This window comes from Rhinolophus sinicus, linkage group LG07, assembly GCF_036562045.2.
Source record: "Rhinolophus sinicus isolate RSC01 linkage group LG07, ASM3656204v1, whole genome shotgun sequence".
Taxonomy (NCBI): domain Eukaryota; kingdom Metazoa; phylum Chordata; class Mammalia; order Chiroptera; family Rhinolophidae; genus Rhinolophus; species Rhinolophus sinicus.
In genome coordinates, this window is record NC_133757.1 from 16499717 (window position 1) to 16571515 (window position 71799).

The 71799-nt window shown below is 46.9% G+C and overlaps 1 protein-coding gene across 1 annotated transcript; it reads right to left on the reverse strand.

Annotated features, from left to right (window-relative positions):
- Positions 1–5498: 5498 nt before the first annotated feature.
- On the reverse strand, positions 5499–32374 carry DUSP5 (dual specificity phosphatase 5). Its single transcript, XM_019725111.2, has 6 exons — positions 31761–32374; positions 27353–27501; positions 24274–24493; positions 18668–21553; positions 15222–15315; positions 5499–6645 (listed from the first exon to the last, which is right to left on the reverse strand). Exons 1-4 carry the CDS (start codon positions 32137–32139, stop codon positions 21147–21149), a joined length of 1155 nt encoding a protein of 384 aa, XP_019580670.2. The 5' UTR covers positions 32140–32374; the 3' UTR covers positions 5499–6645; positions 15222–15315; positions 18668–21146.
- Positions 32375–71799: the final 39425 nt, after the last annotated feature.

Here is a 71799-nt window from a genome sequence, read left to right on the forward strand (position 1 = left end):
ATTATCTATGGGGGTGGGGCAGGGTGAGGGTTGGGCAAGAAATAATATAATCTTTAGAGGCTTAAGGCTTCTAAAGATCTTAAATGGTCCAGATGGTCCCACATTCTGTTCTCTGCATTTACCTAAAGGAAGTCCCCTCTTCCAGGCAGCCCCTCAAATGTCTGATGACTTCCTCCGCTCTCACACTCAACATTCATTTCGTTTCATTTCTCAACCTCCAGGAAGCCCTTTCTGAGCAACTGGGAGAGAATCGGGGCTTCCCCCAAGACACAGAGCCCTGTCTGTATTTGTCTTTCCCCTCAGTGTGCTGACCCATGTACATGCAGACAAGACTGTCCCCTGAGTGGGTGCCCATGAGGCGCCTACTCCTTTATTTCATGACTGAGGCTTGAACATCTGCCCACCTGTCCCCATCAGCCTTACATCACCAGTCTGAAGGGATGGGGTTGTTCCTTTGCCTCCTTACACAGCCAGGAGGGACAACCTGGTCTTGGGACTACCAGGGTCTTGCCAAGGCTCTGCATAGCAGGGTTGTGGAATGGGGCTGAAGTTAAGAGCTGGTGCCCCTCAGCCTGGTAGGATGAGGGCACAGGAGGGCGTGACTAAGCCTTCCAAGCAGCCTAAGGTCATAGATATCATGGCTATTATTACTAAACAGGGCATGGCAGAGTGACGGCTCTAGAGAATAGGGGACCCTGATTAGAACAGGAAATGATCACTGTGATTCAACCACAGAGCTTTGTTTCCCTGAGTTGTCATCTGTGAAGAGTGACACAGCTTTTGGGGAAAGTCAAAGTGCTGAGGTGGGTGGGTAGGTGGGATGTCCACGTTATGGGCTGATGCTGCCACAGAAACTGGGCAGTGAAACCAGGAAGAGCAGTCTCCTTAAGCATTGGAGTCATACATACAATGGTTGGCACATAAAAAGGACCCAGTGAAAAGTGGATGATGAAGAAGGAGTGGGGGAGAGGGTAAGCGAAAAATAGGGGCTGTCATCAAGAACCGCGGCCAGCTGCTTCCCCTCCTTGTGGGAAAATCCTTCTCTGCAGAGGGAGAGCAGACCCAGGAGGCAGCAGCTCTCTGCCTTCCTGGAGTCAGACCTCCTGCTTACTAGAGCTACCATTCAGACGGGTTACTTTACCTCTCTGAGACTCTATTTCCTTATCAATGTAATGGGACTAATAACGAAGTCCACTAACAGAGTTGTGGTGAAAATCAAATGAGATGTTATATGTTTATCCCTTAGGAGACAGATTGGTACAGGTAGGTTGTAATAAACAACATCTGTTATTATTTTGTATTTATTATGATCAAGGACTCTCAGAGGTGGACAGCTTAGCCTGAATAATTTATAGGTGTCAAGAGGGGCAGTGATGTTTCCAAAGTCTCACGTAACTAACCAGAGGTACAGCTGTGCCTAGAACAAGGTCTCTTGCTTCTCAGCCCCGATTTTTCGCTTACCCTCTCCCCCACTCCGTCTTCATCATCCACTTTTCACTGGGTCCTTTTTATATGCCAACCATTTTATGTATGTGATCGCAGTTAATTCTCATAGGAGACGGGCAAAATTGTTCCATCTTTCAGATGCCATGTCATTCAGAATGTTTCCATTCATCTTCTCATCAATTCCTTTAAAATTCTGCGCTCAACTCCCTCCTCCCCCTCCAGGAAGTCCTCCTGGATTAACCCCCCCCCCCCCAGGACTCTAATCCCTCCCAAGCAAGAGTGCTTTCAGCTATTAGCCAACAGTCTGATCTAGCAAGTACTTTTGCAATCATCAACAATTAACACAAACATATGGAGAAGAGGAAAATGTCCTTCAAACATGGGTCTTCAAATCATAACTCGTAAAAAAATATATATGTATTTTTATAATAAACCTAACGTAATACTAGCCTTTGAGTATTTATTTTATGCCAGGTTCCCTTATGAGTAATTTAGAAGGAATATCTTTAAATATGCATTTATAATATCCTCAGCAAATGAGAATTCTTTGGCTGCTTGCTCTGTTTTTCCAAGATATTCACTGGCTTCCAGCAGCTCACCCAAGGCAGCTGTGGGCAGCTTCTGTCCTTGGCAAAGGTCCAGTCACAGATAAAGCCACAGAGCATCAGGATGGGGAACAAGGACTAGAGGGGGACAAAGACCCCAAGTACATCTGGGGAAAACCAGCAAACACATTGTGGTTTTAAACATATTTCTGAAGGAAGACCTGCCCCTCTGGTTTGTGTCTGATTCACCCAGTTTTAGTGTAATTAGCCAGATCTGTAGTATAAAGTCCAACATCTTTAGGGAACATTCTTGGCCTCGTGGGCTCTGAGTCGCTCTCCCCCTCCCCATGACCTCTGAGACCTGGTCACTCACCACTCCTCCCCGATTCCTGATCCTGTGTCTCCTACATCAGCAAACTTTGCTGTCATTTCCCTCAATAAACCTGGTGGTGTCATAAAGATGGATTTTTGTGCATTTCCTTCCCTGTCTTGAATATTCATCCCCTATCCTTTGCTTGCTGCCTGAGAACTTTCATGGAGAATTTAAAAAATACTCCATTTGGGTCTGTCTTCCCTGATGAAACTTTGGGCTCCTCAAAACAAGAACTGGGATTTAGTCTCAATAAAACTTTATTTACAAAAACAGGCTGCAGGCCTAGGGGCCATAGTTTGCTGATTTGATTTTGTTACAATATTGTTTATCTTGGTCACTGAGTTTTTTGGAACCCCCCTTCCTTAGGTTTTTGTACTCACAGCAAGTGTCTCACTCTCCTCCCATTACTCCCTGCCCTGTTTGTTTGTATTTCCAAAGCCCAGCATACTTCTGGAGGTGTGTGGGCTGTTCTCATAGTGGAATAAATGAATGGATGAATACATGAAGTGAAAAGAACATCAGACTGGGAATCAAGAGCTCTGAGGTCCAGGCTCTGCCACCAACTATGTGATCCAGCTATATTCCTTAACCTTGCAGACCTCAGTTTTCTCTTCTGTGAAATGCATGGAGTGTATTAGATGATCTTGTATGATTCTTTCTGTAAACACGCAACAAACTTTCACAGATAAAGTTATGAATCAAACATAAAAAGATGGACATGACCCAGTCCCTTGCCCTGGAAGAGCTCACAGTTGAATAGATTTAGTAAATCTGTGAGCCTCAGGTCGTCCCTCTGGAAAATGTGGGGATATTTACCTAGGGCTATAGTGAGGTTCAAGTGAGAGAAGGCAAGCATTCTGTACTGCATCACTCCAAGCCCTGTCAAATCTCGAACTCCAGGACTTGCTTTCATACTTTCCTATAAGCCAGGTGACAAAAACACTAACATCACACCATTGTACTGGGCTGTGGAGAGCAGCTGAGTGCTGTGGCCTGGGCCGTTTACTGTTTGTCCTTGGGGCAAGTTGCCTAACCTCCCTGAGCCTCCATTCCGTCATCTGATGAATGGGAATGACAGTGAAGGGTTCTCTCACCTCATGGCCATGGTGACTGGCGATTGCCATTGCAAGTGCACTGCACGCTGAAGACACCATACTCTGGAAGCCATATGAGGACTCCTCCTGCCACGCTGAAGTTTTATGTCCTCCTTCCCTCCCTCCCTCCATCCCTCTGCGCTCAGCAAAAGAACAGAAACTACTTACTGACACGGGAAGTGATCACTGCCAGACGAAACTTCACTTCTAATTGGTATCAAAGCCTTCAAGTTAGAGGAAGTGAAGTGGGATTTCAAGTGCTGAGGAGTGGGAGGAGAATTTGGGGTCACTGAAATCGCATCCAGGAAGCAATGTCCTGGATACAGCTTTCAAAAGCTCCAGATGCTCTCATTTGGTCATTTCTTATAGAAACTTGGAGTAGAGCTATGCAGTTCTCCTTGGGCCTCCGTTTCCTCCCACAGAAATGAGAGAATTGGACAAGAAGACCTCTGAGATCGTCTGCTTTTTTCAGGTTCTAATGTTGCTTTGGAAGGGGGAGGAGGTGTGGGTGGCAGGGAAAAGGACAATTTCATTTCCCTTTGCCCTCCTCATACGCTCTGGTCACTTCACTCCCACACCCGTTGCCGAGGCAGAGACTGGCGGCTGGATGTGGGACCCTAGGCAGGACCAGGGTGGATTCAGGATCACGTGGGTGTCCCAGCCCCGGACACTGCGGAGTAAAGGTTAATGCTCCGCCCCTCCTGCCTATCCAAGCTTGTCAGGCTGGGGCACATCCTCTGCCTGCTCGCCCCACCCTCAGAGCCTGTGGGTGCCCATTGCACAATCGCTGCCTGGGGAATGCAACCGGGGCAGTTCCCACTGGGCTCCCAGCTCAGGGTGGGCCCCTCTCCTTTGCGGAGCGATCAGAATCACACTCGGCAAAATCTTAATTGTTGTTGCTTCCAAAGGCCCACCACCCATGCCTAGCCCTGCCCAGGAACTCCAAATAATCACCCGCGGTGGGGAGCTTGGTCACGTGATCCCCAGCTGCCCCCTAGGCATGAGCCACATCCTGGAACCCAGCCGGAGACAGAGACCCGCAAGTGCCATAGGGGTTGGGGGTGGGGAGTAAGGGAGAAGGAGAGGAGAGTACTCAAAGAAGAAGAAAGAAAGAAGAAAAACTTACTCTCCAGAAAAGGTGGAGAGATATAAGAAAATCGCCTAAGTCCCAAGCTGGCAAGAGGTAGAGCTGGGGAACTTTTCACTACACTAATGGCCGGAAATTTCACAGGCAGGATAAGCCACCCCAGTCTAACCAGCGCTTGAGCGTATTGAGAACGTGAGAAAGCAGTGGGCAGGCCAGCGGTGTCACAGTGACAGTGGGACTATGGGACTCTCATACTCTTGGTGGCAGTGAAAATGTACCATCAAAACACAGTGAGGTGATGTACAACCAGGCAGATTTGTGGGAATTTTAGGAAACAGCTTCTTGAATGTTCCTTGAAACAAAGTAATGGATGGATTTCAATTCAGCATCAATTGGGATTCCAAAGAAGCATTTTGGAATCAGAAGCGTTGTTTGAAAAAACACTCATAATTTATACATGCATGCCACTCCCTCTCCTCTCCCCCACCCCAAACAGTGGAAACAACACTTGGGGGATGATTCTATCCACTCCACAGGATATTTGTAGCTCTTAAGAATGACCACAACAAAGGGTCTTTGATAACACAAGGAAGTGCAAACGCTAAAAGAAAGGGTACACAACTGTACACACAGATGGTCACAACTGTTTGAAAGAAAATAAAAGAAGAAAGAATGAAAGAACCAAGATCAATATCCAATGAACAGATTGGTAGGAAACACCAACATATTGACAGTGGTTTTCTGGGGGTGGTCGGTGACTTCTTTTTCTTCTTTCAATTTTTCAGTATTTTTCAGCTTTTCTGTCTATGGCATACGTGTATATTACTTTATATGCCATATGTAACCATATACAAAAGTATATTTTATATTTAAAATACTGTTTGTATTTTACTTTAAAAGAGAGAAAGTGGCTAATAATAGTAACAAAAATAATAATTACAATAACAACAATAATGGTAAACTAACATCTATTGAGCACTTACTGGGTGTCTGGCATTGTGGTAAGTAAGCATTTAACTTGCTTTTTTTTTTTTTTTTTTAATTGGAGGAATATTGGGGAACAGTGTGTTTCTCCAGGGCCCATCAGCTCCAAGTCATTGTCCTTCAATCTAGTTGTGGAGGATGCAGCTCAGCTCCAAGAGCAGTTGCCGTTTTCAATCTTTAGTTGCAGGGGGCACAGCCCACTTCCCGGTAATCTTGCTGTTGAGAGCTCGCAGTCTAACCAACTGAGCCATCCAGCCGCCCCTCCAGCAGCTCAGCAGCAGCTCGTTGTCTTCAATCTAGTTGTGGAGGGTGCAGCTCATTGGCCCATGTGGGAATCGAACCGGCAACCCTGTTGTTTAGAACTTGCGCTCTAACCAACTGAGCCATTCGGCCACCCCTAACTTGCTTTTATAAAAAAATACTCGTAGCAATACTGTGAGGTAGCCAGTATTGACACCTCCATATTACAAAGACTCTGAGATGTTGGAGAATGACCTGGACATTGAGTGCTTGGCTGTCCAGGATCCGGAGCCCCCTGGATAGTGTGCAGGACTTGTCCTTGTGTGTCAGCGTGGAGAAAGGGAGCACCCTACCTTCTACCAATGAGGTCCATGGGCAAATCTTCCCCATTCCAGCTTCTTGGCACTGGGTATGGGTACATGATAAAGGCCCAGCCAGTTGGATGCTCCTGCTTGAGGCCTGGTCCTTGTCTCCCCGGGTGCTGGAGGATTAGAACTCCATTTGCTGGGATCTATCTGGCTGTAGTGGCATCAGTAACCTGATTAGATGCTTCCCTGACAAAGAATGGTTTTGTGCCTCCTGCTGCTTTGGGCCTTGAGGGCTGCCTTAATATCTGCTGCTTTCCTAAGATTGTCCCGTCTAGAAACCCTGTCAATTCTATTGCATTTGATTCCCTTCTTGGTTTAAGACAGTCAGGGTCCATTTCTGTGGCTTGTTACCAAGAGCTTTGACTGACATCAGTGATTTTCCAGCAGTCCAAGAGCAAGTGGGAAGCGAGACTCCAATCCAGCTCTGTTCATCCAGAGCCCAAGCATTTAACCAGTCTTGTTGTGCCGTCTCCTCTTCCCCAGAGTATGATAAACATTTCCTGACCTCCTAGAAAACAATCGGAAACATCGTCTTGAAAATATTCTCAGAAATTATGGGTTCATCACCCCACCCCACCACCGTGGGAGCCTGGCAATCCATTTTATGAAAGGCAGGAAGCTCAAGGAAAGAGCCAGGTCAGGGAGGAGCCAACCCCGGCTTTCAGGGACTGCGGAGCAGTGGGATCCGGGGAGGACAGGAAGCAGAGGTGGTTTAGGCCTCACTGGCACTTCCTGACTGATGCCAGAGGATTGACTCAGCATAGAGTCTCCTCCCGCTGGAAGCCTTCTTTGATCTTTAGAGGCTGGGAGAAGAACCACTGGTTTGACTCCCATGGCACCTTGTATTCCCTCTCCCACACCAGCTTATAGCTTATTTACACATCCATCCCTTGCAACTGAACTTCTAGAGGACAAGAACTGGGTCTTTTCCCCCTGAAGACCTCATGCCTGGAACATCAATATTATTGGAACAAATGAGAGAATGAATGAATGAAGGGGTCGCCTCATCACCATGCCAAGCAGTGGGAATTCTTAAACCCTGGGACTTTTCTAAGGCATCTTGGCAAAATAGAACTACCCTGGGCTTTGGAACTGACAAACCTCGCTTCAAACCCTGGCTCTCTTACCTACAGACAAATTCTTCCTTAACTGCTCTGAACCACAGTTGTTTCATCTTCAGGATGGAGTTAACTCTCACATAGAGTGACGGGGAAGATAGCAAAAGTGGTTGGCACACAGTAGGCCCCCAGTCAGTCCTAGCTTGCTTCCTCCTCCCAACACTTCATTCTGACTCACTTCCTTCTCCTCTACCCCTCACTTGAGTAAATGCCCAACAACAGAGAAAATATTAAATAAACTGCAGCATACCAATCAGATAAAAACGTTAGGCAGTCAATAAAAATGTTGTTTAACCAGTAATTTTTTTTCCATTTTTTTCTTCTAGTTTTTCTTGTTATTTGTTTTTGCTTTCTTTAACCAGTAATTTTTAACAGAATCGAAAATGCTCATGTATTCAAGAGAAGCAAAGAAAAGGCTAAATTATTCATGCAATATGACCTCAGCCATGTAAAACGAGTATGCATATACATGCTTGTATGTACGGTAGGCAATTTCTGGAAAGATACATAAGAAACTCTAACAGTGTTTTTCTCTTGCGTGGGAATAGAAAGTTGGGATGGACTGTGACTTTTCACTTTATAACCTGTCCTATTGTGTGTGTGTGTGTGTGTGTGTGTGTGTGTATAAAATATTATAATATATATAATTTTTGCTATGATTATATATTAATTTTTAAATAAAACACACAAAAAACAGAAAAAATGGAAAGGAAATATAACCAGATTTCAACAGTGGTTATTTGGGGAGTGGTGGAATTATGCGCTTAACAAAATAATTCTCTGCTTTACATTTTTCTATATTTTCCAAGTGTTCTACAAGAGCTTCGAGTTCTTCTATAACCAGAATTAAGGCAAACGTCACTTCAAGTGGCTCCCTGGGGGAGGGGGAGGAGAGAGGAGGAACAGGTGACTGGGTCCAAAGGGCCAAGGGAGCATGAGGTGGAACTGGGCAGAGGCAGTTGTATTTTGGGAGCCATGTGGTTCCTGCTGAGTCAACTAACTAGTTGTTTGGCCCTAGCCTGCCTGTGGAGGCCGGAAATGCTCCCACTCCTGCCCTGGTTCACTCTTAGTCATCCTCTGGGAAAGAGGGTAGGGGTGGGGAAAGGAGGCTAGTTGGGAGCCTTCTAAGCCCTGGAGCCTTCTAGGCAGAGAAGACCTGGGAAGGAGTCTAAGACCGACGTGTCCTATCCACCTGGCATTGTCACCTTGGGGACAAGCAGCAGCTGGGAGTGAGCAGGAAGAATTGGGGGAGAGCTACTGGAAAAATGCCCCTCTGGCCTTTGGCAGGCAAGCACCCCATCCTCCTTGGAAGCTGCTATGAAAATTAATTACCATTTGTCCACGGCTTTCAGATTCCCCAGATGAAAGACATGGTAGGAGTGTCATGATGAATATGTGTTTACCGTATTGACTTTCATCCCAAACATCCCTCTTGAGGATCACATGTCCCTCCCCTAACGTCCCACGGCCCTGACATCCTGGCCTCAAAGCACTGAAGTTGAGCATCAGTATCAAATGCTACTGATGGGACAAGGGAAGGGCAGGGGACCCTGATCCCCATCGTCCTGCATTTCAGATGGGTAAACTGGAGTGCTCCATTTCCCCTCAAGTTAAAAGGAGGAACTATAACAAAGTCTAGGAAACAGAGGAAGGAAGCCTTGGAGAGAGGGGCTATGGATTACTCTAGGCCAGAGCCCAGGACTCTGCCTTTCTTGTGGATTGAGGGATGGGAGGAATTCCAGAACTCTTTGGCTCAGGCCACAAATTGCCAAGCAGATTCATCCCTAGATGCTCAAGGTAGATGGCGTTTACTCCAACTTCTAATTCCCCTAAAGAACTGACTCAATCCTTTGTTGATTGTTTCTGAACACTTGCTCATAGCTGAATCCTGTCATCTCCTGGCTCCATGAATTTGGGTGGGAAACTCTTTGGTTTTCTCGAATCTTCTCATTCTATTCTTTCCTTCTTCATTTTATACAAGAAGATAATTGATCTATAAAGCTGCTGAATGTGTTTCTGGGCAGATGTACAGAGTAAATCCAATGCGGAGAGGATCGTGATGGGGCCAGCCCCTCCCTCAAGGAGATTGCATTCTTATTGGAGAGTCGGATCCTTGCTTGTAAGTCATTTAAACAATCAAAGAGGGCAGGCAGACAGAGAAAAGGCCTGAGCTCTGAGAAGAGTAGCACACTTGTGGACTAGAGAACTCAGAAGACTTTCTTAGGACCCAATTATGGAGGTGCAAAGGGACACAGCCTAAGTAGAGGCAGTGAAGAGCCCTCTGAGGCCAGAACGGAAGGTTCATGTGAAGATGGGGGCAGGTAGATGGGCAGGTTGGGAGAGATTGTGAAGGCCCTTGAATGGCAAGCTACAGAATTGGGATTTTGTCCAGAGGGCATAGAAACCCATGAAATGTTTCTGAGCCCGAAAATGATGCAATACTAAGTTTGAGAGGAAGTTGAAGTATTTTCACCAGGAGGTGAATCTTAGCATCTCTGTCTGAGTCAGCAGCCCTTACCATGGAATTCACCATCCTCCCCCTCGTTCAGCCCCTGACTTCTATTTCAGCTGATGACATGGAAGCACAAATGTTACCTCCACGGCTGCTTTCTGACACACTACCCAGTGTTATTTTCTTCATAGCACTTACCACCTTTGGAAATGATCTTTATGGACTTGTTTACTTCCTTTTTCTCTGTTGTCCCATAGAATGTAAGCAATATGGGGTAGGTGAGGGATGGTATCTGTTTTGTTTGCTGTTTCGTCTCTAGCACCTATGATAGTATTGGGCTGGTGGCAGACACTCGATGTGTATTTGTGGAATAAATGAACAGATGGTTTGATAAATGACTATTTTCTCAGCCATCCTGGCCCCAAACACCTTGGTGATTTTGACTTGTCCTTCTTTCACTGCAGAATCCAATCATTCATTCCCATGTCTGTGGCTCCCTCCCTGCCCACCCCCTCCCCTTTGCATTTCAGCCTCGTCCCCACCCCTGCAAACAACTCCAAGCTCCTTGAAGGCAGAGGTTCCTCCTCACCATTCCCCTCTGGGGCTCAGCACAGGGCCTTGGCAATGACAGTTCCCACTGGTCCTGTCTTTACAGTTTTCCCATGATCCTGATATACCTAGGTCAGGTTCAGGCCTCGAACCTCAGTCCTCAACTCTAAACAACACACTTATTCCAATATTGTTCTGATTTACGCACAATTTATGATGGATGAATAAATGAACGAGTGAGTGAATGCTGGAAGTGCTCAAGACAGATTGTGGAGAAACTGGAAGTGGGAAGACCTGTTGGGGAAAATGTTGGTCCATATTGACACAAAAAGAGAAAAAAAGAATAGGAGACTGAGGGAATGGGGGTGGGGGATGTGAGGGTAGCCAAAAGCTGTGGCTGGAGAGGGCCGACTCCTAAGCGGTTAGATAACTCTGTCCCATGGATCACGTACCCCTCTCCCCACTGTCTTGTTATTTATGAGAGAAAGACAAGTAGCCGACCTGGGAGAAGACACCAGAGACAAAGTTAAAGGGGCAGAGAGATATGAATTCCAAAGGAGACATTATTTATTGGTTTGTGATCTAGTTTGTAAGTGATAAGTATTAAAAATATAAGCAATTTTATTGGACAAAAATTGCAAAGCACAAAAATGTATAAAGAAAAAATAAAATGAGAATCACCAGTGTTTTCACCATCCAGAAAAAGTCATTCTAACATTTTGATGTATATCCTTTCGGACGGACTACATAAATGTAAACATTAACATAAATATAAGTATATGTTTATATATACTTTGTATTATATTTATGTAATATAAATCTATTATACGTACATACATAGTTTAGTGTATATTTTATATAAAGTATACACACGCATTTTAAAAAATAAAATGAAATACATACAGTTTTGTAAGCTGCTTTTTGTCCACTTAATAATATGTAGTGAACACAAAGGAGATTTTGTAAGCCCAAAGGGTGGTTTGAGAAGATAACCTTTGGAATAAACAGGAAGCCAGAGAAGATATATGAGCATAAAATGAGTGGCTAAGCTCTGTGGTTTTGATAAATATTATTAAAGTAAATAAATTTTAGCTGTCCTGCCAGGTTAGGTAATTATTAGCACTATCAGCAAGGCCACTAATTCATAGACTCATAGGATGTTGGTACTTGAAAGAGCCTTTGAGATGATCTAATTCGATCCCCTTCCCTTGGGTATTAAAAGACCACAACCCCAGAGACATTAACTAATGTGCCTAAAGAACCATGACTGGTAAGCCACAGAACTGGAATGAGAACAGAGCATCTCAACTCCCAGTCCAGTGTTCTTGTCACTAAACCACACAGATCAACATGTATGTGCTCTTCCACCAGGGGCACTGACATGCAGAATGGAACAGGGAGAGGTGATGCCCCAAACCCATTGGTTCCCTAGGTATATAACATCAATGGAGATGTGTTTGTTAAGAGGGCAGCAAAATGCCCTGGGCAGGTCCCTGGGCAGACACAGAGCACAGCAGTTGAAGAGTGCTTGGCTCTGATGTCAGACCACTGAGAACCAAATCTTGGTTCCCTTATAGACCTTGCTGTATGACTTTGGGCAATTTATGTAAACCTTCTTTCCTTCATCTGTAAAAACGTAGCAGTATCTACCTCATCAGATTGCAGTGGGAATTAAGAGATAATGCACATAAAGGGCTTAACAAGGTGTTCGGCTTATAGAAAGAGATCACTTAGCGTGAGCCATCATGATTATTAACAGTCTGGCACGAAGGTCAACGTCCTCGTAAACTTTAAGAAGAGCTTAAGGGCACACCACAGCTGTTCTTGGCTGCAGGCATCTGTAGGAAAAGGAGACTTAGCAAGAAGCCCAACTATGGAGTTCTGTGAGCCCTGTCCACGAGGAGGGCAGTAACTAAGAGACACCGTTATCTAAAGGAGGACATGTGGCCTGGAGTGAAGCTGTAGGCAGCTGGGGACTCAGGGATTATCTGGTGTTCTTACTGGAAATTGCCCCTAAAATGCAGTAGTGAGGCCATCTGCATACTCCATGCACTAGCCAATTATTGCACAAATCAAGGATCTAGAAAATTTTCAATCTATTTGAAAGATAATCAACTGTTTAAAGCAAAAGTAATAACAAGTTGTTTATATTTTGAGGTTTATAAATTATATAGAACTAAATTCATTACAAGAGTACAAAGACTAGGATGGGGGACATGTAAAGATATTGTTACGCATTCTTTTACTACACATAAAGCTGTGTAGTAGTACCATTTGAAGGCAGTGATAAGTTAAAGATGTGTATTTAACCTTAACACAACCATTAACAGCAACAAAATAAGTATAACCAATAAGTCAACAGAGGAAAAAAAATACGAAATTATAAAAAATACTCAATTTAACCAAACGAAGTCAGGGAAAAAAAAGGGGGAAAGGTACAAAGAACAGAGGGGACAAATAAAACACAAATAGTAAAATAGTAGATTTCAAATCAACAATATTAATGATCACACAAATGGTAATTTAAAAGACAGATTGGATAAGAAAAGCAAGACCCTACAATATGCCGTGTATAAGAAAACAACTCTAAACATACATTCACAGATAGGTTAAAAGTAATAATAAAAAGATATACCATGCAAACACTAATGAAAAAAAAAGCTAGAATAGCGGTATTAATATCAGGCAATATAGACAACAGAACAAGGAATAGTACTAGAGACAAAGAGGGACATTTCATAATGATAAAGGGTCAATTCATCAAGAGGACACACTAATCCTAAATATTGTTGCAACTACCAGAACTTCAGAATACATGAAGTAAAAACAGATGTGACTGGAAGGATAGGCAAATATCAATTTTAGTTGAAGACTTCAACACTTTTTTCTCAGTAACTGATAGCAGAGTAGACAGAAAATCAGTAAGAATATAAAAAACTTGAACAACATTATCAATCGACTTGACCTAATTGACATTTCATAACATTCCACCCCCAAACAGCAGAATACACATTTGTTTTCCAAGTGCACATGAAACATTCACCAAGGCAGACCATATTTTGGGCCATAAAATCAGTCTTAGTAAATTTAAGGAATTGAAATCACACAAAATATGTTCTCTGACCACCACAGAATTAAACTAGAAATCAATCAAAAAACGAAATATAGAAAATTCCCCAAATTTGGGAAATTAATCAAATAGATCAAAAAAGAAATTATAAGGGAAATTAGAACATATTTTGAAGTGAATGAAAATGAAAACACAACATATCAAAATCTGTAGGATGCTTAGAGGAAAATTCACAGCTTTAAATGCTTATGTTAGAAAAGAAGAAAGTATAAAATCAATGACAGATTTTCACCTTAAGAAACTAAACAAAAAGAGCAAATTGAACCCAAAGTAAACAGGAGGAAAGAAAAACAAAGATAAGAGTGGAAATCAAGGAAATAGAAAATGGACAAATAGAACAGAAAAATCAATGAAACTAAAAGCTAGTTCTTTGAAAATATAAACAAAATTGATAAAACCAAAACAAAAATTACTAATATCAGGAATGAGACAGAGAACACTACTACAGATCCTAAGACCTGCAAATGGCAATAATGGAGCATTATTAACAACTTTATGCTAAACAATTCAGCAACTTTGATGAAATGAACAAATTATTTGAAAGACACAAACTATCAAAGCTCACTCAAAAAGAAATAAGTAACTGGAATAGCTCTATATCTACGAAAGAAATGGAATTTATAGCAAAAAGCTCCACAAAAAGAAAACCACAGGCCCCCATGACTTCACTGGTAAGTTCTACTAAATATTTAAGGGAAAAATAAAAGCAATTCTATACAATCTCTTACAGAAGAGGAAGAAACTCTTCCCCAATTATTTCATGAAAACAGCATTACCCTGATATGAAAACCAGACAAATACATGACAATAAAAGACTACGGACCATATCTCTCATAAACACAGATGCAAAAATCTTTAACAAAATACTAGCAAGTCAAACCCAGCAATATATAAGAAAGATTATAATTCATGGTGAGTAGAGCTTATCCCAGAAATGCAAGGTTTGATAATTGATAAACACTCAAAAATCAATCCATACAATGAAATTAAGAAAATAGAACTGAAATGTGCTTTAAGAAAAGATAAAAATCTGTAAATAAACTGATTTATAAATTCAAAAAAGAAAGAAAATACCTCCATTTACATGGCATAAAAAACATACTTAGGAATACATTTAACAACAGAAATGCAAGACTCGTACAGTGAAAACTACAAAACATTATTGAAATAAAGAATATCTAAAGAAATGAAAAGACTTCCTATGTTCATGCCTCAGAAAACATAACATTGTTAAGATGGCGGTACTCCCCAAATTGATCTTCACAAGCCCTACCAAAATCCCAGCTGCCTTCTTGGCAGAAATTAGCAAGCGGATACTAAAATTCATATGAAAATTCAAGGGACCCAGAATAGCCAAAACAATCTTGAAAAAGAAGAATAAAGAGTTGAAGGACTCACACTTCCCGATTTTAAAACTTACTACAAAGCTACAGTAATCAAGATAGTGTGGTATTGGTAAAAGTATACACAACGGAATATATAAGTAACTCTTAAAACTCAGTAATAAAACAAACAGCTTATTTAAAGAAAATTTTCAACAGATACTTTACCAAAGAAGATATATGAATGGCCAATAAGTACATGAAATGATTCTCAACATCATTAATAATTATGGAAATACAAACTTAAAAATTCAGTGAGGCATCACTATATACTACTAGTGGCTAAATTCAAAAACAACAAAAAAAACAACAACAAAAAAATGGACAACACCAAGTAGGAGCTAGGATATGAAGCAACTGGAACTCTCATTCATTAATGGTAGGAATGCAAATGGGTATAACCATTTTGAAAAACAGTTCGGCAGTGTTTCATAAAATTAGATATATACTTACCATATGACCAGAAATATGTCCATGAATGTCCATAGCAGCTTTATCCACAAGAGCCCAAAGCTGGGAACAATCCAAATATCCATCAAAGGGTAAACTGAAAAACAAATGTTGGCATATTCATATCATGCAATATTATTACAACAATAAAAAGGAATGAATTATTAGTACTCGTGACAATATGGATGAATCTCAAATGTATTATGCTAAGTGAAATCATCCAGACTCAAAAACCCACATACTGTATGATACCATTTATATGAAATTCTAGAAAAGGCACTATTATAATGAAGAAAAACAGATCAGTGATTGCCAGTGGCTGGGAAAAAGGAGTGAATGCAAAGGGACACAAGGAAATTGGAGGAGGGTGAATAAAATAGTCCATAGCTTGATTATGGTGGTGGTTACATGACTGAATATATACATTTGTCAAAACTCATTTAACTGTAAAATTAAAATGGGTGAATTTTATACTATGCAAATTATGCCGCAATAAAGCGGATCTTTAAAAATTATGAGCATCATTATTTAATTCCCATTGTGAGAGAGTTCTGAAGAGAAGGTACACGTGCCAGGAGAACATTTACGATAGAATCCTGAAATCTGAGACTTCCCTGAAGAAAAATCATGAGTGAGATAACAAGGAGGCTCATAAATGAGCAGGTGAAGGAGGGAGGGATGAAGCAGAGGGAGGGATGTGTGCAAAGGCCCTGAGGCTTGAATCCTCTCCACAGCAGCCTTTCCAATGGCAACCCCACTTCTGCTTGCCCAACCCTCATGCCAGTGGGTAGTTCACTGCCTAAATTATTATCATTAATAATCATCACCGCTATTCATTGAGGACTTATGTCTTTGACCTCATACTAGGCAATTATTTCTCATCACATTTAGTCTTCAAAATTGTACCCACGAGGTAAATTCAATTAGTGTTCCCCTTTTATAGATAATAACTGAGGTGTAAAGAGATGAATTAATTTGTCCATGTCCACACAGCTAGCAAGTAGCAGAGCCAGAATTCAAACTCAGTGTTTTGAAACTCCAGCCCCTGAGTTCCTAGACTATACAACTCAAGTTACACACTTCATTGGCTCTCCCTTCCAGGCCAGACATTACTGGCTTTCCCAAATCTTCTTCATACAACATAGTCTCTAATCCCTTCATTGCCCATTATCTGTAAACACATAGTTTGTCGACATCACACTTGAAATTCAGCTCTCAAATCTAAACTTAATGTTGGAAGAAAAGGCTTTATAAAGTTAATGAACTATTACAACCAGGTCACTTGAAATGCTGCTCCAAAAAGCAAATAGATTTCATAACCACATTTAGGGGATATAGACATGGAGATACATAACTAAGAAGCATTTGAATTTCCTCTCTGGAAAGCAGTGTAGTGTAGGGGAAAGAGTACGGCCTTGGGTATCCTGGCTTTGACATTTACAGGCTCTAGCTGTGGAACTTTGAGCTGGCTGTGCAACCTCTCAGTTTTTTTCACCTGTAAACAAGGCTAACAATATCCATCCTACAGGATTTTGTGGCTCTTCAATGAGAGAACATATGCAAAGCACCTAGCACATATAGCTTGCCCATAGTAAGTGCTTTTTTGAAAATCTTTTTAAAGGTCCTAAGCAATTAGGTTCCCTGAGGTCTGGTAGTTATGCTGCCCAATTCTAAGTCTACTGTTCTTTTCCTTGAAGGCTGGAAATAATTTTTTTTTCATCTTCCTACCATAGAGATATACTGGAGGCTTCACTATCTGGTAGGTTTGTTCCTCTCAAGCAGCACATTTTCTCCTGGCTGCTGGAGAAGCCTAGAACGAAACGTGTACAGATGCTTCAAAGGTTTATTTTTAAGCTCCCACCTAGTGGCTTGTAGGTTTCTGTAAACTTTATAAGTGGATGGGAGTGGGTGTATGCGTGAGAAGGGATCTGACCTGCCACTACAAATAAGTACTACCAGGATTTTAAATTGAGGAACCATAATCTATCACCTTAGGGTACTCACAAGAGGGGAAGGGTTAGGTTTTATTGTGGTCAGGCTATATGGCAGTCTTCTGGGCCTTCTGATCAAAGAGTCTGCTGGTGTTAATCGAACACTTTACATGGCAAGTTAACCAAGTGTGTGGCAGGATCCCCACGTCTTGTAGCTGAAACTGCTCCATCTACAGCCCCAGCTAGGGAGTCTGAGCTAGGCAGGTCCTTGAACGTAGAGGAAACCTATTGGTCTTGGGTAGACACCTGATGCAAGGGCCGCCCACCCATAGGCTGGCTGACTGGTGACCAATGAGATGATGTGGTGACATGAACTCTGACCAATAGGGTAGCAGTAATTAAATCTAGGAAACCAGTTTCCTCTAGGACTGGGGAAGAATTGGCAAATGGCATAGGGTAAAGGTGCTCGGGTACAGAGGATAGCATGGACTTTAAGAGAGGAAGAACAGCTTCTGGTTCTGACAACTTTTTATTCCCAGTTTGTCATTCATTCCCTCCTTCATATGACCAATACCTATTGAACACCTACTATATCAGGCCCTGTGTTGGGTCCCTCTTTATTTGCAAGGTAATCTCTGATTTCCTGGTGTTTCTAGTCTGGAGAAGACAGACATTAATAGAATAATCAGATAAATGAATATTTTTTAAGCTTTGGTGAAATATGAAGAAAAGATATAGATAGGGAACTATGAGAGATGGAACAGGGACATCTGACCTACTGACCTAGTCTGGGAGTCTGGGAGGGCTTCCCTGGAGAGGTAAAGTATGAATTGAGATGTGACGGACCAGTAAGAGTTATTTAGTTGAAGAGTGAGATATAAGTATAATCTTAACATATAACATCCTATAAAATTGCCAGAAGTAGGCTAAAAATTTGCTTCTGAGCTGCCTAGTAGCCTGAGCAAGGAGGGAAATGGGCAATCATGAGCTTCATGGTGTTCAGAAGATAAACCACCAGAGATACAACCTTTTGGGGTATTGAGATCTGGGGGGCATTTTCCCTAGGTCATCACAGAAAGAACCATGGGAACACAGGGCTCCTGTCAGTGCATTTGTGTGAGGCTGCTCATACATTGCTTGTCCATCAGGCCCAGCTCAGGAGCTAGGGTGGGCCTGAGGCTCACCCACAGATCCAGCTGGGAAACAGAATGGGGGGAACTAACATTTCTACTCTCCCAGACACATCTCTTCCTGAAACGTTGCTGGAGACCAACAAGAGGTGTTTCTTCAAAACCTGGGGACGAAGAAACTGGAAAACACCAACTTCAATTCCCCACCCAGCACTGGAAGCCAGTGTAAAGTTGGTCTTGGCCACAATGGAGCTGTAATTAATGAGACTATTAAAGGAGTGAGAGTTACAGAGCCATCCCCAGCTGTGGGGCTTCACTTGGCTTAGCCTCCAGTGACTCACTGGCTTATGAGCAATCCTCACAGGCCTGATTTAGAGGACTTACTCACCCTTCAGAGAAAGACTTCAATGCAATAAAGCAAATGTCAGCAAGTGGGTTGCAGCTTAGCACATCACCCCAGCCTGCACCCAGCTTCCCACTCTGGTTCTCCCTGCTTGAGGCCCCTCTTGCCACTCAGCACCTGGGCAGGCCCGAACAATGGGCAGGCTTCCAGGACATGTTTCAAGGCTGAGCACAGGCTCAGAGATGTGAAACTGAGGAGGGAAGCTCTGGAGAAGTTTGGTTCGAGAGGCAAAAGATTAGCTCCAAAGAACTGAAGGGCGGGGTGAGGGCGAGCAGCCTGGACCTCCCCTTCCCGGTCCAGTGCTCTTCACTCCTTTCCTTCCATAGAAGCCCGGCTTGAGTTATGCAGATGAAGGGCATGGGCTGAAGGAAATGCAGCTTCCCCGGTCTGGGTGGCATTCTTATCTGAGGACTTTCCAAGGAAACTGTGGAAAGGAATGTGGAGAGTAAGGTTTCATGCAGAGCTTTTGAGGTGAGACATTCAAAACTGGGCTACCCCGGGCTTGGCTGCCCCCTTGCTATTTGCGGACATGGTGTCAGCTGGGGAAGCTGGAGGACTCTTTGGGCCCTCCACAATCTAGAGGTATGGTTGGAATCCCCACGTCAGGCACCAGCTGACTGGGATGGCATAAACCCCAGCCACGTCCTGGTCCCCTCTGATTAGGAAACAGGCCCCAAGAGTTAGGTTGGCGATATAGCTAGCTGTGAAGACTCTAATACTGCCTCGTCCTTCCTCCACAGAGGCAATGAACTCAGAAGGCAAGTTGATACAGCCTTAGATTTAAATCCACTCATTGAGGGATTTATCTGAGGACTCCGGAGGGAATTATCTGGAAGAATTAGTTCCAAGGGGAAAAACACCAGAAGCAGGCCCTTAGCGTGAGCCTTCATAGGTCACACCTCTGTCCCTTGGCGTTTTTCCAACCTTTTCTGAGTGTCTGCCATGTGCCAAGCGATGGAGGGAGGAGACTGACCACAACCCTTGCACTCAGGTTTGCTGGAATCCAGAGCCTTGAGCTTTAGGGACTTTCAGGATCATCTAGCTCAGTTCACTCATTTCATAGATGGAGAATCTGAGGTTCCAGATGAATCCCTTGCCTGGGCTAACTGGAGTGAAGAGCCCAGAGGGGGCAGACACGCCGACCACGTCTCTATGTGGCCTGCACCCGAGGACTCTCTTGCAAGTGAGCTTAGGGAAGCTTCTCAACTGGAAAGCAATATTCTGTGTTGTTAAGATCGGCTCGTGAGCAGGTGCACGTCCATCACCATCACCTCAGAGTTCCTTTGGAAACAAAACCCAGTGAAGCAGGCTGGGCCCCCACCTAAGTGCATTCATTCCTTCCTCCCTTACCCCAACTCACCAACATCAAGAAGTGCTTTTTTTCTTTTTACTATTTTTATTTTACACTATAAAAAACAATGACGACGACAACTAGCAACATACTGCTTTTCTTCACATTCGAATGGATTTTAGGAAATTATTGCCTTTTCCCCTGGAGAAACAACCCATAGACGAGAAGTAGTAGTACCACAGTGAACTCTGCAAATCCCCGAAGTCAACAGCTTGAAGACAATCCCCAGGGGCAGGGAAGAAAACAAGTGTCACATGAGACAAGACACGCACACATAAGGACAGCAAGCTGAGGAAACGACCACGTCAATGCCACTGACCCAGACAGTAGGTACCCTTTTTCTTCTGGCACCCACTGCCACCACCTCAGAGGGGTGATTTGTGGTCTACGGTCTGAAGAACTCTTTTCAAAATGAAACAAGCTGCTCTGAGGAGAGGTGCGACAAGAAAGGTTCAAGTATGAATGAGAGTCATGCCAAAGTCCAAAGTCAGGGAAGAACCCACAGTGAAAAGGCAACCCAGAAGTCTCAACGTCTTGCTACTTCAACCAATTGTGTCCACTGGATCCAAGAGGGAGTCTCAAAAACACGAGGGTTCAAATCAGCATATCTATTGGGTCCCTACAAACCCTACACGGTGACTTTACTGACTCGATGATCAGCTTATTCCCTGAAGCAACAGAGACGAATATGGAGACTGCCACAGTTAAAAAAGTAAGGTGGAAATTGTGCTTCCTTCAGAATGAATTGGCTTCGTGACTGCCTTTTTTCCTGGTCTAGCAACTGCTTTCTCCCACGTTGCTGCCGGTATTTATTGCGTTACGCTTGAAATGAAAAGGTGAACTTTGAGGTGCCAGGACTGAGCGGTCCTGAGAGGGCAGGAGGTCTGGAATACAGTAGTCAGCACACACTGTGCTCTCATCATGGCTTGGCCTTCCTTCGGTCCCGAGAACCTGAAGTTCGTTTGCAAGCCTGGTGACCATTGGCTATCCCACGGGGGCAGCGGGACAGAATGCGGTCTTCAGTATTGCACAGGCATGAAATGTCCACGCGTTATTTTTAAAAAACAAAATCACAGTTGTTCTTGGGGCCGGGCTGCGTCCCCCATCCCCATTTTAGCAGGATGTGGCTGTGGCCATAGAGCTCCTGGTGAGCTCTGAGACTGTCGAGTGGGTGGGCACTGGTGCCAGCACGGAGGTAGGGAATGTGCAGTAGGAAGCCTGCACATCAGGGCTCAGTGTCTGCAAATGGGCTATGAATGAGGAGCTGGCGGCCTCCCCTTGGCAGGAGGGAGCCTGCGGGGTTGGCGTGGAAGGCAGGATCTCAGATTCATACTGCAGGAGCTGGCCCATGAAGCCAAAGTTGGGCGAGACCACACTCCTCTTCTGCTTGATGTAATCGAAGGCGTCCTTCAGGCGGAACTGCCTGGTCTTCATGAGGTAAGCCATGCAGATGGTGGGCGAACGGGAGATCCCAGCCTCACAGTGGACCAGGACCTTGCCTCCCTTTTCCCTGACACAGTCTGGAAGGAAGAAAAGATTGCAAATAAGCTGGGATTGGAACCCAAAGGCAATACCAAACATAAGAATTAAACACAAAAGTGAGCTAGTTATCAAACCATCATGCCTGCTCCATAGCTGTGATCCTACACCAGACTTCTGCCAGCCTTTAATCCCCACTGGTGAGGATAGAGCTTTCGGGGTCCACCAATGTCTTTCCCTTTCTAACCCTTAGAGCTGCTTCCTAGTTCTCCAGGATACTTGCACAGATTCTGCCACTGGAGATTCTAGATCTGGACTAATCGCTTCCTGGGGATGCCAGCTTAACATGGATAGGTTTCAAGAGACACTGGAAAAGCCTTGAAATTGCATGTAAATTTTCATTGGCTATGCACATTTTTCTCAGACTCTACTGACTTAGAGAAGCAATTCCTGCCTCTTGGGGTCTGAATCTTATGATGACGTAGTCCCCACCTTGGTAGAGGCCTTGCGGCCTCCTTAGGCACCCTGTTTGGCTGTGCCAGGGCGGGACGCTTGGCTTAGCTCCCAGGGTTCCCACTACCAAACATACAATATATAGTGCACAGCCACTAATTATAGCCCTGGCTAAGTGACGCTTACTAGGGGGGAGGATATAAATGGCTTTCGCAAAGTCCATCTTGCACAACAATGGGAGTCACTGCTATAAAGCTACCAGCATCAGTTAGCATTCTTTAGCTCAATATGGCAAAAGGGGGATGCCCTCCTTTTCCGCTCCATTCCTCCTCCCAAAAGAGCTACAACTGTTAAAAACTGGAAGGGGTAAAAGGTTAAACATATGTACACATTAAATAACCACAAAAAATAAGTCTTTCCAATTCCCTTTCTTGCTACTAAGGAAACAATTACATCACAGGAAGTTAGAAGTAGGTGGCACTATGTAAAGCCACGGTATGCAAAAACATTTAAGATTGTGAAGGGCAAATAAAAAGTCAGCCTCCTTACCCACCTCCCTCTCAAGTTCAAGGACTTTGCAAATAAAACGGTAAGATCTAAAAGATCAAGTTTCTGAGGAGTTGGGGAGTTTCCCCACCTAAGGACACCCCTCTGTAGCCCATGAGAGGTGCCCCCAATCAGTCTGACTCAAAATGGAGGGAAAAAAATGTCCCTGTAAATTAGTTCAAAGGGGACCCCAAGTCCCTAGGATTCCAGGGTCATGACTCCGATTTTCCCTTGTTCCTCTGGTAGCCTCCTTGCAGTCTTTTAATGGGCCCAATGCCACATTCAGAAAAAGCGAAGTGCCGCGAGTGCATTGCTTCTGGATCCCACTCGACCCCTCGGGGCTTGCTCTCCACGTGGCCCTCTGGTGGCCTTCCCTGCGGATGGGTCAGTGCACAGTTCAACCTCAGCCCCTCCTTCCATCAGCAGGGCAAGGAGTCTGGGGAAAAGCATCCTGTGCTTTCAAAACGCTGTGGGTTAAGTGTGGTTGTGTACATAAACAGACACAAGACACACACAGGATGGGGAGGGAGGTTTCTGAGAAATGGATAGGGGCAGGTTTCGTGACCTCACTGAGTAGCTATCTAGGTAATTAAATAACAGACTGAGAAGGGCAAGGCATTCCCAGGGACAGGGAGAACAAGTCAAGGCTTTCCCACCCTGAACCCATCATTTTGGCTGCCTCTCAGATACTCCAAAGGAACCATCTCAGCCAAGAGGCTCAGGGGACAAGGACAGAAGGACAGGCTCAGCCTTTTGCCTCTGGTGAGTTTCTCATTGGGTTTCCAGTGGAGCAGAAATCGTGGGTAATCAGCAGAGGGCCACCACATGGCTGAAAGGGGCCCTTTAATTGCTACCTGCACTAAGTAATTCCTGCTGTGCCAGACACCTGCCTTTCCCCTCCAACATCCCTCACAACAAGATCTAGGAAAATAACATCTAGTCTTCAACAACTATGCATGTTAATGGGAGCAGACTCTGGAAAGCAGGCAAGACCACAAGGTTGGGGAGTGGTGCTTGCAAATTTGAGACAGAAAATAGTCAGCCCAGCCTCCAGGGAGAGGGAGAGGGGAAAGAAAAGGTGTCAAATGGGAGATCAAGTTACACCAAGGAGCTGGAAACCCAAGACCCAGAGCTCTTTCCAGACAGAGGGACCAGAGGTTTCCAGGCCTACACAACTGCTTCATGGAATGGAGAAAGGATGCAAAAGATGCCAACTTTTCTGTGCAAAGTATAGAACTCGAGTCTACTGCTATCTTTAATCCAAAATTAGCTGAAAATGCAAAACAAATTGCCCCCAAAGTGGTTTGCCAAAAACTGTGGAAAGCTGCTAGGGCCCTTGGGGCTTCATGCCCAAGCAGTGCTCCCTCAAACCTTCTGTTTGCTTTTAAAAATATCCCAACCGACGTAGAAGCACAATTTAGGGTGATTCTTTCCCTAGGCCCTGCTTCCCTGGCATGGAACATGATTACACACGTACACTCTGCTTCCTGCCCAGCTAGAAACCACAACGAGAGCGAGCGGCAGTGAGGATTGCCATAAAATTATATTCATTTATCTTGCAAATTAAAGCTCCAGTTAATAGCAGCTCAAATCTTCCCGTCTTCTCAGTGGCTGCATCCCTTCTTGGCTCTAACTCTTGGTGGTTGCATATACAAGATACTTGTCTTCTTCACGTAGGCAGCCACCATCAGTACCTCAAAATCCAAAATGACATGTCGCTACGCAGTGCTCAGAACAAGTGTGGGGTAATGGCTGAACCTACCAATGAAGTCTATTGCTTCTTGAAAGTGGGAGCTTATGTCAGCTGTGTGGCTGTCTTCCACGGGGATCCATTTGTAGTGTAGGTGGCTTGTGCAGGCCTCCGAGGTCCGCCGAGAGACGTTCAGCAGAGCCGTGACGTGCAGGTTGGCGAGGAACTCGCATTGGGATGCGTGGTAGGCACTTCCAAGGTAGAGGAACGGAAGGATTTCAACTGGGCCACCCTGGAAGCAGGGGCAAAGGACAACCAGGAAATATTGGATTAGCCTGCCCACTTGGGAGAGGAAACAAAACCACCCTGACCTATTTGCTTTAAGGTGGGAGGGTCCCTTTCTGGTTTCCAGGTAGAATTCCGAGCCAAGGCCATTCAACCAAGAGTGTGGGTGAAGCCTCTGTCCTTGCAGACTCTCAAGCCTACATTATTTGCCAGTGATGGCAAAGCCCACACAGCAAAGATTTTCATTTTCTTACACATATTGAGGAGATAGGAAATACCAGCAGCCTTCCTGTGCTGACAAGGGTGGGGACAGTGTGGTGTGATGGGAAGAAACAAGACGCCTGAGTTGAATTTCTAGCTGACCTGATACCAGGGCAAGCCCTTCAACCTGAGGGCACCCTCGGTGTCTTTCCAGATAAAATGGAGAAGCGTTCAACAAGGTGAGCTCCCCGCCTTACAGTCTTGATGTTTTATATAGTGTATTTCATCAAACCCAGGACACTGTTGATCACAAGATACATCGAATTTGAGACGTTAAAATGTGCCCTCTGACCCCCCCCCCCCCCAAACAGTATGTGTCTTCGAGGTGAAAATACCTACTATCTACCCAGAATCCTCAGATAAAGAAAAGGTGTTAGGCCCTGAGCAGAGGGGCTTCCCCCACCCCTGATCTTCTTCATGTGGGGCTGAAGGTTTTGGTGAGAGATGCTTACATCCTCCCCCTTTTGGGAAACCACCCACACACCAGGTTTCTACTTAAGGAGGATCCCTGTTGGGACTGGAGACCACCTACCCCGAGGCAAAGCTAAAAAGAACAGCTGGCTGGTCTTACTCAGTTTTAGCACTTCCAGAGTGGCAAGAAAAGCCAATAATAAAACAATGGGAGCCCTCGAGATTCAGAGGGAAACACGGGGCTGGAGGGATAGTGGCGGTGTATTTGGGAGTCTTTTCCGTATCATCCGTCTACTTCCTGTGTTTCCATTTCCTGTCCTGGAATAAGAATGGAATGGAAACTCTGCCAGATCCGTAATAGGAAAAGGGGCATGGGACGAGGACCAGCAGCAGGCAATTCCCACGTTCCCCACATGGGGGGTTTGCTTTTTCTTCCCTGAGAAGTGACGTGCTTAGGCAAAGGCCAGTTTGGCCACTTGGAAGAAAGTTATAGAGGATTTTGCCAAAGGTAATAATAGTAACAACCAGTATTTTTTATTAGGACTTACTATGGCTGGCCCCTGGGCTTAACACTTTAGTTAGATATACCTACAGAGAGCTCATCCTCCCTTAAGTGCCTGGAAAACGCTGACACACCAGACCTGGGATCGTATCCAATTTCTTCTGGAGCTCAGCCCAATACGCCCCTGAAACCATGCTTCTTTCGTTTTCTGAATCTTCTGTTTAAACTCAAGAGGAAGAAACCAAGGGCCTTTAGAAACCCCAAAGGTTAACACGACCTCGCCTGGCTTCTAAGAAGTAGCATTTGGGGGTTCCCCAGATGAACCCTGGAGACACATCAGGGCCTCCCCAGTCCTCGCTTGGTGAAAGGTCTGCAACGCTTTCACAACATCCTGCCAATTTTTGTTTCTCTTTCATTTTCTGAGAAACAAGGGGGAAAATACAACCCAAACAAACAAACAAAAATAGAAATCCAGCTAAGTCGGATGCCCATGGCTTGTAAGCTGAGGGCTCATCTTATAGTGTCAGTATTTTTAATAAAGGAAAACAAAATAAAAACCTTGGCAAGTCCCCAAGCAAATAGACTTCCTGACCAACGATCCCATTCAAGGAAGGGTCACCTGGCTTTACTTGGAAGTTTATCCCCAGGGCAGAATTCTGCTCATGGCAGGAAGCTGGCATTTAGGCAGAATTTAGAGGTCTTCCTTTTCTGATTTTGGATATGTTCTTATTTTGTGGGGGAAAAATCCCGCCACCAAGTCAGGGGCCTAGAAGAGAATGGCCCTTTTCCAAAAGAAAGCATGTGGAAAACAGAACAAGGTTCTGAAAAGAACCAGAACGGAGTTAAGGGGGTTCTGGGTCTAGTGCTGTCCTGAATCCAGCTTCACGATTCTTGGCATATCCATTATCTCACCAGCCATAAAAGTTTTTTTTCCTTTCTGTAAAATGGGAAGGTGGGTGTTGACCTCTGGTTTCTGCCAGATTTGGCTCCTTGCCCATCTTCTCCTCATCCTGTTCCCTTCTACTTTACGCTTCCTTTAATGAGTTGTCACAAAATACAATATTGTGAAGGGAAAAAAAACCCTCACACTTTTGTAGAAACATGCAATCCCCTAGTGTCTATTGATCTCCTTTGGTTCCAGCATTTATGGATTTATAAGCATTAGGCACCCTTACATGAGCCTGCTTAGCCATCCAAACTGTAGTTTCTCAGAAACCTTCCTTCTAGCTCCCTCCACCCCCACCCCATTTCAGTTTAAAATACCAACAAGACACACCTTGCCAGGTACTAACTGGGTTGGTCTGCAGAAACTGCAGAGCATGGACAATTACAAAGATCCACACAGGAAGCCTGAAAGTCAGCTCTGAAACATCTTCAGAGAAACCTAAGCCAACATTTCGAAGCTTCTCTGTACTACTAATAATACATCGTTCACTTCCCCTTTTCTCTAGAAGCTGTCACGCATCCTGTGTCTCGCTTGCTCTACAGTTTGTTTGCTGGAAGGAAGCCCATTTACTCTTGGATGGAAACTCAAGTCGGCAAGCCAACACAGGCTCTCTGAAGCTAGAGGGCTCTGCCAACGCCCTGATCCACAAAAGAACCAACCCTGGATGCTGAGCAGGGAGAGGAAGAGTCAGGGAGCCGAGGAAAGAACAGGACCAGGGGCCGGGATAGCACTTCCACACCACGTACCTGGTCATAAGCTGGCCTGTGGCTGACACTGAGCACTGACTTCCCACACGGGCTGATGAGGGCTCTGTCGGTTTCAATCTTCTCTTGTGAAATGGGTTTTACGTCCACACAACACTCAGGATATTCTGAGTAGAACATCTCATAACCCCCTACAAGAAAAAAAACAATAAGCATTGATTTCTCGGGCTATCAGAAAATGCTCAGAATTAATCAATACCCGGAGTGTGGAATAGTCAAAAATATTGAGGTAATGTAGGTTCTGATCATATAAAAAATGGAGCCAAACCAACTAATAGTCTTAGAATATAAATGGGCTCAAAAAAAAGAAAAAAGTGGGCTCTACACACGCGTGCACAAACACACCCTCTCTTCTAAAAAAGTTATAGTTCAGGGAGGCAATGATTAACTTTTTGTGTCTATCAGAAGCAGCTTAAACTGTGAAAGGAAATATATCTGACATCTGGCAAACATTAACCAAATCCCTCAAGAAAACAAGCTTTTTTCTCTCTCTTGTTTATCTAAAATGCACGTGTGATTATACGGAATTTCATTAATTTGCAAGAAGAGACTCCTAAACTGGTCTGTTTCATCCCTAGCCCATCAGCTCTAAACTGGATTATATATGGAGCCCCCCTCATTCAGAAAGGAATGGGGGCTAATATGAGGTTCAAACTCGGGTAATAAAACAGCCCTGCCATTTCTCACTCCCAAGGTGCTAAGAACACTGGTGACAATCCTCCATAGGTCCAATTTAGAGTAATCAATCCAGGTTATTACTTTCTAAACCAAGCTGGAGGTACGGGGGCCTTCTAAACGTAAATCTCAACCCCCATAAGTAAAAACTGTCTCTCTCCCCTTGATTAATACCTACCCTCCCTTTCTATCTCCTTATTACCCTTCCCTCCTGAACTCTCTGCCTTCTACGTGTCCTCAAATCGGTATATCTGATTCTGTAAAATGCCTTAATATTACACTTAAACTTCTCCAAATGGATTGCTTATGGTGAAAACTAATCTCTGACCAAGTCACAGAAATGTAAGTATACATATAAATAAGCCTTCCCGGGCCCAGTATACTAAGTGGGGAAGAACCAAGTGAAAACCTGGCTTCTTAAGACTCAGAATGCCAAGGGCTGCTGGGTGAACAGGCCAGCCTTGCTTGGGGAAACCCTTTGCTTCTAATACGAAGGGACAATAGGCACTTCCTAGAGCCTTCAGAAAACACGCTTCTGTCTTTTTCTGGCCCAGAGAATTCAGTTGGGGTCAAATCATCAGTTAAAAATATGCATTCTGAGGCCATGTATTTTCCAAAATCCCCCCCTCCCCTTTTCTTCTGTCTTTGGGTGGTGTGACAGCTCCACAGTAGAGTACATGGTAGCTTTCTAAAACTCCTGCAGTAGACAAGCGGTTAATGGATTACATGGCAGTCTCCAGCTCCCTCCCAGAAGCAACAGCCAATTCCTAGAATGAGTCATCTTGCCATTACTGCTTCCTCTCCGCTTGCTGGAACTGCCCCCCCCGCCCCCATTTAGTACACCCAAATCTCCCCTCTAGTCACTTCAACGAATAGCCCACTGGGGCTCCCCAGGTGAGCTTTTGGTCCTCCACAATGACCACGTTCCTGGTCATGATGACAGGAAGCCATGCCAGAGGGGAACGGAGGTGGCTATTTGTGGCTTGGCTTCCCCTCCCCCTAACCATAGCCCCTGGCCCCCTTCTCTCCTAGGGGGCAGAGAGAAAGCCAGAGTTATACTGACACATAGCTTTCGCGGAAGAGGAAGTTAGTAAATCACTTCCTGTACCTGGGCCTCAACATTTTGGATTCCAGAAAACAAACTGAGTGATATGGGATGGGAATCTGGAGTAAGAGTGGCCCATGTCCTTTCAAACTTCAGGATGAGGCTTGGGAAAGAGAAGCCTTCAGGCCACCCCGTCTCTTGGCTTTAAATAGAGCACTTAAGAGTTGGCTGCCAGAAGGACAGAAAGGAGGTGTGGGTATGGGCTGGGTCCGGCCTGCCTGTTGACAAAATAAGGCAGGCAGACAATGAGTCTCTGTAGTTGAGGGACAGATAAACAGGGCCCTGCCTCTTCAAGCTGGGGTCAGGAGGAGTCCTCCAGATTAGATGGTCTCTGTCTTTCACCCACTCCCATCAGAGGCGTGGAAAGACAGAACATTCCTCTCTGGTGCCTCACTTGAGAGCCTTGGCAATTCTTTTGGCTGTCTCAACCCTCTTCAGAATGATTCTGCGTGCATCACTAGGGGAGCAGAGCAAAGTGCATGGACACTATATATAAATATGCACTTACAAGGCCATTCAATAATCAACTCATTTTAGTAGGGTTTTTTTTTTTTTTTTGGGGGGGGGGATTAAGGGAAGTGCAAAAGGCATTGCCCCTGAAGAGCTGAGATGTCACTAGATTAAACCTGAACTCATATCTGGACATGAGTTAGGTATGGAAATAAACATTTTGTTTGGCAACAACTTAAAGTTTAGTAGTGTTATACAGGTAAGTGTCAAGTACACATAACTTTCGACCTGACAAGTCTCATAATTTACTGATAGTGCACACGCAAAAGCATTTGGACAAAAATATCTATCTCTATCACATTGTTTCAAATAGTGAGGCTGGAAGCAACCTACTGGCTATCACCAGGGACTGGTAAAAAAAAGTGACATGGAAATGTATGTATTCTCTGATATGGATAAATCTCCCAAGAGCTAGTTGGGTGAAAGTGGCAGGAATAGGAAATATATACCATTCTATTTTTTAATCATGAAAAACTAACTTTAAAGATAAACAAGAAATTGGTGGTTGTATCTGAGTGAAAGTGGGTTCTGAGTGTGTGCAGAAGACCCACTTTTCAATGCACAGCCTTTGTGCTGTTTAACTTTACCTATGTATGTGACTTGCATTAAGAAAAATTTTAAACATTAATTTTCCTGGGAAGTGAGTCTATAGAGCTGCCTACTTCCTGTGGTAATAACATCTGAACTGTTAGCATGGTCCCCTGGAAAGGGGTGGATAGCAGAGATAGGACCTGGAACATATCTTTCATGCTACTGGGAAGGTGGAAGCTTTTCCTATACTCACTACTAAGAACAAAAGATAAAAAGCACATCAGGAAGAAAAAGAAATCAGGGGCCATGTGTGAAACCTCTGCAGAGCTTGAAGGGCGTCCCTCCATCTCCTGGGGACTGAGGCAGCCTGGAGAAGGAAGAGGATCATCACCTGCTTTTGTCATCTCCCTAACAGGATCAACAGGGGACAGTCTGCAAGAGGTGCTAATAGAGGTGGGAGCTGCCCAGGTGCCTCAAGAATCTCCTGGCCTGGAGGTGTGTGAAATTCCCCAAGCTGCACGGTTTTAAAACAGGGCCCTCACTCTCAGCTCACTGAAGCTGAGTTCTGAATCTCAGCACTGTTACATCTTAAGGTATTGGCACTAGGGTTAGCAGGGCTTTGGGGCGTGACCTGGCCTGAGCCCTCAACTCTGCATTGCAGGGCTAGGTCTCCATACATTTGAGGTTACAAAGGACTCAAATACAAGGTGGGAGGGAGCAGTCATAGGAAGTCACCCAGAAATCAATGCTCTGGAGTTTATAGAGTCAATCACCACCCACCACCGGAAGTCTGTCATCTCCCCCCCAGGTATAATGGGCACAATTTCTGGGGGTCTCAAACCAAAGGCGACAGACCTCTCCACCACCACCCTGTAGGCACCTCTCCTAGGTTCTGGCTTGCCAGCAGCCCTGGCTAGACTCAGGCCCCAGAATCATCTCTGGGCGAGGGAGAGGAGGTGAAAAGGGTGGAAAGGCTGTCAGCTCCAAATTAAGCTAGAGAAAGGCCTGGGAGGAGGAAAGGGGAGGCCGGAGAAAAGCAATAAAATAAAATGGAAAGGAAGGGGAGGGGCTCGCCAGGGTCAAAAAGGCAACAGGGGTCGGTGAAGACACAGACTAAAGTATGTTAATTGTCCAGGCGGGAGGAAAGGGGACACCAAGGCGCCACGCTCCTGGGGGGTCTCGACCTGCTGAATCCGCCAGATATGTCTATCAGGAAAGGCTCAGAGCCCAGGCCCCAGCAAGACCGGGGCCCGCGCCCAGCACGAGCCGACAGCCCCCAAAATGCTACCAAGCAGCGCCCCCAGCTGCGTAACCAACCCCACCCAGCCAGGCCGACAGGCTGTCAAGCGCTTTCGAGGAACGCGGGTGGGGAGGGCGAAGCTCTGAGCGCTGACACTGGCAGTGCCCTCCCGTGCGCGCATCAAGACCCAGTGTGCAGACTCCGGCAACTGAAGACTTCCCGAGTTCCAGGGCTGGGGAGAACGCCCCGCGCCAGGAGGGGACCCCAGAGTCTGGGGCCGTCCCGGAGGGGGAAGGGTGACAGGGAACCCGAGACCCCAACGCGCTCACCTTTGAGGAAGTAGACCCGCGGACCCGCGGGCAAGCAGGCGAGCAGCGAGGTGAGCACGACGCGCGCGGCACTCTCCTCGCGCAGCTTCTGCCAGTGGCGGCTGCCCTGGTCCAGCACCACCACCGCCACCACGCCGCCGCCGCCCTCCTGCAGCAGTCGTGCTCGCGCCGCCTCGTCGGGCAGCACGTAGCGCGCGGACACCGCGCCTCCGCGAGCCCGCCGCAGCACCACGGAGTTGAGGTTGACGTTGAGCGAGCCGCGCACGTTGGAGGCGGCGAAGGCCAGGTAAGGCCGGCAGTCCAGCACCACGCAGCGTGCCGCCGCCTCTTTGCGGAGCATCTTGCGCAGCTGGCGCCCGTCGAGCGACGTGACCTTCATGTCGCCGCCGCCGCCCAGCGGCCCGGCGCTGCGCGCCCTGCAGGTGCCCACGGCCAGGGTGCTCGCCGGCTAGGCACGAGAGGGCGGCCCGCGGGGCTGAGGCCGGCCGACCGAGCCCCGCGCCGGAGCGGCCGCTCAACTCTTCTTTCCTGCCCCGCACGTTCTGCGCCCAGCCCGGCCACACGCAGCCCCAGAAACCGGGGATTCCGCCGGCAGCGCCGCGTCTTATGTGGAGTGTGTGTCCTGTGACGTGGCTGCCCATATAAGGCCGAATATGGGTATTTCCCCGCCCCTTCGGGCTGTGGCCACGCCCCCGGGGAGTGGGAAGCAGAAGAGGGCGCTGAGGGTTAGTCAGCCGAGAAAGAGGAAGTGCAAGGCGCCTCCCTTGAGTTCTCTGTGGCATTGCGCGGGGAGACTCACTCGTGCATCAGCGGAGACCGCCAGTGGGGTGCTAGGATGGAAAGCCACGAGGCCGAGGTGACCCACGCTGTGCGGGAAGAGAAGGAAGCGGAGGAGGCCGGCGCCGCACAATCAGGCTTTGAGTTTCATCGACGTAGGTTCAGAACCTGCTAGGGGCCGTGCCAAGCACCACGCTGGACAGGGCAAGAGGGGCCACTGCCCCCATATGAATCAGAAATGTGTTCTGATCCTTACTAAAGCCTTTACCCGTGAAATAAGATGATAGCTGGGATTTACTTCAAGGCATGGTTTCTAGATGAGTCGGTCGAGATTGGGTTTGTGCTGGTAGAATTGAAGCTGGGCAATGGGTACCTAGGTGTTTATAACACTTTTCTCCACTTTTCTGTATGCTTGAAAATTTCCGTAATGAAAATACCTAAAAGTAAAAATGGAGAGAGAAGAGCCAGCAATTAATCTTTCCAAATGGATTCTGCTCTCAAAGGATTAACCGTCCTTTTCTCTGTCACACGCCAATAATAATTAGAATAATTGTTTTTTGAGGAGTGTTTTCTGGCTCCTGGAAAATCTGTCGTGAAATCAGCTGCAGCATCACATACATCCTTTGATGGAGCTCAGTCCAGCCAACTGTCCAGGTGGCTTCTGGATTTGGAGGATTATCTGTGGATCAAGTATAATCCCAGGCTGTCTTCCCCACCAGTCCCCAGCAGCTTCCCGCCCTCAGTCTTGGGGAACTGGACGCAATTCACTCAGTCAAGTATTTTTTGAGGGTCAGCTTTGTGCCAGGGCTCTGTTAGCTACAGGGACACCTGTGAAGGAAACATGTCTCCACCCCCATGTTCACGACCAACGATTTCATTGTTAGCCTGGTGGGGGAGGGGCTGTTTGATGGAAAACAGCTTGCCTCTACTAGCCAGGAGCTTGTCCACCACCGACAGAGGGGAATGAGGGTTTTAGAAGGAAGAAATCAAATCCTGCAAACAAATGCAATCAAATGGGACACCAGTAGCTGGCATTGTCTCTGGGTCACAGATGCATTCAGTCAGAGACGCTGTCCTCTCCCAATGGGATCTTAATGAAGATGTGATGTGGGATTGTCTTTCTCTTTGGGGTTACCTGTGCCAGCCATCCCTTCAATCTGCTCCTCCTCTAGTGTCACCGGCACCATCCACCCCTAGACATCTCAGCCCAGAGCCACACATGTGTGGAGCACCTACACGGCCAGGCTCTGTATTTGGTGCTGACCAGCAAAGCAAGCAGGACTCTCTCTGCTCCAGCAGCCCCCAGCCCAGAGGGGGGCCTGGCTCAGCCACGGCCTCCTTAAGTTCCTGCAGTCAGGGTGTGTAGGGGGGATGGCTGCAGGGCTGGGGGGAAAGCCTCCCAGCATGGAGGAGAGCTGAGGCAAACTTGGAAGAATGAACTGAGGTTAGCCAGGCCACGGAGTGGAGTGGAAGATGGAGGGCATTCCAGGCAGAGGAAACTGCTTGAGGTAAAGAAAAGAAACCTCCCTGCGTGGTACGTGCTGGAGGTGTGTGGAAGACTAAGGCGCTGCTGACATTTATTAGAAAATTAAGCAGGGTCAGGTGACTGAGGGCCTTGTGTGCAATTTAAGGCATTTTGGTTTTATCCTTCGGCTGGAGCAGCTCCAGATGAGGGGTCTTACTCGGTGACATGGCCAGGTGAACAACTGCGGGCCTGCGTAATGCAGCAGTGTGGAGGGTGGATCTTTTTATTTGAGAGTGGGGTTGGGGTCCAGACCAGAGTCAGGGAGACAAGAAGAGGCTTTTGTGGGTAATCCAGGCTGGAGCTGATAAGGGCCTGCGGAACTTGGCAGTGATAGCAGCGACTGCAAAGGCCACACAGATGGGAGAAACATTCAGGAAGTACCTTTCCAGAAGGGAGGGGATGGAGAGAGAAGAATAGAGGATGACCCAGAGTTTTTAACTGGGGTGACTGGTTGCATGGTGATACCTTTCGATAGGGACACTGCAGGAGCAGGAGGAGGAGAAAGGGTGAGGTTTAGACATATTAATAAGTTAGAGTTGGTCATGGGCCACCCAAAGGGGTGCCCAGTAAGCACTAGGGTGGTCAGGCAACCAGTGCAGGAAGGTCATCTGTCAGCTGGATTATTCCCTCACTTCCCATGTTTAATCAATCAGCAGGTCCCAGAACTCTGCCTTCCAGATCTCTCTTCTGACTTGTCTTCTCCGCTCTCCTGGTCAGGGCCTGCTCTGTGGGTATGTGACCTGTGCAGCTGCCAGGTCCCCATACTTAGAAGGGCCCATGCTTCCTTTAGTGCTCTGCTGTCACTCTTTTGAAATTCCTAATACTTTTTGGACAAGCGACCCTGCGTTTCCCTTTTGCACAGGACCCCACAAATTATGTAGCTGCCCATGGCTGTAGTTAAAGGGCCCCAGTATCCCATGTACTGGGCCCTACCGTATCATCCTGTTTCCCAATCTCCAAGCGCTGTCCTTGCTCTTGTCCTCTGCAATGTGATCTAGAGCCCACCTGCTCCGCTCAGAAACCTTCAGTGACAACGTACACACTGTCTGATAAAATCCAAATTCCTTAGTGGAACACCAAGGTCCGCGTACTGGCCAATTATCCATACATAAGCCACCTCTAACCTTGTTTCTGTCCTTCCTTGCTTCCTTCCCCCTGCACCCCATTCTCAGGTTCCTCTGGTCACACCAAGTTGCCTGCTTCCTAAACTTGCCGAGCATTTTGCTCCCTCCACCGTTTCTACAGGACTTGAGTGCCTCCCCCTTCCTTTGTATAGAAATCCCTCTTCAGCTTCACACATCAGCTCCAGAGCTACTGTTGCACCTCTAAGAAGCTAGGCCTTAATCCCCCAGCCTGTTAATCAGTCACCCTCCGGGGGGCTCCCCTCCCCCAACCTGTTGCATGAGTGTTATCTAACCTCCTGTTAGCCTACAGGCTCCCAGGCCACTCTTAGGACTTATCCCATCATCTGTGACTCCGTCAAAACAACTAGCACATGGTAGGAGTTGAAAGTTGGTGGAATGGAATTCAGTGCTTGCTTAGACTTGAGAGCAGCTGGCTTTTTAGGAGTCGCCTGGGAAGAAAGTTGGTCATGGCATAAATTAGGGTAGGACCCTCCTTAGACCCTGGGTAAGGAGGCCATAGGATGCTGTGGATGCACAGTCCTCAGGATCGGGAACTAGAGTCCGTTAGGCACAGGCCTAGGAGGAAGAGGAGGGTGTCTGAGACTAGAATTGCATAAATAATCATGCCTGTCCCCCTACTGCTTTGGAATGAGGCTGAGAGGTAGGTTCAGGGAAAAATCAATTTAAATTAACGCCTTGTTCCCTTTGTCATTCTTTCCCTCTGCCAGTTATTCTCAGAGGTGGACAAGAAGATTTTTATGTTTCTTGGACCTCATTTGACCAGTCATCCTAACCCTCAGGCCCTGGTTCATTATTGTGATCTGGGGTTTTTACCCTTTGGAGGGTCATGGGTACCCTTTTTAAAAAGTTGTAGGCCCGCTCCTTGGAAAACTGCACACGCAGCATTCAGCTTCCAATGTCAGGGAGTTTCACAGACCTGAAAACTTCTGTGTCTGCCCTTGTCATTGCATCCTTAGTGGGAGCCTCTGGGGTTCTGCCCCAGCCCTGCTTTCCCCATCTGCCCATAAGGTGGGGCCGGTACCCTATGGGACTAGATCAGAGGGCACCCCAAAAGACCGGGGCAGGGGTCCAGAGCAATCCCAAGGCTACCCCAAGTGTCTTCCACCAGCCCCAGCCCTCTCAGAAGGATACATTTTGCCCCCTCTCTTCATTGGCTCTTTTGTTTCTGGTTGTGAAAGTAACACGTGATGGTTGTTGAAAATGTGGAAACGGCAGAGAAGTAAAAATGATGTGTTTTGTTTTGTTTTGTTTTGTTTTTAAAGAGCATTGCTTGCTCTGGTTAAAGATCCCAAATCAAGGCTGCTGCCAGATCTGGACCCAAGACTTGCTTCTCACTCTCTTGGATAAAGGAAGGAGCACTGGACCAGGGGTCAAAGATCTGGATTTCTGTCTAGTCTCTGTATGTTCAGCTTTTCTTCATTTACTTAACATTTATAGTGTGCCTTTTGTGCGCATAGATGTTTTTCTCTCCTTAGCCTTCCCATCTACCTCGCCCCCAGGATCTTAGAATGGAGCAAATACAATGTTCACTCAGGGCTATAGACAATACTTGCTATGTGGCTGTTGAGACTCACACAGCCTCTTACAGCCGTGGTTCAGCCTCTTCTATAAAATAGGGACATTAGTGCCTGTCTGCTAATGGTGAGCGACGATGACATCATGTACATAAAGCTGTATTGCATGATACAAGCATAAGGTATTTGTATGGTGGTTGTGGCCAATATTATCCATCAGCAAAGCATCACTCACTCATTTACTCAGTCAAACCTAATGTACTGGTCCATTCAGTTTCCTGTTCCGTAAAGTGGGAGTGAAAAATAGAACTTAGCTCATAGGTTACTGTCAGGATTTCTTGAGTTAATAGATGTAAAGCACTTAGAATAGCGCCTGGTATATATTAAGACTTCAGTAAATGTTAGCTAGTTGAACTAGCTGTAGCGTTTTTTCCTGCCAAGAAAAGACTGTTTTCTAACGGCACAGGAAAACAAAATGGGAGTAGGCATGGCAGGGGAGAGGGAGTTACTGTCTAATTCAGCTGGCAGTCAAAGAAAAAGTTATTAGAAGCCCATGAATCTGTTCTTCTGAAGGCCTGCTGAGTATAGGGAGATATTTAGAGTAACAATCCCCAGACCCATTTATAGTAAGGTAGGAGAGACAAGAAGCCATTCACACAATAAGTGCAGAATTGGCTGGTTTTGATGTAGAGAACTGAAGAAATTTTAGAGGAGAGAGATCAATGAAGGCTGGGGTATTAGAGCAGGAGAGCCTGGGAGACGCATTTAGATTTGTTAAATAACCCACCTAATTCTGAGAGCAAGGCCTATCTTTGGAGGGTGCCACCCTGAGGTTTAAGTCCCTGGTCTGCCATTGCTGATTGTGTGAGCTTGGGCAAATTACTTCCCCACTCTCAGCCACAATTTTCTCATGGCGGAGTGGGGGGCGGGGGGGAACGGCGGTAATAAAAGTACCTACCTTGTAGAGCTGATGAGAAGATACAATGAAGTACCTACAAAAAGCCTTTCTCTGTGTGCCTGGAGCTTGGTGGGGGCCCTGTGTGAGCCAGGATTTTTCTGTATGAAAAGTCACAGCAGCACCGAAGCCCACAGAATCTTGGCATTAACAAATTACAATTCTATCTTGAAATTTTCCAGAGCGGGAGCTTACTGCCCCATGAGATTTTTGAACGAGGCCAAAAAAGGCAACAGGCATCTCCTGGGATTTTTATGAAGAGCCAGGTATGTCCTCTTCACAACCACCCTATGATGTAAGCACTATTGCCCCCATCTCACAGTTGACCAAGGTTACATCGCTGAAGCTGACTTCCCTGTATCTCCTACCCTTTGCTTCCAGGTCTTCAGAAATACAGTGTAAGTCTGTACCGTCTTTGAAATATTTGAAGATGGTCGTCGTATCCCTTCCCTACCTTCTCTTTTGTAAGAGCCCTCGTCCTTACCATCACTGTTTTCCAGACTCCTAGAAGACTTTTTGTTTGTTTTTCAGAACTCTTTACTTGGGATCCCTGCATGAAACTGGGGTGCAACAAAGAACGTCTATTTACTCAAAGTTCAAAGATCCTACATAAAAAACTGGCTGGTTAGAGAAAGGAAGAGGCAGAAGAGAGCAAACAATGGAAAGCAAAGAGCTGCCATTCTTCCCCCTTGCACTGAGAAGCCACAGATAGCACCTGAAGATGGGGAGAGGGATTGTATTCCCAGTTCCAGCCTCCCTCATACAGCACTCCCTCAAGACTGGTCTGGATGGCACAGGGCATCCTTGAAAGCTATAGGAAGTGGGCTGGGGTTGGGAGTTTAGAAGGAGTAAATTTGTCGTCTCTGCAGCCTCAGCCCTAGAGATTCTGCCAAGAAAGATATGGCCAGTCCAACGTGGTCTTTTTTTTTTTTTTTAAATGGGGAGTGTGTGCCCTGAAGTGAGCATTGTACTCCTTCTCCTAAGAGCCTGGAGGCAAGGAGGGTGGGAGGGCCTGGGGGAGAAAACCACCTATACACGAAATGTCAATGGCCTCTGGGTAGAGCTCTCCTGGGCTGCCTGTTGTCTGCCTGCCTCTCTCTCTCTCTCTCTCTCTCTCTCTCTCTCTCTCTCCTCCTTTCCTCCCTCCCTGGTCCCCTCCCTCCCAGACTTCAGTCTTACCACCTTCATGGGTTTTGCAAAATCTTGAGTACCACCTTCTCTATTATTCTTGAAATTCACTTTACAGAGACTCATTAAAAAACCCTTATTCTGTCTTAGACAATGTTATCTGGGGTTTGGTAATATAATTCTATTTTTGTAGTAAAAATTAAAATACATGACAATTACAAAAACAAAAAAATCTTAAAAGTTCTCTCTCATCACAGAAAAAAAATTATATAACTATGGTGAAGGATGGTAACTAGACTAATGTGGTAATAATTTCTCAGCATTTACAAATATTGAATCATTATGTTGTACACCTGAAATGAATATGTTATATGTCCATTATGCCTCGATACAAAAAACAAATAAAACATGTGACAATTCAAGGGGAGACTTTCATCTGTGTACCATCTACAGTTGCCTCTCCTGCCATCAGGATGCCGCCCTGCACTTGGGGAAACAGTAATTGGGTTCTGGAGTAAAGGAGACCAGCATTGGGTCCAGGCTCTGGAAATGGCTTAAACTATTCTGAACTACAGTGTCTAGTTGAGAAAAGTTGGGATAATTAATAAAATATAAAATATAAAATAGAAACAAAATAATACACATGAAAGTACCTTGTAAAGTGCTTCAGATATTCTTTGTCATCAACTTCCTTGTTCCTGGGTGGGGGTTGGGGAGAGATGTCTAGAATCCTTTCTTCCCTGGTCTAGAACTGGTGGAAAAACACCTCTAAACCTCAAGAGTACAGAGCAAGGGCTTTGTCTAAGATTTCACCAGAGCCCTGCCACCTGACTTGCTGTGGGACAGTGGGGGTCACTTCTCTCTGTATCTGTTTCCTCATCTTCAAAGTGAGATTTGTTTTGGCAGAACTTCTTGAACTTGATTGTGCATAAAGCCTCAGGAGCCTGTTGAAATTCATATTCTCATTGTGGGTCCTGAGATTCTGCATTTCCAACCAGTTTTCAGGTAATACTGATAAGCTGGTCCACAGGCCACACTCTGAGTAGCAAGGAGTTATAGTAATTAACTCCTATAGGTATTGAAAGGCTTAAATTAGAGAGTACATCCTAAACATTTAGCCCGGTGCTTACTCAGGGATTTAGCCAATAGGTAGTAGCTCTATTGTCACTATTATAGTGATTGGTACATATAGGGGGTAAGGGTGGGTTGAGAGGTAAGCCCAAATAGAGCTGAGGATGATAAGACTTATGGCATCTGTGTGGTTTAGAAAGAGCACTGTTCCAGGAATCAGGAGACCCAGGTTCAAGTTCCAGCTTTATAACTCATGCCATAACTCATGAGCTTGGGCACATCTCTTGACCTTTCTGAGCCACAGTTTTCCCTTCCACAAAAGGGGAAGGGAGTAGAATTAGATGGTGTTTAAGGATTCACTCAGCTTTAAATAAAAACCTGAGACCAGCAATCCCTGTTCCACCCCCAAGCATCAAGACACCTAACAGGCCAGAACTTGGCCATAACCTTGAGCTACATCTGTTGCAAGGCCTGCTCTGAGCCTGCCTTGACCGCAAAGGTGGGGGCAGAGGGGGGGAGGCAGGAGGGGGAAGGGGATGAATAACTGGAGAGCCCAGCCTGGTGCCCTTGGCGTTCCTTGAGCTGTGGGTTACATCACCTCCAGAAGGCTCCATCCCTCGGGCTTTGTGCGTAGTTCTCCCTGGTAGGGAGGGATAATTTGCAGCCTGGATCGGAGCAAGTTTGTGGCATGCCCAGAGAAAGGATGTAAGAGGAAGCATTTTCAACATTCCATCCCACTGCTTCACTACACTGGAAGCAAAGATGATTCATAAACTCTGTAACCATGTATCACACCTGGCTGATTCCACCCCTCCGCATGGCCCCTGGACTCAAGATCCAGGCAGCTAGACGCTGCAAGAAACTTGCCCCTTGGTGGAGGAAATGGGCACCCAGCAATCTAGTCCTCATGTGAGAAGAACAGTCCCCTTGAAATGTGTAAGTCCTGTGGCCCCCCCCAGAACCCTGTCAGCGCAGCTCCAGACAGTTTATTGATCCACAAGTCTGTACTGAGCCCTCACCATGAGTAAACATTTATGAGCACCTGCTACATGCCTCTGGCTAGGCAAATTCACCTGAATAACTTACTTAACTTCATTACATCCCGGTGAAGAGAGCCTGGTACAGATGGGGCACCCAGGTTCAGAGAGGTTAAGTGACTTGTTTAGGGTCACACAGCAAGATATTCAACAAGTACCACCCCTGAGCAAAGCCTACCAGGTTGAGCTGACCCCTCCCTTCTCTCTCCTCTGTTATGAACTTTCATCAAAGGCCCAGTCCTTCATGGTTACATTTGATTACTTACATTTTCCTCTCTCCCCCTGACCAAGGAGCCTGCTTCCAAGGCCCCTGCAGCCATAGCCCCCAGCTTGGCCCACCGATGACCCTGGTAAGATGTTTCCCCGATGAATACCTGAAGTGGGGATTCAGGTCCTAACCCCACAGCAGTCAGCCCTGGGTTTACTATCCGGTTGTCAAGGACTGGAATTTGAATCATAAAAGGCAAAGAGGGCCCACAAATTAGGTGGTTCAGGCTATTGATTCAAGGGGCTGGGTCAATTCAGGGGAAGGGGAGATGGTTGAGGGCCCGATAGTCAGGGCAGGCTGGGGAAAAGTGTAAGAACTGAAAACCAGGAAGGATTTCCTCAGGCGGCGAGAAGGGCTTGCCGCTGAAGGAGACATACTAGACGGAAGCACAGGAGTGGGAAGGAAGATCCTCCGGGTCGGGGGCAGAAAGGTCCTGGGAATGGCAAGTAGGTGGGGGAGGTCAGGGCGAGGAAATAACACCTGCTTTGTGCAATCAGGCAGTATGTGTATAAAGTCTAAAAGTGTTTATTACCCATTGACCTAGTAATTCCACTTCTGGGAAGTGATCTTAAGGAAAAGCTCCAAAATCCGGGGGAGGTAAAACTATATTCACAAAGTGTTCATCACAGAGCTATTTATAAGAAGGTAAAAATGGAAGCAGCCAAAACATTTCTCATAACAGAATGATGAAGAAATTGGAGTATCCAGCAGTCATGAAATGTGATGTTTTCTAAGACTATGAATAATATTCAAAATCGATTATGTTAAAATGTTAAGGGAAAAGGCAGGTTAAAAATAATATTAGCTGCACTTACTGAGTGGTATTTCCTAGGCACGCCTGCTTTCCATATTTGGCCTTATTTAATCAATGCAACAACCCTGAGAGGGTGGAATTACTTCCACGGAACAGATTTGGAGACTGAGGCTCACCTAGGTAGGGGCTGAAAGAGCTGGGAGGGTGCCCTGGTCACACTCAAGGTTTCTAACCACCACCTCCTATAACGACCACATCATCCAGGAGACCTGAGAGAAATAGATCAAATATTAACAGTGGTTCTTTTTCAGGGTGGTGGGGGTTATTCCCCCTAATTTTCTGTATTTTCCAAATTTTTCCTTGTGAAGTTGTAATACTCTTCTTGCATCCTTTCCTAATTTTCAGTTATTTATTCTGCTTATTATTCGGAAACTTTTTTTTTTTTCCCCTTTACCCGTAGGTCTCAGTGATCTTACCATCTTCTGGATGCCCTGTATTCTTGTGGGGGGGGACAGGGGGGGTCTCAGGTGATTCTGATGTAGGATCTGCCCACAATTTCTGGGTGTAGGCCGGGATCGTGTCTCATGAGACTGAAGAATGGAAACACGGACCCAGGAGAAGCAAAGAGTTTTAAACAGAGGATAGTTTATTGAAAGCAAAGCGTCAGAGCTCTCGAGTGGGAGGGGCTCCCAAATGGGGGTGCCCAGTGACTGAGGCAAAAGCTCTTACTTTTATACCTTCTCTTGCCTGCTTGGGGAAGGGGGCTGGAGCCCTGTAATGGAATTATCTATCAGGTTTGTCTTGTTTGCCCACCCTAAAGGGATTAACGAAATTACCCATTCCTATCTATCAGATCTGCTCCTTTGTCTGGCCAAAAGGGATTTGAGATAATTTATTAACCTCAAGGCGCGTTCTCATATCTTTGTCCTGGAGTGAAGGAGACATTGCAGAACCTGGAGTTTCAGGTTGTCATGCAGGGTGTCATGCGGGGTCTCTGGTCCCACTCTACACATAAGAACGCAGGACACGGTGAGGCCAACAAGGAACACCCACGGAGCCATAGATGGGGGAGTCATACCACTATATTTTTGCTGGTGGCTGAGTTGGAGACACAGGAAGCAGGAGCCACACTATCCGCAACCTGCCATCCACTTCTCTCTGCCAACCAACCTCACTTGCTAGCTGCAATCCCTTCTTGCTAGCTCAGCCACCATCTTCTTGCTAGCCCCCATTTACTGCTAGCATAGCCACGGCAGTTATATTAGTGGCCAATGGCTCACTGGTTACAGCTGATGGCCAACCAGCCACAGCTGATGGCCATCCACAGTTGATGGCCATTTACTCCCAGAGTGAGCACCTTTCCACGTGAGGGTGAGAGCCTGGAAACTGCACTCCTGGCTCTGTCCCCACACAGGTTACAGCCGCCTTCTGTTTATTTCACTGGGGATCTTTCCTGTCTGCCTAACAACATGTTAACTAACCTGTCTCAATTCCATGGTATTTACAGATTGGGCATCATTTATTTACCTGGGTTTCCTATTGAAGGACATTTTGCCTACACCCCTTTGGGCAGACGGTTTTGTTTGTTTTACACAGAAAAGAATGGACTGAAAAGAAAGTTTTAGATCCCTATACATGTGGCTTTGGCAGGTTGAGGTTGGAAGGATTTAATTAGAGGCTCCAGGTACAAGGACGGTCCCTGTTGCTAAAACAGCTGGTGGGAGTGAGTGGGTCTATTTGAAGGATTAGTTTCTCTGGTGTCTTAGGTTCCGGGTACTAATATCCCCACACCCCACAGTCCCCTCAGGGCAGCTCTGTCGCTGGCCATCCTTGGCAGGTCTAGGGCTTTTCTCTTTGGGACAAGTTATTGAAATAACTTGATTCATTTTGACAGGCAGCTTAATTCAGTTTAACTGTGGGCCAAATCCTCTTCAGGAAGTTAGTTATTCCGATGTCTCTGGGCCACCATGATGTAGAACTGACTCCATTCAACTCCATCAACTTCCCTGGGGATCTTTAATAGTGAATGTAGTTTGAAAATCCAGAACCTCTGCCAATTCTTTATACCTGCTGTGTGGCCTGCAGCCAACTTTGTGTGCTTCATTTATACGGAATTAGGGGCTGGAGTTAGAAGATTTCCAACAGCTGCTACCTTCTTCTGTGATTCTTTGAGGCCTTAGTGAGAAAGACACAGCGCTGCCTATTACTAGCTGTGCAGCCCTGGGTGAGTTATTAACTTCTCTGAGCATCAGTTTTGCATCTGTAAGATGCGGGCAGTGAGACCTACCTGACAGGGTTCTACAGATTAGATGAACTACTGCCACAAATTTGGCACCTAGCATGAGTGGCTATGCCCAGAAACTGAGCGCTGAGTCATGGGCCTAATTCTTAAGGATCCTAAGAATGGAAGCCCCTCTGCCCCCTTTAGCCGCGACTCCAAAGAGTTACCTGGGACTGCCCAGGAGAGCTTGTCTTTGAGAACCTCTGATCCAGGCACGGAAGCTTATTCATTTCTCAGCCAATGGGATGGTACCCTGAAGCCACCTAAGCTAAACAACAAACACCGATTCTCAGGGCAGCTCCTGAACTTGTAAGAGTCCAAACCCGACCAGCAGTTGTCTGGCTAGCATGTTGTGTCCCCCATCTCCTTTCATCCTTAGCTTTGTCTCCATCACATCACTTCATCCTCAGCCCTGTAGCCAGAACATCAATCTAAAGGTTATCAGAGGCGAGGCATCAATTTAGTGAAGTTTAAAGGTCTGGTCCAAAAACGTATTATTAGAGAATGAAAAAACTAGGTGGAATAAAGAGTCTAGCCCTACTCTTTTGGAAAAGAAAAAACCCAGTTAACTAGATGCGTGCGTGCTTTTATATACGTATAGACCTTATTTTTATATGCTTAGATACATTCAGCTAGTCTAAGAAATTCTCTAGTATAAAAGCGTTATCAGCTAACAGCAACTCCTTTTGGAGAGCGCGGTGGGCTCTTCCTATTTACTTTATTGTTTGACTCTCCACTAACAAATCCACCTTTTGAGAGAGGCAGTTATTGTAGCAGTTAGGAATGATGGAGACGTTAGAGTCAGACCATCTTGGTTGGCTTCAAACTCAGATGTGTGTCTCTGGATCTGATGCTGCCGCTCTTGCTGCTCATCTGTAAAGGTGGGAGGACAGTGATAACAAAACCGACCTCACAGGGTCGGTTAGAGGATCAAACAAGGAGATGCTTACACGCGTAGCACAATGCCTGGCATTCAGAAAGCTCTCAGAAAAGGTAAGCTGATATTATTACTTGTGTACCTAAAAACAATATGTATATGTAAATCCCCCAACACCCACCCATGGATTAGAGCCGGAGAAGTGATTGGGTTCATCCTGTCTTCCTGTCTCTTGACCCAGGAGCCTCTGGGGCAGGAAAGAATGAGAGCTATCCAATTCATTCACTCATTCAATGAATATTTATTGAGTGCTTGTTGTGTGACAGTCATAGCTCTAAACCCAAGGGTACAGCAGTGGATAAAGAACACCAAAGCCAAACATCAAACCAACAAAATCTCATCATCAGAGAGTTTACATTCTACTGGAGGCAGATAGACACTAAACAACATGAGTAAGGCTTGTGGTATGCAGGAGAAATGCCAGGGAGAACATTTAAGCAAAGAAGCGTTTTAGGGATTATTGGGATGGGTTGCAATTTTAAATAGGGAGGGTCTCCATGTGCAGATAACATTTAAGGAAAGACCTGGAAGGCAAGAGAGAGCCTTGCTGCTGTCTAGGCAGAGGGCAAAGACCTTGGGGTAGAGAAAGAAGAACAGCAAGGAGGGAATCGGGACAGAATGGGGTGAGTCTGGACCAGTGGTTCTCAATAGTCTGGGGGTGGAGGGACCTGCCCCTTTCCCCCAAGAGACATCTGGCAGTGTCTGGAGACATTTTTTTGTTGTCACAACTTCAGGAGAGGGTGCTGCTAGTGTCTAGTGGGTAGAGGCCAGGGAGGCTGTTCAAAATCCTACAAGGCACAGAACAGTCTACCTCCTACCCCAAAGAATTAGCTGCCCCAAATGTCAATAGGCCCAAGGTAGAGAAACCCTGCTCTAGACTTAGAAAGAGTTACAGATGTGGACGAAAAAAGGGGTTCTATGGAAAGTAACCTCACAGCGTGACCTGATAATAAATTCCTAACTGGGCTGGTCATGGTGGATAGTCATGCCCCAAACATATACATTTTTAGTAAAATGTTTATCTTTGCCTTAAGCAAGCCCTGTCCATTGTTTCTGTGCATCTCAGTTAACTAATCTTTGAAATAAACAGTAACCACCCTCAAGAGAGCACATAATCTTAACTATCCTGCAGTCCCATCCTCAAATTGCTTTCTCCCACCTTTGTGTAATCTACCTTATGTCCCCTCCTTAATTTCAAATGCATAAAAGAAGCTGCAAAACTGCTATTCTCAGGAGCTTTGAGATCTTGTTCCTAGGCATACGTTGTCTGTTTGGCTCAGATAAACGCTTATAAAAATTCTCTACAGATTTGGACGTTCCTTACGTCAACCTTGTGGAGGGGGGTTGGGGAGAGAGACCACCAAGAGCCTCCTCACAGGCATGTAAGAACCTTCGGGTCAGATGGAAACCCCTTGGTCATAGGCTTAACTTAACTAGTGTGTAGCTGGTGGTCCTTGACCTTGGTTCCAGGCACTGGCTCCTTTTGACTTCCTCAGGGTGGCCCCATCTCGGGCTGGAAGACAGGTTATTTTCAGTCATTAAGTAAGAGGGATCAGCATGTAAAAACCCTGCTTTGCTAGGAAGTTGTTGACTTGGATTATGTGAGAATAGCTCAGCCTTCCTCAGTGCCGAGGAGCCGTGGGAAGTCCTGACTTCAGCCAGGAGGTCAGCCTTTCATTTCACCAAGTATTTACTGAAGGCTGGTGGTTGTGTTTGGATTTAAACCTTGCCTTCTAAAATTTTTATTGTAAGGAGAGATGAAGGGAAGGGAGGAAGATTAACCTTCAAATGTATACCTGGAACATTCAAGCAGCATGCACCGCTTGCTGGGAGCTGCGGTTACAGGGATGAATGAATGGACCCAAGTGGGAGGGAAGGGTCTTGGGCTGAGGGGAGAGGACATACCCTCAGGCCTCACAATATGGTGAGATACGTGCAGCTACAGATGAGGGGTGGGCACAGGGCAAGAGGACCAGCTCAGCCCTGGGGCTGAGTGGGACAAGAGAGGTGGCGTTTAGTTTTGGAATACAAAGGAGCTCAGGAGGTGGAGTTATGGTACCCCAGACAGAGGGCAGAGGGAGCCGGTGTTCTCAGGAGCTCAGCTCTCTGGGGATAAGCACCTCATCATCCTTGTAGGTTCTTATTGGGAAGGTCTCCTGGGATCCCAGAACCAGCATTTACACAGCCCGTAGGGTCTGTGAGCCAGGTGTTTCTCCAACTGCATGTTGAAATGCAGGAAACTGAAGGCAGTGTTAAGGCATCTTGCCTCCAAGAGAAAGGCATCCACATGCTGTTGCTTTGAAGCACAGAAACCAGGGGAGTCTGGCCTGCTGAGCATGGCCACACCGATGGCAGTGGTTTTCAGCCTGGAGCAGCCGAAACATCCTCGGGGGGTGCTTGTTACATTATAGATTTCTGGATCCTGGCACCGACCCCTTGCCTCTCAGTCTTTCAGGGTCGTCTGCTGAGGACCCCACCTGGAATCCCCACAGCTCAGCAGATTGTCTGACCCAGACATTCGTCTCTCGTTCACACTGACTTCCTCTCACCCTCTGAATCTCAAAAACACTGAGTCCCACCCAGTGTCCCATCTACTTATTTTAATAATAACAAAAATGTACTTTGTACTTATCATCTTCCTTTAAGCCTCGCAACAACCTGGTGAAGGAGGTAAAATTCTTACAAGGAAGCTGAGGCACAGCGGTTAGTGGCAGAAGAGGGGCAGGGACCTAGGCTTGCCTGACCCCAAAGCCAAGCTCTTAAGCTGTTCCTTGCACCGTGTCCCTCCAGATGCACTGCTGGACGCTTCTGTTGCTTGTCTCCACAGCTAGATTGCAAACTACTTGGGGCAAAAGCTGGATCACGGAATTTTCTTGAATTAATGAGGACTGCTTTCTCAAAAAGAGCTAAGAGAGCTTTCTCTGGACATTTGTCCCCAGCCTGTGGGCCCTCCGCTGCCTTTAATAGCATCTTCTCCTCCCCTCTGTTCCCAAGCTGAGTCAGTCAGCTCTCAGCTCTCAGGTTCTACTCCCTCTGCTCTGTGGTGTGTACCTCAAGGGCCTTATATTTGAGTTCTCAGCCTTCCCTTCCCTTTGATGTGTTCCCGCTGGAGTGTGAGCTCCTGGGATTCTGTCTGCACCCTTCCAACAAGCAGGTCCAGCCCTCCGCTGATGGCCATCTCCTTTCTTTGGTTGTATGAGTATGTGGTGAAATCTGTTGTGAGGGTGCAGGTCTGTGTGCCTCCTCTGGAAGTTCAGCGGGCAAGCAATTCATTCGGGTCACTTCTGCCTTCCTGGTAGCCAAGACAGGGACTGGCTCAGACCAACTCCAGTCTCTGTGGGTTGCAAGAAGGAGATGTTCATCTAACCAATACTTCATGTGCCTATCATGAGTCAGGCCCTTTCTACGTGCTCAGTATTCAGCAGTGTAAAACCAAATAAAAATCCCTTCCCTCAAGGAGCTTACATTTTATGGCTGAAAGGTACATGTGAAGTGATAATGGCCTCTGAAGGTGTGCTGGGAAGTAGATGAAACAGACTGTAGGTGTGGAGAGAAAGGTAAGAGTGCTGTGGACTTATGCAATCAGGGAGGGCTTCCTGCAAGAGATTTCATTGGCACCACCTTCCTTATTGTTGAAATCACCTAAGACAAAGTCTGTTGAAAACTTGGAGTTTCTCTCTAGAGGCTCATTCCCACTGGCCAGTGCTAAGGCCCTGGTGTATCAGGTACTTGACTAGGGAAACAAGGATGGAGGGGCAGAGGGATAGTTCATAGTAATGTTATTTCAAGTGAGATCTTTGTTCTGGAATCTAATCTCTTGGGTTGTTGTGAAGATTAAATGCTTAACTCAGGCAAAGGAGGAGAGGTCAATTAATGGAAGGCATTGTTATGTTTGCAGTAGAAAACACTCTCAAATAGTCCCAGCTCATCTCCTACCTTAGCGGGCAAGAAAGAGAGGTAGGCGATGATCTGGTGACCTCACAGATTATGTGGGGTTTTGCAGATCACGGTGAGGAGACTGGAATTAATTCTGAGACAGGAAGCCACTGGAAGGTTTTAAGTAGGGTGATAATGAAAGATCATTTTGAGAATGGACTGTGGAGGGGTTAGAGCTGAAGCAGAGACCAGTTAGGAGACTACTGCCAAGGTCCAGGTGAGGGACAGTGGTGGCTTGAACAAGGGTGACAGGAGTGGCAATTGGGAGAGATGAGACATGACTTTCAGATGCATTGGATGTGGCAGGGGTGGGGCGTGAGGGAAAGAGGACTCAAGGAGGAGCCTAGGTTCAGGATAGGAAGATGGGGTATCACATTCTGAGCTGGGGAAAGTAGAGGACGAGCAGGTCTGAGAGACAATTCAAGAGTTCTGCCATGCTCACGCTGATGGTGGAGGGCTAAGTAATGCCTCCCCGACAAAGATGAAAACTGTAAATATATGACCTTACATGGCAAAGGGATTTTGCGGACATGATTGAGTCAAGAATTTTGAGATGAGGACATTATCCTGGTGCATCCAGTGTCCTTATAAGGGCCTTATAAGTGAAAGACGGATTCAGGAGAGTGAGAGCTACTCAATGTGAGAAGGATGCAATCTACCATTGTTGGCTTGGAAGACGGAGGAAGAGAACCATGAGTGCAGACAGCCTCTAGGAGCTGGAAAGGGGTAAGGAAATGGCTTCTCTCCTAGAGCCTCCAGAAGGAATACTGTCCTACTGACACCTTGCCTGTAGTCCAGTGAGACCCATTAGGTTTGGGATACAATGGTGAACAGGTGTCTGTACTCAGTGACCTTATATTCCTGAGGGGAATCAGAGAATAAGCAAATAAAATATATAAATCAATATCAGAGGGTAATGATAGGAAGATCCGAAAAAAGAGTAAAGGGATGAAGGGCCGAGGGTATTTTTTAATTAGGGTGATCAGAGAAGGCTGTTTTGAGGAGATGACATTTACCCTGGGCTTGGAAGATGAGGAGCCAACTGTGTAGGATCCAAGGAAAGCATATTCCAAGTGTAGGGCACAGCATGTGCAAAGGCCCTGAGGTGGGAAAGTGTGTCATGTTATGTAGCCTCTGTGTGGCTGTCTGCACTGTCGGAGTTCACAACTCTCACCTCAGGGACTCTGTAAGTTCTGAAATCATGGCATAACTATACTATGGCAAACATTGATGGAGAGCCTCATGCCAACCATAACCTTTTCTCATCGGAGCCTCCCAATCTCTCTTCAGGTAGGTACTACTACTGTGTTTGGGGGCATTTCACTGATTGGAACGCCAAGATTCAGGGAGTAAAGCAAGTTGCCCAGGTCATTTGTTGGTCAGATGGCAGAACATGGATTCGAATCCAGGTTACACTCTTGAGCCCTGGACTCATAATGGATCAGTGGCATGGTTAATTTGATGTGGTTTGGCACCACTTCCCTTCCCCCGGGCCCCACTCCTCTCTCTCCTTCTCTGTAAAGCAGGAACTCTTGAGCCTGGAGGTCCCTGCCACTCCTTAAGTCATTAAAGTGGTCGCAAAGCCTGCTGGGCCCTGGTTCCCACACTGAAGGCTGCCTTCTGACACATAACTGAGTGGGGATTGCAGAGGGCTATGATTTGGGGCTGGAGAGCCAAATCAACCTGGCTGGAAACCATCCTTCTTAGGCAACTTCTTCTAGAAGGAAGAGTTCCTGGCCCAGAGCTGTGTTCTGTTCCCAGCCTGCCTCCAGCCTGCCCCCTCCGTGGCCCCAACGTCCCTGAGTCAGGAGTCAGCCCGAGGCCTATGTGGGGGTGTCCTCTGGGCTTCTGCAACATCCTGTGTCTGCCTTCTGCTACCTATTTTCCACTCCCAGGGACTCCCTCGCATCAGGGTTTGTTTTTACACCCTGGAGCCAACCAGCCCACAGAACAATTAACATGGCCCCATTCCTGCATTACTTAGTCTCCTGCCTCCAGGGTCTGGTTGGAGCCTCCTCCCCTCCCCACCAAGTCCTCAAGTTCTTCAATTTACACATTAGGACTTTCTCTTCCAAAGAGCCTCACTGCTGTCCCCCTTCCCCTGAGCCCTTATCCCCTGGATGTCTGAGCCCAGGGAGTGGACATCTGTTATGTTTGTCCCTCCAACATCCCTTCTGCTCCTTCTTCTAATGACCTTTCCTCTGGGGAGCCACCCCTCTTCAACGCCCTGAGATTAGATGGAGCCTCCAATCACATAGTACCTTTATCCTGACCACCACGATTGGCCCAAGGATGGGCATGTGACCCAAGCCAGGCCAATCTGAATCCTTGCCTGGGATTTTGTATATGGAACATAGGAAGAAAAACTTCTCTCTCTCATTTGGGTTTGCTACACTGGCATGATGCAAGCCAGGCTAGCACTATCTGCACCCCTTCTTCTCAGATGGGAGCCCCTTGTCTGCAATGGGAGAAAATGAGGCTAACGCAGAGAGAGAAGCCGAGTGAGGAAGTGAGTTGCTCATTATTTGAGTTTTTAGAGTCCCTGGTCCCAGCCCCACCTCAATTAATGAGCCAGATTTACTTTCTTACTTTCTTATTTACTTACTACTTACTTTTGCTTGAACTAGTTTGAATTAGGTTTCGGTCACTTGTACAGTCACTCATAAGGTTCTTTCTTGTACTATGACATACAAAATACCTTTTTTGGGGGGGTCTGTGTTTCTTCTCATATAGATATCAACCTCCTTCAGAGCCGGAGTTATTTCTATATAAATGTTTATTATGTATTCTTGATAGAAAAGAATATATGCAATGAATAAGACATAATAATAAATTGAATACTTGTAATCTACTACATGGCCCAAGAACTAGAATCTGACTGAGACCACTGACCCACCTGTGGGTCTCCTGTGGGCTCACCTGTGGGCTCCTCCTGGTTCCATAACCTGTCTGCTCCCAGGAATAACAACTATCCTCAGTTTTATGATTAGCATTCCCTTGCTTTAAAAAAATTTTAAGATACATTTGTATGATTTCATTAGAAAATGTTGTTTAGCCTTGCTTGTTTTTAAGCTTTAGAAAAAGTGGTATGTATTCTCTGAAACTTGCTTTTCTAATGCATCATTTATTTCTAAGATTCACCCACCTTATTGCCTCTCACTATAGTTCATTCATTTTCAGTACTCCATAATATTTATTACATTGTAGGAATAGACCACAGTTCACAATTTATTCCTTCTCCTGGTTAGGGACAAACTTATAATCTCCTGGTTATAATTTTGCTGTTATAAACAATGCTTTTTTGAGCATCCTTGCTCATATCTTTCACACAAGTGTGTTTCCAGGGTATACACCTAGGAGAGGAGTTAATTACTAGGTTATCAATGTGTGCAAGTTCACCTCTACGAGATAGTGCCAAGTTGTTTTCCGAAGTGATTGCACCTACTTATACTCCCCACTCCCTTGTGTAAGAGCCACCACTGCCGACATCCCCACTTGCAGCCTACTTCTGAATCCCCATGGTGGGGAACGTGGTCTCTGATTTGTCATAGGCTCAAAAATGGCTTATTTACTGACTGGCTGAGACAGTGGAATGATTGGGTAGGTGGCACTGAAGACACACTATCAGAAAATTGGAAAGGGAGTAGAGGCTCTTTTCACCCAGAAAGATGAACTAGAAACCCCAGTATCTCTGATGGTCAGTGCTGGCTACAGACCACACCCTGCAGATCTCTTGGGACGCGCCCCCTCCCTCGGAGGCCTTGGTAATGGTCTGATTCTGACCTCAGTGCTCAGCAAGCCCTCTCCTTATTGACACAAGCGTCTAGTCTGAGCCTGCTCTGGGCGCCTCAAACCTGGACCTGCCTACTTTGGAACATTCCATAGTGGGCTTTTCAAATTGCCGCTCAGCTTGTGCCATGAGCCTGGGAGGGGAGCTTTTGCAAACCCACTCTTTTGGGACTCCTTTCTATGAATAATTCCCCCTACACTCAAATGGACCCAAATGTCAGTTTCAAAACTATCAGGTTTCCCTGCCTGACTCTAAATTTTTTTCTTAAAAGTTATTTATTTATTTATTTTTTTAAAATAGGCAAGTCTTAGTTAATTAACATGGGAGAACTTTCTCACTTTTCAACCACACCTGAAACACATCACATACACACACACACACCCCTCTCAAAGTGTATATTCCTCACTTCAAGTCCAAGGCCTACAAGAAGAGTTTTCTGCCGAAGGTCAGTAGCTCTGATTGCGTTTCTTTATTTAGAACATTGTTTTTGCTGAAGCTGATTCCATTACCTTTGAGTTCACGGAAGTTGAGCCCATTAGAAGAATAGGCAGTCAAGAGGCTCCCAAACAGGCATAGACAGTGATACTAAACTTAGGTTCATTTGGCTACACGGTGGTTTATTGATAAGTACCTCTCTCTCTTTCTCTTTCTCTCTCAATTTGAATGGAGTCTACATTTTCCTGATTTGCAACTGCCAATCTGTTTATGGTGGGAAGAAAGGAAACTTGGGGCTTTAGTCCCAGATGTCAACAACCACTCTTATCTCTGCTCCTAAATTCTCTACTCCTCCAGCAAGTGACCTATTTCCCATAGCCCTAATATGGCTCACCGACACCCACATCCGGGCCTCCGGCTGGCCCAGGCAGGAGTGCAGAAGAGGCAGTGCTGTGTCGCTGGTCCTGGTGGAGTAAGTTTATAGACCTGACCATTGGCTGGTCTCTTGGCTTCTGACCTGTATGCTCCCTTTCCCCATCTTGACTGCTAGAGCCTTAGCATCTGTGGAGGCCACCATTCCCTCATCTGGCCTCTGCTTCCCCCAGGCCTTGCCTATCCTTTCTCTGGTGGTGGTTTCCGCCCTCGCTGTTGGTCACAGTAGGGCTGGGACACTGGTTTGTCTTGGGGCTGGTGAACTGAGCTCTCCAATCTGCATACGACGGGTGATAACATTCATTACACCAATGAAGGTGGGTTTACCTTCAATACGTGCAAACTGGAGGGTGTCATGAGGTTGGCAAAATGAAACATTTGGAAAATGCCTCGTGTTGACATTGTGAAGGGGGTACTCTCAGGGTTAGCAGGGAGTGGGAGCAGGGAGTAAATCAGTCCAACTGCTCCAAACAGCAATTTGTCAATATTTATCCAAACAGAAAAAAATGTAATTATCCCTTGAGCTAGAAATTCCTCTTCTAGGAATTTATCCAACAGAAATATCAAAGACCTACTACATATGAAGATGTTTATTGTAACATAGTTTATAGGAGCCCAAACCTGGAAACCATCTAAATACCTATTTTCCTATATGATAGTGCTGTGCAATCGTATACGATGCAGACACTGAAAAAGAATGAAATAGAAAACAGTGATTTATGGACTCATATGAAATGATATTTAAGAAATATTGTTTGGGGGGAGGCGGATGGCTCAGTTGGTTAGAGCGCAAACTCTCAACAACAAGGTTGCTGGTTCAATTCCTTCATGGGATGGGGGGCTGCCCCCCACCCCCTGCAACTAAGATTGAAAATGACGACTGGACTTGGAGCTGAGCTGCGCCCTCACAACTAGATTGAAGGACAACGACTTGGAGCTGATGGGCCCTGGAGAAACACACTGTTCCCCAATATTCCCCAATAAAATTTATATTAAAAAAAAAAGAAATATTGTTTGGTGAAAAAAGATACAAAACAGTATTCTATGCTATTTCCATATCTAAAAATAGGATATGTAATATATATGTGTATATATGCTGAGAATATTTCTGGAAACATTAAAAATGAACAGATAACAGAATGTTTTCTCGGGACAAGGGTGTGATAGAGGGAGAGTTCTTTTGCTGTGTGTTCCTGCACGCTGAACTTTTTATCATGTGTACGTACAAGTTAAACAAAATTTTGAAATATAAAAATGAATATAAACTGTTTTTATTCTAATTACTTCCAGGTTTTTATTTCTGAAACACTTATTATGTTGCAGATTCGGGCTCTAACAATGACTTTTTATTTAAAAATGGAAAGATCATACACATTAGGGAACCGAAAGAAGGATGTGGGATCCCCAGCACTGGCCCTTGCCTGCTGCCACCCCAGGGCTACTGGCCTCAAGCCCAGGACAGGTGGCCTCCTCACCTCTCTGTCACTGCCACCCAGTCTCCTATCCCTGGCCACACATGTCGCCACCAGCACCCACTTCTTCTCTGGCCCCCAATTCTGTGTTCTGTCATTTGGTGCATGCCAGGCCCAGTGCTCAGGACATGGGTTAGCTTCAAGGTATCTGCCTTCTACTTCCCCTCCATCCCCACAGGTGACACTATGGTCCAGGCCGCTGTAGCTTCCTCACAGCTGCTTGTGCCTCTTTAATCCACACAGCTGTCTGAGTCATTTTTCTAAGCAATAAGTCATAATGGTCATAGCCCTGCTTATAAACCTTCCTATGGCTTCCTGTTGCTATTAGAATAAAATCCAAACTTGTTACCATGGCTACGAGGCCAGGCATGATCTGGCCTTGCGTCCCTCTCCTCCTTGCCTCCCCCGCTGCCCCTCACGCTCACTGCTCCAGACACACTGGCCTTCTTCCTGTTCCTTGAAAGAGCCCAAGCACATTCCTGCCCCAGGGCTTTTGCATTTGCTGTTCCCTCCAGCTAGACGCCTCTTTTTCCACCTCTTCACAACCTATATCTCATCATTCATTTTTCAGCTCAGCATTACCTTTCAGAGGTCTCCCTGACTACTCTAGAGTCTCACCATTGCTGCCTCCTTTGGGATAAACACTTGGGGTCAAACTCTTTTCTTGAAGACTGGGAGGAGATGACACGAAATCTCTAACACCTTCCTGGAAATTTACCCAGTCAAGGGGTGAATATACTGTTCGGGGGTGGCTGAAGGGGTTGGGGGTGGCACAGGAGAGGTAAGGGTGGACTATATTAGGAAAAACAGGTCCCAGTCTGGCCTGGAGAACAGGTGGTGGAACCTGGAGGAAAGAGGAACTGAATTAGGTGCATTTTAATTAGACCATTGCATTTTAGGCACTACCTCTGCTGGAGAGTTGGTCTGCTTTAAAAACCGGATGAAGTCTGTCAGGGTTTGGTGCTTTGGGAAAGGCCACAAGGGGTCTGAATGTGTCTTCTCCCCCCCATCCCACCCCCAGCTCAGGCCCCCTTCCCAGAACCTCCCTCCCCACCAAGGTTCCGGAGCGGCCACCCACAGAGCAGCCTCAGGACTGGGCGCTGAGTCATAAGGCTGTGGTGCCTGCCATGGGGGCAAGGGTGGCAGATGGCTTTATGTGGGTGTGAGTGGCAAGGGGAGGGCCAATGAGAGGGGGCAGTGACCCAAGGAAGTCACCTGGGAGATGCATTGAGTCCTGTGACAAGCCCTAACTCTTCCTTTCTAGTGTCTTCCTTCCCATTTTCCAAGAATGCCATTCTTACTAGGGCAGCCAGGGGCCAGGTTGGGGTACAAAGTGACCCTGGGGGCCTGAGCCCTGAGTCCCAGGGCTTCCGCTCAACCCTCCTGGCCCTGTTGGCCTGGCCGTGGGAGGCAGAGTCTGGCTGTGTTTATCCAGCCGGGCACTTCCGGAGCAGATGGGCGCCTGTCAGTGCTGCCAGCCAGGAGCTGGGCTGACTGACGTCCTTGCATTGCCAAGTGGCAGGTGACTCGGGGGCCTGAAGGGGAATGTGTGTTTGGTTTGGCTGTTTACAGGAGAAATCTCTCCAGGCTGAAAGCTGACTGCACACCTGAGTGAACACAAGCCCAACTAGTATGGGACACAGCGCAGACTCTGACCCAAAGAGACCCGGCCATGTCAGTAACTGAGACTTGGGGACTCTGAGGGGGCTTCAGGGTCTCCCTGGAAGCCATTGTGGAGCTGTACTTTTTGCCGCCTCTATCGAGTTGTATTCATGTCCTAGGGCTACCATAACAAAGCACCACGAACTGGGCGGCTTAAACAACAGAATTTATTCTCACAGTCTGGAGGCTGGAGTCTGTCTGAGATCAAGGTGTCGGCAGGGTTGGTTCCTGAGGGAGACAGTTCCATGCCTCTCTCCCAGCTCCTGCTGGCTTGCAGGTGTGTCGCTCCAGCCTCTGCCTCCATCGTCACATGGCGTTCTTCCCTCCGTGACCACTGTGTCTGTTCTCTTCTCTTGTATAAGGACACCACTCCTGCTGGGTGAAGCGCCCACCCTACTGCAGTATGACCGCTTCTTAATTACATCTGCAACAGCCCTATTTCCAAATAAGGTCACATTCTGAGGTTCCAGGAAGGAGATGGGTTTGGGGGGACATTATTCAACCCAGTACACTTGGGTTGCTCGCCTGCCTCACTTACCCTCTCACCTGTAACTCCTCCTCCATGTCACTCTGTCACTTGGAAAGTGGGCACCCTGTGTCCAGGTCCAAGCTTGTGGGAGGGTCAGGCCACCATTTGCCCAAGAGCTGACTAACTCCTGAGCCTGTGACCGTGAGTTAGAAAGTACTCTAGAAAGGGAGGGATTGCTCTCTCTATTAAGAGGCAATCAACTCACAATTGTAGTTATAATCCTTTTTGGGATTTCAGACGCCTTTGGGAATCTGAGGGAAAGCTTTGGACTCCCACTCAGGATAAATGTACGTACAAACATATACAACTCTTTTAGTGGTGACACACACTTCCAGTGCGGAGGCCCCAGAGCCGTGGCACCTTGGTGCCTGGGATTTCAGGGGTTCCGTGCTAGGCTAGGATGGAAGGGATTCCTTAGATCAGACGTGTGTGTGTGTGTGTGTGTGTGTGTGTGTGTGTGTGTGTGTGTGTTCGCACCTTGAATGCTCTGGGTAAGGTAGGCATGACTAGGGAGGATGTGGAGGGCCCAAGAAAAGGGACAAGCTCTGATGTGGTATGAAATTGCTTTTTTCTCTTGCCCCAGTGGCCACCACACTAGAGACAATATTGAGAAAAGGCCCAGAGCTCGTGATGTGCTATTACATGGGAGGGAGCGGGGAGTAGAAGCACAACCCACCCTTATCCTCTTGATGTAAAAACATCCAAACCTTGTGTTTTTGTACAAACATACCAATGTACAGAATGTTCTCAAAGGATAAATGCCACACAGACAACAGTGCTATTTCTGAGGGTGGGGGGTGTCATGTCTAGCAATGGGGGGAACCAAGGGAAGACTTTTCCATGTTGTTTCTTCTGTTTTGATTTAACTTTTTCCAGGGAGAATGTATTAAAATGTTAATTGTGTATTAAATAAATAAATTAAAAGCTTTTCAAGAAGAGGTTTTGACATTCTGAGGGTTTCAGATCCCTTTGAAAAGCTCATGGAAACCAGGACCTACCTGGTGCACCTGCCACCACAAGATCCCAGCCTGAGGGAGGGCAGAGCCCTGGCCCCGAAGCTGACCCAGCTCCATCTTTCAGAGAAAGTCAGCTGCTGGACTTCCCATTCCCCTCTCCCCATTTCACACCCAGTCCCCAGCAGATTCTAGCCTCAGTGTTCTCTGCAGGCCTGGGGTTCCCACCCAGTGGCATCAGAATCAGCTGGGGGGCTTGTTAGAGGGAACTGCTGGGTCACCCCCAGACATGACATTTACTTTTCTAACAAGTTTCCAGTAATCTGATAGGGCAGCTCTACCCGCTATACTCTCAGGGCTTACCTGGAATCCAGGGAGGGGCTCCAGCTGAGAACAAAGAAAAGACAGTATCTCGGGGAATCTCTTGGGGGCAGGGAGACCTTTCTCCTAGGGGTTAGGACTAAGAGATGCTTCACATTGGAAGACTGATTGTCCTAGCTAGGAAGGAACTGGGGAGTATCCGGCCCCATCCCAGGGACTAGGGGAGGGGGCGGCTTATTCCAAGACCCCCACCAGTCTTCAGGACTCAGCTCTGCTCCTTAGTGTCCCATCAGCACGTGCCCCTCCTCTGCATTGTGACAGAGGCAAGGGCAGGAGGGTGGCGGGTCGGGAGGACCTTGCAGTGCCTCAGCTTCCCCTGACTCCCGTCCAGACTCGGTGGTTCATGGGCAGTAAGAGAGAGAGTCTCACGTCACCCTCACCTCAAAGAATTTGATTGAACAAACAGGGTGTCACCGGCACCTGGCCCAGTGACTGGCACGGAGTTGGTGCCCAGTACATGTGCACTGAAGAGAAGAATAGTGACACTTAGCTCCGCCCCACAGTGCTGTCACAGAGCTGTGTAGGAGGGAAAGAGGGAAAGGTTTTTTGTGGTACTTTTCCACTCACTAGGCTTTCCGCATCTCCCCTCCAGCAACACCCAGTTCTCACTGTGTCCAGAGGGACTGGCTGTGGGATTTGTTTGTTTTCCCTGCAGTGACTGTGTCCTACCCCCTCTCCCCCAGGAGGAATCACCGAGGACTCAACACCCAGTGCATTAAACCCGAAAGGTGGAATGCAGGGCCTCAGGGCGAGCCAAGTTGTGCAAGGTAGGCATTCAGGAGCCGTGGGCTCTAATCGGTCCCTCCACCCCAACTCACATCAGATCAAACCTCCTGCATCTCTCCGGGTATAACAAAGATGCAGGTTCCCTGGAGGCTCGCTTTGGAGGAAGTGCCCTCGGTGCCACCACCCAGGTGGCCTGGTGTGTGTGTGTGGTGCTTCTGGGGATGAGCTCAGCTGCTGTTTGGAACATCTTTGTCTGCCAGACTGCCCCAGGAATGAGGAAAGAGGGTCAAAGTTGCCAAATTCTTCTAGCAGCTTCTGAGATAAGAGCTCCTACCAAATTGAGGGGGCAGCAGCTTTGGCTACCTGCCAGCTGGTGACAAGTTAGCCTGAGAAAGGGAGTCAGGTCTGCCCCTTGGGAAACTCAGTAAGGGTGCAGCCAGATCTCCCCTGTCCCCCAATTCCTTTTACCTGCTGGGGTGCCGGTGGTGGTGGGCAGTGACCTGTGGAGGGACAGGGAAGCCTGGAGAGGCTACAGATCCTCTGTCAACTCTTTGAGGACCAACTGCAAACAGTGACCAGTGACTTCTTATGAGACAAATCCAACTGCCCCTTCTCGGGTCTCTCCTCCTCTGGAGAAGTCATCACCTCAACTAGTGTTTCTTTCACTCCACTAAATATCAACAAGCACTCACCCAGCACTCACGCTGTGCCCGTCACTGTGGGGCTCTGGGACACGAGGGGAATAGGTTCTGGTACCCACTCCAGGAGCTCCCATTGGCCTGGAGAGAGCGGCATGGCAACAGGCTGTGAGTGCAGCATTTGGGGAATGCGAGGGAGGAAGCAGCACCTTCTGGAACTCCTTCCACATCTACACAGGGTATAGACTGTGAACCCATTTAACAGAAAAAGAAACCAAGGGAAAGAGTGGCTCAGAAGCTTGCTCCAGTCCACACACAGCTCTACTCCTTGATTGCCCTTCATCCTAATTCTTTCTCACATTGCAATAAGGTTCTCACTTCCCAAATTATGGCCTCCATTCTCTTCTCCGACCTCTTTCTGACCCCCCAGTCCCTCCATGATTGCATGTCCTCCCACACATTCAGCTGCCACCCCCTATATCTGGATCAGAGGCTCCAGCACCCTCTTGCTTTGTACCCACACTTCCTTTCCCGCCTTCTGGGCCCCTCTATCTGGGTATCCCACCAGCACCTCAGCCCCACTGTGCCCAAGCCCACCATCCCTTTCAGACCTCTGACTATTAATAGTGCCCCCTATTCCTGGCCACCTGGATCCCAAGGCATTTCTCTTTCACCTCCACCTAGAACACACAGTGCCTGGCAGCATGGCAGAGACAGATGGGGCAGTAACACCCCACTCAGAACTCTTTTGGTTGCAACTGACAGAAAATTCCTTTTCAAACTACCTTGGTCAATAACGGACTTTTTTTTAGTAGAGCTGGTTTGGCTCCACTCCTAGGTCGCACAGGGCAGCAAAATGGTCATCAGCTCAGGCCTACACCCCTAAGGAGAAGCAGAAGAGAGAGCGTTTCTTGTTCAGCTGAATTGTACACAAGTCCTGGGATTTGCCCTGTCTGCTCCAACTGGAGTCATGTTCATGGTTGCTGGGCTAGGCGGACGCAGTGCTCTCATTGCCCAGGCTGGGTCCTGGGCTCCACCAGAACCAAACAGACAGAGTAGGGTTACGAATGAAGGCTTTAAGACACCCAGAAGCTTCCTGAGATATGTCCCTTCCATATTTGGGGAGTGCTGGGGAAGAAGAGAAGTGGCCCAATTTGTTCTGAGGATTTTGGTGACCATTACTAAGTAAGATTCATTCCTAGATACTCTAAGGGTTGAGCCTTAGAATTCATGGTTAAGATGGAGCTGGATTGAGCCTGGATTCCTCTACTGTGTTACTCAGGATAGGCTAGGAGAGGTATGATGATAGACAATCCCCAAATATCTGAGGTCAACACAATAAAAGTTTGTTTTTTTCCCCATGCTACATGTCCCATGTGGGACAGTGAGGGACTCTGCTCCACACAGTCACTTAGGGATCCAGGTGATGGAAGGTGCCATCATCTTGGAACCACACCATCTGCACATCTCCGCCCTTTTCAAGTCAGAGGAAAGGAGAGACTAGAGAATTGTGCCCGAGCTTTTCACTGCCTCTGTTGTTTGGAAGTGACAGATATCCCTTCATTCATATTTCATTGGCTAGAGCTAGTCCTTACAGGAAGAGGACAGGAAACAAAGGGAAACACATGGACTATTTGGAGAGAATTAGTACTGCTGTCACACTCACTCACTAGCTGTGTATCTATGGGCAAGTTTCTTAACCTCTCTGTGTCTCAGTTTCCTCGTCTGTTAACTGAATACTACAATTGTTCTTTCCTCATAGGTACAGTGTCAGGATTAGATTAGTTTCTACATGTAAGTGTCTCGGAAAAGTTCCTGATGCATAGAAATAGGGTTAAGGGTTAATAGGGTTAATAAGAGTTAAATAGTAGCAACAACCCCTCTCCTTAGGGTCTCGTCTGTGCAAATGCCCCTGCCCCTGCAATGAGAATAAGAGTGAACATCATTCAATAAAGTTCTGGTACAGGACACGAACTTAGAGCTGAGTAATTTTTGATAAGTCGTTTAATATCTTTGAACCTCAACTTCATCTTTCATTAAACCAGATTACTGTTTACCTTTTGGAGCTCATATGAGAGTCTAATAGAAAAATGGTTGCTTAAGGAAGTTATGCCTACATGAAACTTATTTTGCTTACCACAATGGTAAACATGACCTACACATTTGAAAGATTTGCATTAGGGTTGAAGCCAACAAGGGGTTTTTGCAGCTCATCCCACTTAAGTGGGAAACTCTGGGGACCAAGACCACCCTCATCCCTAGTCCCTGTGCACTGACCTCTCCAGATCTGCCCACAATGCCTTTTTGGCTTCTTGCCAAGTACATTCACCTGGGGGAGATTTTTTTGTTGCAGCCACCTATGGGCACAGCTTGTCTTTCCCAGCCACAGAGGGGCGGGAGAGGCACTGGCCCCTGAACAATTTCATTGGTCCACAAGAAACAAGATTCACTGATTGGGCCCTTTATTCATTCTTTCATGCAGTAAATAATTGTTGATGGCCTATTACGTGCCAGGCCTGTGCAACTTGCAGGAATTCAGAGGTAAACAAGGGAAAGCTGTCTAAGTGGGGTGGTGGGGGCAACAGACAACAAACAAGGAAAGAAGTAAATACCTTTGGGAACTGATAAGGACCACAATGAAAAATAAAACAGAGACAGTGAGTGGGGGTGAGGGGAGAAAGAGAGAGAGAGAGAGGCAACATCAGATAGAGTGATCAGGGAAGGCCTCGAAGAGGAGGTGACGCTTGAGTTGGAAAGACAAGAATCCAGCCCTGCAGAGCATTCCAGGCACAAGTGCCTCAGGACAGGAATGAAGAGATCAGGGTGCCCGGAGCTGTGTGAACAGGGGCGATGGGTCAATCACGAGGTGGGAGAGGCAGGCAGGGGCAAGTCCTTAGGACCTCCCCTTCTCCCCTTGTAGAACCCAATGAGTCTGTGCATGTCCACCTCCTCCAGGAAGCCCAAGCCCTCCCTTGCCTCGCTGGTCTAGTCTCACCAGTTCCCCCAGCTCCCTGTGGCAATGGGCTAGAATGGGAGATCTGCGAGAATTGCAACATGCTCTCTCTGCCCTCGAGGAACAGGGAAGATAGACTTTTTATGGACCCCCACAAGAGGGTTGGCAATACAGCTGGACAGGAGCACCAGGTGAGGGCTGAGGGGAAATAATAGGAGGTGTGGGTGAGCACTGAGGCTGGAGGCAGGGAAGTGGGCTAGAATTTAGCCTCGACAGGAGTGAGAACTAGAAGGAGAGAAGGGGTGGGAGTGATGTTCCACATAGGAGGAACACAGAGCCAGGCAGTCCTCAAGGGAGGAAAGGATCAGAGGACAGTCACGCTCAAGTCAGTTTGACTGGACCCAGGAGCTGGAGGAGAAAGTTGGGAAAGCAAGGAAGACACCAGCTTATGAAAAGGTAGCCAGGGTGTTGATACACAGCATTCTGGCTATAAATGCCCACAGACAGGAATGAGGACTCTGGAGCTGGTCAGACCTAGCTGGGTTCAAATTTGGGTTCTGTCATTTACGAATGATGTGACTGTAATAAGTTACTTTACCCCTCTGTGACTCTGTTTCCTCATCTGTAAAACAGTGATAATAATAGTACCAACCTCATTTTATGCTCCTTAAATGAGTTCATATTTGCAAACCGCTTAGGCTAAATAGTACCTGGTCCAGGGCGAGTGTTGACATAGGTGTTGGTTAAGTTAAATGGATGCTAGTGAACAAGTGGGACCCTAGCCTGAAGGTGTCAGGAAGCTCTCACATGTTTCTGGGCATGATTATGCATGGATGAAGAGGGGCTCTACCCTGTGCAGGCTGGATTGGAGGTAGAGAGCCTGGAAGCAGGAAGGCAAGTCAGGAGTCTACTGCAATAGTCCAGGCATGAGGTCAGGGTGCCTGAGGAGGGAGATTGGAGAGGATGGAAAGGTGGGCCTGGTGGAGGAAGTACTCATGACACCTGCTGATTGCAGACTGGATTTGGGGAATGGGGTGGAGGCTGAGGCTATGGGCCTGGGTGATGGGGTGAATGGGAGTCTATGGCCAGAGAGGGAAGTTGGAAAATTCATCTGGTTTGAAGGAAAATGGTGCACTCACATGGAGACGTGTTGCCTTGGAGGAAGTGGCATGCCCACAGTTCTGTGTGCTTTCTCATCTCCTGGGTCCGAGGAAAGGAATCCTGTAGGGTTGGATTCTGGCTCCCAGAGAGACATGAGAATGAGGGTTTCAACTCAGGCCTCCGCACACCTGCATGTGTTGGGAGGAGGGTGAGTAGACGGAAAAGAGCAGTAAATATTGAATGAGGCTGAGCCCACACATCCTCTGTGTGCTGTATTGAAAGGGCAGTCAGGAAGGGAAGACCCTGCCAGGCACTGGACAGTGAGGGGGTCAGTCCCACCCTTCGTGGGGGAGGAGAGCTCCCTTGAAACCCAGCCTAACTCTGACACTCATCTGCTGTCCCCACCTGGATTAGAGACATACCTGGGGTCCAGGGAGGGTGGTTGGGATCAATAGCATTTTATCATTCGTTTCCATCAACAAGTATTGACTGGGCACCTGCCATAGGATCCAACAGACAATTATCCATTAACCAATGGATTTTTGGGGGGGCGTCTACTGTGTTCAAAGCTCCACTTAAGGTATGGGGCTCAAAGTGAAATAAAATGCTTGGTTCCAGAAACCACATTAGCCTAAGTTTTTGTTTTTTCATTTTTAATTATTGATGACAACATCTTCAATACAGATGTCAGAGAACCATATTCTGCTTTCAGTCATGGAAATCTTGGTTTAGCCTGTCTTTTACATATAAATAAACATTCGCTCTGATCTTCCCTACAAAGAATTCTTAATTATAGAAATAAATGTATTTGTGAAATTTTCTTGGGATTCAGTCAGCTTTCATCAGCTTCTCAAAGTCTTTTTTAAGAAAGAAATACATATGTTTTATTTCAGAAAAGAATCACAAAGAAAATTAAAAATGATCCTTCCACGCAGACGACCCTTTGTTTCTGCATTTGTTTCTTTAATTAATTTATTTCTAAGCCATTTACGTTTTTTATGGACCCATTTACCCTACAGCATCAGGTTTTGTTGTTGTTCTCATTTTGTTTTGTTTTTGTTTTATTTATCCCACCCCCACACCTCACCTCTGACCCCTGCCAATCTGTTCTTTGTAACTATGAGCTTGTTTGCTTCTTATTAGATTCCACATATAAGAGAAATCATACAGTATTTACCTTTCTCTGATTTATTTCATTTAGCATAATACTCAAGGAAATTATGTTTCTGCTTTTAAAATGCACGTGGAAAATAGTTCAAATGCTATAGAAAGACAGACTAAGAAGCAAAATCCTCTCATTGATCCCTCCCCCATTCTCGTTTCTCTTCCTAAAGGTTTGTACTGTTAATGGTTTCTTACATATCCCTCCAGAAAATGTTTAATGCTTTTATCAGCATTATAAATGCCTTATGTATATCCTATTCTTAGAAGCTCCTCCCAGAAAGTAACAACAGTTGCTTTCTCTGATTTTTGATAGTCCATTTTTGTGTTTTTATTTGATTTTATTTTTTGGTCCTGCCATATCTGCATTTAAAAAAATGACAGTCAAAAGAACCAGGTTTCTAATGCTCCTCTGCCTTGGAGTAGCTGGGTGACATCAGCAAGTTACTTTACCTCTCTGATCTTCAGTTTCCTTGTCGCCAAAATGGAGGTTCTTGTGGGGATTCAATGACAGTGTGAATGCAGAAAGGCCTGGTTAGCCAGTAGGCATTCCACAAATGTCAGAGCATTCCCTGAGTCCCTTTTGGAAGGAGAAGCTGCCAGTTCTAAATAAATGTTACAGAAGAGCCTGTCAGCAGTTGCCCCTCAGAATGACCTGTCACTTCATTTCCCGGCTGCAGGAAGAAAAGCGTGGGAGTCTCCTGACAGGAGATGACAGGGTCACATGAATTCCTCACCCTCCGTGTCGGCTCCCAACCCAGGTGCCCAATCTATCTGCATTCTGGGAGGCTGGTCCCATCTGTCCTTGGCTGGGAAAGAATTCCTGCCAACAGCTGGGACAGTCCTCTGATATATGGCCCCTGTCACCATCCCCCTCTTTTTTCTCTGATCTCAGGTTTTAAGACCTCTGTGACCCCGGCATCAAGGGGCAAACGGCTCACAGGAAAGGTCTCTGTATTCTCCAGGGTCCAGAAGGCAATGTGGTTATTGTCAGCAAGGCTGTGTCCAGCCCCAGGAAGTCAGAAGGAAAGGCAAGATTCCAGCTTAAGGAGGGAGAGCTGTGGTGATGGCAAATGATGGCAAAGGGTGGACAAAGGCCATTCGTTGCATGCTGGGAAGTGTCTGCCATAGTGCTGGGTCCTTTGCAGGTGTTTTTACTTGGCCCTCCCAAAAGCACTTCCATTTGATGGATGAGGACACTGAGTCTCAGAGATGTGGGCCAACTTGCTATTCAGTGAATAAGAGGCAGAGCCAAGACTAGATTCTGACTGTTGAGTTCAGAGCTTATGTTCTGCCCCTTGTGTCAAGCATCGATGAACATGAGGAAGGGGACCAAACAGAGCCCCAGAACCCTAGGCTACAAGGTGGCTGCTAATTCACAGACATGGGCACACTTTTCTTGGGGTCTCCTTTTATCAATCCTGCTCTCTCTATATCCTCAGTACCTAGAATAGCATCTGGCACATAGTAGGTACTCAGGAAATCTCTGTGGGATGAAGAAAAGAATGGACAACAAAAATGACTGATTAGCTAACTAGATGGGCCTACCCTATACTCAAAGTCTGACACTCCCTAAGTTGTTTCAGGGCCCTGCAACAAATGCTGTGAGCTTAACACTGAGTTACCAGCAAGATTTTGGAAAGCAGCACAGGTTTCACCCTATTCAATAGCTTCCTTGCCAGAAGGAAGAAAGAGCAGTACCCAGCCTGGGGAGGTAGAGACCATTCCTTCTCTGTAACATGCAGTGGGGGCTGTGAGGCACCAATGCTGGGGGCTGGAAGGCTGTGGCCTCTTGCTGACTCCTCTCAGGCCACCTGGGGTCTGGAGCTGGGCTGGTCCAGGCAGGGAGGCACTGACCGGAAGGAACAGGGAATTCAGCAACATGGCACCTTGTGACAGGTCGCACTGTGGTTACAGCTGGCCTCTCAGGGCTGTGTGACGCAGAGAGGAGCAGGCTGCAGGTCACAGCAAGGTCAGCCTTGGTTCCCTCCTACTGAGCTGAAACCCCAGCTCACGATGGAGTAAGCAGTCCACAGCCTGGCCTATGAGGAACACATAGGCGTATTAATAACAGTAAGAGCAATAACTAGGGAGTGTTTGCCATGCATTGGACACAGGTGCCTTCCGTGTCTTTTTCTCATTTAACTCTCACAACAGACTTAGGAGCTAAGTACTATTTTGTCTTGATTGTACATATAAGAAAACGGAGGTACCAAAAAGTTAGGTTGTAAGTGGGATTTGAACCATGACCCTGGCTCCAGAGCCCTTGTGTTTGACCCCTGGGGCCCACTACCATGATCAGGGCCAGGTTCCTGAGCAGCCTTTCCCCCCCGGCTGCTTCCTCGGGCCTCTGAGAAAGGACCTGCAAGCTTCGGGCCCTGCCTGCCTCCACTGTGTAGCTTAGCCACTGTCACCTCTGAACAACTTGGGGAAAAGCAGAGAAAAGCAGCTCTGGGGAAGGCTCAGGGAAGGCGTCGGGGAGGATTGGCCAGATGGACAACTGGAAGAAGGGCATTCTGGGCAGAGAGCTGAGTGCAGAGGCACTCAGAAACACAGGGTGTGTTTTGTGGAGTGTAGTTCAGTTAGGTAGAGAGTAGTGGGGTGTCGCGGGGAGGAGCTTTGAAAGATAAAACTAGCAGGCCCCAGAGGGAGCATTAGGGCTCCATCACCGGTCTAGGTCGGGGAGGCCGTGACTAAAGACACAGCAGCACCAACGTGAGCTGATGGTCATGTAGCCAGGCCTGGATATGTACTGCACATACACATTCTGTCCCCGCACCCTCAGAATACCCTGAGAGACAGGGGCTGGGAGTCTTTCTTTCCAGGCCTCATTGTTTTGCCATAGGAGGCCTGAGCTTCCAGGTAAGAAGCCCAGCTCCTCTGCAGGAGAGGCCACGTGGTGAGGCCATGTGGAGAGGCCACATGAAGAGGGGGTGGCTTTGAGGGAGAGGCAGAGAAACCCAGCCATCTCAGAGTTCCAGGTCAGTCCAGGCCTCAGCCAGCCAGATGCAGCCACACGCGTGACACCCCCCACCCCAAGATGAGCAGAAGAACTGCCTAGCTTGATGCCTAAGGAGCGGAGATGAGTGTTCCACCAAGCCCTGCCTATGCTGCAGAATCCTGAACAAATAAATGATAGTTGTTGTTTGAAGCCATTATGTTTTGGGGTGCTTTGTTACATACAATAGATATTTGAAACAGAAATTTGTCAAGAAGCGACCCTTGGAGATAGATGAAAGCATCAAATGCAGGTGAGTCACAGACTAAGATGCAAGAAGCCCTTCTGGGTGGATCGGCCCCAGCCGGGCTCACCCAGGTCCCTCCAGTCACTTTTCTTTGTTTAGATGCCATTAATTGACTCGTGTGTGTCTGTTTCCTCAGCTCTGGTGGCAGGTTCCCTGTTCTTTTTGCCCTGCAGCCTCAGCTAGAGTTCTGCACATAGTGGGAGCCCGTTCTAAGTGCTGTCTGTCTCACACGAGTCAGCTTCTTCTAAGTCAGGCCTTGATCCCAAGCCAGGTGGTAGCAGAGGAGAAACCTTCAGAGCCCCAAAGCCTGGTTCAAAGCTTAGCTCTACCACTTGCTTGCTATATGATCTTGGATGACTCAAGTCACCTTCCTAAGCTTCTATCTCCTTATCTGTAAACGGGGAGAATAATACCCGAGCTAGTGAGGGTAAATAAAATAATATTTATAAAGAGTCTAACACAGTGCCTGGCCTATAACCGCCCCCTTCCCCCATAACATCCATATTCCTTAAAATAGAGTGAGCAATTTTAGGTTCCAATGACCCCTCCATATGCAACCCCTAAAACCTCTTCTCCATAAGTCAAGCTTGGGTCTAGCATCAGTCATCATTTTTGGCTGAACTCTCAGTGTGATTGTAGGTCTGCTGGAAAGAGGCTAGTAATAGAGTGAACCCCACTTTTCGAATGAGAAGAGCTGGGCTCCAGTCCCACGTCTCTAATGGCTGGGAGACCTTGGGCAAGTCGCTTGACCTTAGTAATGTCTGCCTCTGACTGGCAGAGTTGCTGTGAGGCTCCAATGAGGACCAACGGACCTGGAGGAACTGTGTCATTGGTATGGCATCAGCATGCCTCTGGATGGTGACACCATTTTTAGTCCCTTCACTAGGAAGTGGTTCACTAGAGGTGCGATGTCCAAAATTAAATGAATAAAAACACAGTTCCTGAATCACACCAGCCACACTTCAAGTACCAATTGCCACATGTAGCGAGTGGCTACCATATTGGACGGCATCCATCATTGCAGAAAGTTTCATTGGACAGCATCGCACTAGAGTTTTTCCAATGGGACAACCACCATGGGAATAAGAGGGAGAGATGGAGACAGTGGAAGTCTGAGCAGGAATGGGTGGGTGCCATGGATTTTTTAGTTTGCTTTCACAGACCCCGTTTGGCTGGTCAGATTCAGGGATAGCTACCACCCTCAACCCCTCCCTGCTTACAGCCATCCTGGGCAGCTTCTCTGGAAGTAGCATTTTCTCACCATGAGATCAGGGAGCCTGAGGGCTGTCTCCAACAGGAAGTGGCCAGAGCAGGCTGAGAACACGAGGCCAGGCTGAGCACTGAATACTGATTCATTCCCTGGCCTGGCTGCTGGGTGGATGGGTCTGTGGGCCGACAGAGATCTTCTCTTCCTGTCCTCGGTGCAGCCTGGTCCAGAGGATGTGGCAGGGAGCAGGGGTGCAGTGCCAGGCTGATGGCTCCTGAGCTCAGTGCTAAGGGACCAATGAGACAGTCACAGGGTACATCCCATTACCCTGCTGCCAATCTGCAGAGGCTCCCTGAGCCTGGGAACCTCTCTTCGCTCCAGGCCACGGCACAGAGAACTCAGTGTGCTCAGGGCCACCAGCTCTAGAAACTGTAGCGTAATCAACAGGGTCTATGACGGGAAGCCTGGAGAACAGAGGGACAGACCCCAAGGGCCCCTCCATAAGCGGCTCAGCTGTGAGAAGACCCCAGGGGATCTACATTTCCTGACTTGCTCTATAGCATTCCTTCTTGCCCACTCCAACCCAACACGCGAATCATATTCATGTATGTACATGAACAGACTCACAGACGACAGGCACCCAGACATGTACACACAGCTCCACTCAGAGATGGATGCAGACATAGGTACCCAGACATGCAATGCAGCCTTGCCTTCCCTGGCACAGGCACATAGCCATAGTTACACATGTGCAGGCACCAGCTACCATGGGTCAGAATTCCCCCTCCGCCCCAAACTAATGACACCTTCCATTAGCCAAAAGTTTAAACGGAATCTCTCCAAACAAAGTTCCAGGGGCATCCCTGGTCCTCGTCAACTACAAATTAAACACCCTGCCGTGACGCAAGACCCCCACGATCGCTCGCTGCACATGGGCTTGGGGAGGAGGTTCCCCAGTTGGCCATGTGACATCCCTGTGCTCAGCCAGAGGCTCCTTTTCTCTTGGGATCATGAGATCGTGAGAACAGAGCACCTGTTCTCACAGGGCTCTCCCAGGCACACCTGCCCCTCCTCGTTTAATTTTCACAACAGCTTCAGTTTCCCATGGCCCTTCCGGTGCCCTCCCCACCCTCTGGAGCAGGCAGGCAGCATGACAGGTGACAAATCAAAAGTCATTGTTTCCTAAACAGGTGTGTGCCAGGCCTGGGGGGCAGGGAGGAGAGGCCAAAGTTGGGGTGGGAGTTAGAAGTCTGTTGAGACCCTAGAGTATCAAGGGCCCATGGCTGAAACCCTGTTTGTAGCAGTTAGTCAGTTGGAACTGCCAGAAGTTGTGGCTGATTTCCTCCCCTGCCCCAATGCCAAGTTCACTCGCCACAGTAGCCTTAATGAACTTTAGCCAACTACCCAGGGCCAATCTTTCTTCTTAGACCAGAGTTTCACAAAGGAGTCTCAGAAAAAGACTGACTCCCATCCTCTCTGCCCCAGCTAGGCAGACCACCCCTACCATCTACCCCATGCTTTCTCTGCCCACCCAGCTGCTGGCAGCAGGGCTTCCTCAAGCCCCAAATCTATAGACTCAGTTGGCCCCAGGCTTTTCAATCCATCTACCTTGAAGCTGGTGGGTAATCAATAGCTTCTACTCCCATACTCAGACCCAGTGGGGGTTTAAAATAAAGTCCCCCACCCATCTCTGAAACCACAGGAAATGTCCTTGTGCCGACTCAGATTAATTCTCTCCCTGCTTTGTCCCCTCTTAAGATCAACAGAGCAAGATTTATTAAGTAATAACACATCATTTAAAAATAATAATTTTAAAATGTTAAGGTATGGGAGGTCGTTAGCTCAGTTGGTTAGAGCGTGGTGCTAATAACACCAAGGTTGCCGGTTCAATCCCCGCATGGGCCACTGTGAGCTGTGCCCTCCTTAAACAAACAAACAAAAAAAGTTAAGCTAACATTATTTATATAACAATAATTCATTTAAATTAATAAAAAATATATATACAAAGAAGAAAAACAACACAAAA

Coding starts and splice junctions, on each gene's coding strand:
- DUSP5 (XM_019725111.2), bottom strand. CDS start 32,139: ATGAAGGTCACGTCGCTCGACGGGCGCCAGCTGCGCAAGATGCTCCGC. Junction 24,494..27,352: donor ACAGGCCAGCTTATGACCAG/GTACGTGGTGTG, acceptor CCCTGCTTCCAG/GGTGGCCCAGTTGAAATCCT. Junction 21,554..24,273: donor AGAAGCAATAGACTTCATTG/GTAGGTTCAGCC, acceptor TCTTCCTTCCAG/ACTGTGTCAGGGAAAAGGGA.